The 62,797-nt window shown below is 36.8% G+C and overlaps 3 protein-coding genes across 8 annotated transcripts; 2 read left to right on the top strand and 1 right to left on the bottom strand.

Annotated features, from left to right (window-relative positions):
* Positions 1 to 5,101: 5,101 nt before the first annotated feature.
* LOC129265965 (ragulator complex protein LAMTOR3-like) lies at positions 5,102 to 14,460 on the top strand. Of its 4 annotated transcripts, none has more exons than XR_010294102.1 (7): positions 5,102 to 5,321; positions 7,135 to 7,169; positions 7,704 to 7,762; positions 8,762 to 8,895; positions 11,346 to 11,409; positions 12,407 to 13,949; positions 14,274 to 14,460. XR_010294102.1 is itself a non-coding variant. In XM_054903861.2 (6 exons), the coding sequence occupies exons 1-6, from the start codon at positions 5,313 to 5,315 to the stop codon at positions 12,475 to 12,477; spliced, it is 372 nt and encodes a 123-aa protein (XP_054759836.1). In that variant the 5' UTR covers positions 5,105 to 5,312; the 3' UTR covers positions 12,478 to 14,460. The 4 variants fall into 4 exon arrangements, 1 of the variants encoding a protein (XP_054759836.1); XR_010294101.1 differs by having other exon boundaries at positions 5,105 to 5,321; positions 12,407 to 14,166; positions 14,279 to 14,460; XR_010294103.1 differs by having other exon boundaries at positions 5,105 to 5,321; positions 12,407 to 13,565; positions 14,267 to 14,460.
* LOC129265456 (integrator complex subunit 7-like) lies at positions 12,892 to 34,677 on the bottom strand. Its single transcript, XM_064101376.1, has 20 exons — positions 34,560 to 34,677; positions 31,623 to 31,752; positions 30,797 to 30,943; positions 29,908 to 30,092; positions 29,284 to 29,483; positions 28,390 to 28,621; positions 27,746 to 27,966; positions 27,069 to 27,165; positions 25,738 to 25,895; positions 25,130 to 25,261; positions 24,302 to 24,349; positions 22,092 to 22,250; positions 20,560 to 20,754; positions 19,048 to 19,151; positions 18,550 to 18,618; positions 17,687 to 17,843; positions 16,745 to 16,843; positions 16,270 to 16,378; positions 15,769 to 15,854; positions 12,892 to 15,501 (listed from the first exon to the last, which is right to left on the bottom strand). The coding sequence occupies exons 1-20, from the start codon at positions 34,675 to 34,677 to the stop codon at positions 15,166 to 15,168; spliced, it is 2,982 nt and encodes a 993-aa protein (XP_063957446.1). The 3' UTR covers positions 12,892 to 15,165.
* An 8,020-nt stretch (positions 34,678 to 42,697) lies between these two features.
* Positions 42,698 to 57,461, top strand: LOC129264873 (denticleless protein homolog). 3 transcript variants are annotated; one of them, XM_064102069.1, is made up of 9 exons: positions 42,698 to 43,033; positions 49,343 to 49,558; positions 51,209 to 51,457; positions 52,021 to 52,210; positions 52,497 to 52,600; positions 53,202 to 53,422; positions 53,661 to 53,750; positions 54,204 to 54,339; positions 54,851 to 56,742. In XM_064102069.1, the coding sequence occupies exons 1-9, from the start codon at positions 42,955 to 42,957 to the stop codon at positions 55,873 to 55,875; spliced, it is 2,310 nt and encodes a 769-aa protein (XP_063958139.1). In that variant the 5' UTR covers positions 42,698 to 42,954; the 3' UTR covers positions 55,876 to 56,742. The 3 variants fall into 3 exon arrangements, with proteins under 3 accessions (XP_063958139.1, XP_063958140.1, XP_063958141.1); XM_064102070.1 differs by having other exon boundaries at positions 42,793 to 43,033; positions 49,346 to 49,558; positions 54,851 to 57,461; XM_064102071.1 differs by having other exon boundaries at positions 42,820 to 43,033; positions 54,857 to 55,958.
* The last annotated feature ends 5,336 nt before the right edge of the window (positions 57,462 to 62,797 follow it).

Raw genomic sequence — 62,797 nt, forward strand, 5'->3', positions numbered from 1 at the left:
CAAAATGAATCTACCGTTTTCATAACTATGAAAAAAAGCAGCGCACATTAAAACAAAATTACGGCCGTAAAAATGAATGATTGATTAAATTATCACACCTCATTCATTCGTCAATTACCATTTTACAAAATGTAAAGCATGCATGTGTAATGAGTTTGGCAACACTTCTAAACAGTCGCATGTGAAATAGCGAGGGAACGTTTTTTTTTTATCATTATCATATTATTTGTCTTTTTAAAATTAAAGTATATATCTTTTTTTGTTCGATCGTGCTCAGTAAAATAATGTAATTTGAACTAAGAATAAATTCAGTGCTTACATGACAAGTTCATTTAAAGAGATGTTGGAAGTAGATAGGATGTAATACAGCTATATAGGTAGAGCAAAGTTTGTATGTTTTTCATAATCATCATCTTTGTTCGATAACATATTTTCATAAGGGATTTTTTTTTATTGAAATATGTAACAAAATTACAGCTTTAATGGAATTAAAGCTCTATTTCCAATAGAGCCTATTCTCTCACAAAATTTGAATGTAATTTTTATAGCTTTCCCCACCTTTACTAAATATGCTATACAGAAATCTTTACATATAGCGATAGATGTGTAGATCGGACCACAAGCGTTGGAATATAATTGTATAAGAGCTTAAAGGGCGATTGTTTCAATCCATATACTTCACTGAGGTTTCAATTCGAAATAAACCAATCCAATTTGGCAAAATTCAATCTCTACTCATGGTCTTTGTCAATTACCACACATTTAAAATGTTGGGCAACATACCGTCCACTATAGTTGGGTAATGTATGTCGGTAAAAAATAATTCTGAGCAATTATTATCCAATTGACCAAATTTATTACCAAATTATTAGTTTAATTACCCAATTTGGGCAGATTTTAACCAATAGTTGTGTGGACATGCAGGGTTGGTTAAAAGTTGGGCATTTTTTTGCCCAACTATTTTAAGAGTGCATGTATTTGTAAAAATCACGGTATTTGTACATTTAAATTATTGCATTATTTTTCTTTTATCTCTGGCTGTTTTGAAATTATTTTCATGCAGGGTTGGTTAAAAGTTGGGCATTTTTTGCCCAACTATTTTAATCGCTGATGTGGTTTACGGTACACCATGTGGAGTGTTATAGAAACAGTGGATAGTAGAAGAAAAGAAATGGATAGGCGAGAAAGTGGGAATTTGAGAGTAGAGTAATCTTTCTTGAATGTAGTCCTGAAAAAGACTGTAAACCAGTAGAGATTGATGATTTGAAAACAGCTTGAGTAGTAGGATGGATGAGGAGATGCTGGCTTGAGTCGACGAGTAGAGATGATGAGAAGAAGCAGTAGAGAGACTCGACGTTTCGGGAAGTCTCTGACAGTCAACCTGCCCGAAACGTCGAGTCTCTGACAGTCAACCTGCCCGATACGTCGAGTCTCTCTACTGCTTCTACTCATCATCTCTACTCGTCGACTCAAGCCAGCATCTCCTCATCCATCATACTACTCAAGCTGTTTTCAAATCATCAGTCTCTTCTGGTTTACAGTCCTTTCCAGGACTACATTCAAGAAAGATTACTCTACTCTCAAATTTTCACTTTCTCGCCTATCCATTTCTTTTCTTCTTCTATAACACTCCACATGGTGTACCGTAAACCACATCAGCGATTATGCCACCATGCAAACCTTCAAACAACATCCAACTATTTTAAGAGTGCATGTATTTGTAAAATCACGGTATTTGTACAATTAAATCATTGTATTATTTTTCTTTCATCTCTGGCTGTTTTGAAATTATTTTCTTTGCCCATTCGCAGACCCTTTTATACATGGGACAAATAACTTCTCACAGCATTCATCTTTATGTCAAAATCATTACCTTTTTGCCTAGAGGGCCTTCTTACTCGTATATTTCAAAATCATTGTGTGTCGCATCAAAATTTCATCCCCTAAAAGTTTATGGAAAAATACGCCATTGATATAACAATAATCCTGTGTTTCGGGTGAGAATTATTCCCTTTATGTATATAAGGAGGAACAACGGGGTTCAAGAAATGAACTTTTTGCTATCATTTATATTTTTAACAGTTTATCTTATGTTCACACTGAAAAAGTTCCCGGTTTTCAAACCACAAACGGAAAAGTGATATACTGAAAGGTGATGAGATCATCGATATGTTTATATATCGATGACTATATTGCCAAGATATAAACACTATAATCTTTACACCAGATGACTGCCAAACACGAAAGATGGTATACTGCATTTTCTTAAAACAAAGTTTGTTGAATTGTGTCGGGTAAAGTTCACAGAGATATTCGGTTCAAAACATTATTATTCATGCCGGTTCCAGTTGATCCGGCGACAATTGCTCCGATGGAAAATCTGCACTTTAAGCCAAACATGAAATCAAACCTCCAAAACTAAATATATTCTTATCCTTATCTTTACATTATTCTGAACCAAATACTCTATTACAATCCTTGTAGCCCAAACCATATGCCCTCTGAGATATTAAGACCGGTGCAAATGTCGTGTACGTCATGCACCTGCAGCCATATAATGAGGGCTTCCCAAAACCGGACAGAAGACTAGACCATTTTATGTGACTTGAGATTGATACTTTCTGTATGCAATTGTAACATATTTGATTATCTCATTGTCAAAACATTAAAAAATGAGTTAGTGAAATTTAATGAATCATATTTTTAATTCCATGAAGAAAGATACGAGATCTTGGATGGGAGACACACAAAACTCACCAATATTGTTGACAGAAGTTATTACTCCCAAACAGCCCTAGCTTCTATTAATAAAATCTGACCCCCCCCCCCCAAAAAAAAAAAAAAAAAAAAAAAAAAAATATTCAAAAAAAAAGAAGAAATGATTGAGTTTTCGAGCTCTCTCCAAAACAGAAATAGGTGGCTGACAGTGTCAGTAACAGAATGGGGTTATAAATGATAGGAAAGTAATTTTGGCAAATATTGAGGACAGTTCATACGCCCCCCCCCCCCTGTTAACCAAAATAGTACTTTCGTCTTGTACTTCATTTTGACAAATTGAAAAATATGTGACATTTATCCGCTTTCTTTATTCACATTTCATGTTGTTGCATTTAATACTATTTGTGTTATTTGTGGCTTTATGGGGACATTTTAACCTTAAACCTATAAAAGAATCAAATCCGCATCGCCTTTGCATTGTTTTCCCCATTTCCGTGGTGTCTCCAAAGAGGAAATTGAGAATGTCTGCCTGGACAAAAGAAAATCTGCACAACGAAAAAAAAAAATCAATTTGATCATACAATCATACGAAACTACACTCATTGCCTTTTAGGGACTCAGAATTCACTTTATTGCCCTGATGATAAATCTCACTGACACAAATGAATTGTTCATAATTATTTCAACAACAAAAAAAACATAAAAATTCACACACTGAAAAAAATGGAAGGATACAATACATTTTCTCTGGTTCATGTCGATTACTCCCCCCCCCCCTTTTGTGTGATTTTGTCATTACGTGATCCTATATAAAAAAATTGTATTATAATAAAATTCTGCATTTCCACTTTTTTGTTAAGAATCATAACGAAAGTTAATAACTTTCATCGAGGATCTTTTTTCGCTAATAAAGGGAAAGAAAGGTTAATATAGGCTATATTCATTACAAAAATGATCAATGTATGATGATAAAGACCTATCAGTCCTTTCTAAAGAAAGATGGCGCTAGAGTCACAAAATAATATACATGTACATGCTCATTTCACTGATGTAATATCATGTCTCAATATCAGGTATGTATATGATAATCAGCGTATATAGAGCTTGAAGAAATTTGTTGAAAATTAAAACGCAGACGTTCAGTTGTAAGACAGGAGCTCTGAAATATGGTCAAGATATGATTCACTTGACTGGAGATACGTGCCTTTGTATTTCTATAACTGAAATACCCAAAAGGATTCAACCTTCGTCTGATTAAAATGCAACATAAAGTATTACAGGTTCTCTAGTCTAGTTAAACACATTTACTTAAAATGAAAAATGTCCCATTTGGGTTTATAACAATTTACTCCAAGTTATTTGGCCTAAACTCAGTCAATGTTGCTTCCTTGCTTTAACTATTATCATTTATATATCTGCTAGGATCGAAAGCTTAGGCCCCTTTTGACTTTCTAATTTACTCCATTGGCTCTCTTTTATTAGATAAGCAGTTTTTAGCAGCTTCTTTTTGCCATTTATATATCTCGTACAATGAGACCTGAAATAAGTGGAGATCGGAGAGGAACACCTTAACACCCGCTTTACCTTAGTTCTAGTCATTACTTATTGTCCCCTATTGAATTTCTCATATAGAGAAATAACCAAAGAAAATTATGCTACATTCTAAAGATCCAAAACAACAAGATTTTCTAGGCTATCCAACGTCACGGTGGGGATAAACGTATGTAGTGTTTGCACTAATGAGTCAACAAATTCAGACTATAAAAATGGACGCACATATTTAATATAAGAATAAAAAATAAAATTGGTTTACTGCCATTTGATCTTCCAATTATAAAAAAGCAATTTATGCAATAACAATCGAACTGTTGAACAAGTATTTAATGAGTTGTAAATTACGCTCTTACATAACATTATTTGTTATTATCGCTTTTTGAGGCCTTTTTTTATCGAGCATTGCACACTGGCGGTGAATGATTTGCCAGTATTGGGATGCATATGTAAAAGAAAAATAAATAGATAATGAAAAAAAAACTGTGTGGATCTTCGTTAAAAATCTCAGTGGCGGATTATATAGGACTTTGTGGTTGACGCGCAGATGTTTGCTACAAAGATGAAATAAAGGCAGTGCACATAATGGTGGGATTCCCTCCCCTCCAGTTAAAGCGTGTAAAATTGTATGATCATCCCTGTATTTTCATGCTACTCTGAAAAAAAAAAATATAATGTACAGACTATTGGAGAGTCAAAGATTTACTAATTCTAATATCTGAAATCGTTTTACGTAACAAAATTTATATCAAATTATATCCTGGCACTTTTTTTTTCTTTTTTTTGCCAAACTTTCAAAGCCGAGGAAAATAAAAGTAAAAAGTTACGTGGCTTTGTTGCAGACTATACAGCAGAGATCACGAGACTCACGACTGAAGCTGAAGTAGTGAAAGAGGTATTGTGGAGTCAGAAAGTAAAATTCGATGTCTAATTTTAAGTTATGAAATGAAATAATATTGACACATAAGTGAATACTTAATGTTAATCGAGCAGTGCTTCGAAAATTTGTGAGAATCGACGAATAAAGCTTGGCAGACGTGAAGATGGTTGAGGTGAGTAATCATTTTCCATACAAATAGTAAAATACGTGGGACTGTAATATAAATCGTCGCAGAGCGTACATTGATATATTCAGTCATTAACATTTGTCTGTCTTCTGATAATATGACAATTTCATCAAAATCTGAGAATCATATAAGAGTAGAGTTAGAATAATTCATTCGGCCAAATTCTGTATTATGCTCAGCGGCCTTAAGGCTTAAATCCACCAGACCTACTGAATATCTTGTGAACTTTTAAAAAATATAGATGATAATAGATCTAGCCTAGCCCTAGACCTAGTTGATTCTAGATTCTAGTCCAGAAATCTAGATCAAACATTCACGATTCTCGTTTATTAACGTTAGCCCAGATATCGGCCATTGCGCTCGTATGTTGGAACTTTGACTGGCGCTTAGCTACAGCATCTAAAAGGGGAAGCTTGATCACCCTCCTTGATTACTGCTTAATTCCCTCTTGTAAGTTGTATTATGTGCATGGGCAAAAAGGTGCGCAGTAAAACAAAAGAGCAAATAATATTGAAGCTTACCACCTTTCCAAATTGGTATATAACGTTATGGAAAATACAGAATTTTTATGACAAACATGCAGGATCAGCCGGGGTTTTCTTTGTTTGCCATCATGTTTGTAATATGTAATGAGGATCGTCCCTGTATGGTAGTGGATCGTATTACCGAACACTTTTCATGAATTCAATCATATCAAACACACTATTCTCATAAAATTCACCAAACTTTCACCATGAATACACAATTACCTACAAAATATAAATATGTAAAAATTTGGCCGAAATCGTTTTTCCTATTTACGATATTAGCTTCCAATCGGACCCCTCTTCGCATGTGAAATATTTTGGTCACTTGAAAAAGGTATCGTATTACCGAACGTGTGTTTTCTATGGGAAAAGTTGAGAAAACAACCAAAACAACAAAGTCACTGATGCGCTATTTTGACCATATCTTATTGTTTTTCGAATATTAAGACTTTGAAATTGTGTTTTTGACAATTTTTCATCATCTTTCTATTCAAGTTCTCTTTGAAAGGATGTTGCAAATTTTTGAGCATATGGAATTATTTTCTGATGCGTATGATGCGCACGTTCGGTAATACAAGGCCGGTCGGTAATACAATCACTCACTATACATATAGACGTTGTTTTACACTACAGGTATTGTCTTTTTTACAATGATTTCTCCACATAAGAAATCTAGAAAGTTCATTCACCTGCCAAGTGTCATCATGTGGTCGTCATTAATCAAGAGTGATAGACAATATAAACTTATCAGGTTTATAACAAGATTATTTAGTAAAAAATAGACGGTGAACTGTGGGAACGGAGGTCACAGAATCTATTTTTAGCACTCAAATTCCCTAATACTGTATGTCCTACAGGCGGAAGTGAAAACAAAAACTGTCTTCAGTAATAAGGACAACCTCATTTTATCGAGACATGATTGATGTTTGTTTATGAGGATATCCTTGTTTTCTGGGATGACACCTCTAATGCACCAAATACAGAGGCTTCAGGTTTAATTTAAACTCTTGTCTAAAGCTGTGGTTTAGCAAATTGTGACAGGAATCTTTAAAAGTACCTGTACAGGTATAATTGATATATCAGTTACTCTGATTATTCATAACTGCGTTAATATGCATAGCGGGACATAGTAATTTATATAAATTAGGAACTGAAAATTGTAGCACTTGATCACAATTTGAAAGTTTGTACAACTATGAAAACAGCTTCTATTTCAAAAGTTTAAACATGGTTCCATTTAAAATTGTTTCAAATGTTATTTTTGGTTGCAGCAACTGAAGAGATATTTGTGGAGTCTTTTGCAAATGTGAGTATTCAAATACTGTTTCATAAACATTATTTTGATTTTTTTGTAATCGGGGTTGGTCTTTAATGGGAGTGGTAGATTTTCAAGTGATCAAGGGCAAAAAGTGTAAAGATGGGGAGGATGTAAAGAAAAAAATGCATTGTTGATGAGATGATTTGCATCTATGAGATGTCTTGTATCTTTCTTTCATTCAATATTGATTAAAACTTTTTGAATTGCAAAAATATCCAATATTCCTTCACCTTTCTATAAAAATATTGCATTTATTTACAGACTAAAATGGCATGCTAGACTAAGGGTCTAGAGCAAAGTCCTCCACATCAACATGAATGCAGCCTCTCAACTCATTCTTTATGACCAATATTTGTATGTCAGTATATGATAAAGATGAAATACATGTCCTTCTCATAAGTGAATGATGATTGGTAGCAAAATATTTGAAATGAATAATTTTTTAATTTATCCCAAGTCTTTCTATTTACCAATGTCAAATTTTGAAAGATGATTTCATATTTCTGTCTGAATCATATTCAGGGTTGAAGGGCTAGAAGCCATAGTAATTACAGATAGAGATGGTGTCCCTGTTATTAAAGGTAAGTCCTACTGCGTTCAGTTTTTAATATATTTTGGGTTGAAAATGCCTTGGCAATTGGCAAAGTTTTATGTGGTTCAAACTTTTTTTCTTCTTCTACATGTAGCTTTAAAAGCAGAATCTACGGCCAATTAAAATTGATATTAATTAAAAAAAAATTTTTTTAAAGCGCTAAAAATTAAAGTATGAAAATGAGAATGGCGGCAGATCAAGATGGGGTGCAAGAGACATACAAGCACTATTTATTTTATATTCATATTATGATACTGATTGTTTATTATCAAATATCACTAATCCGTAATTGTGTAAAGTTTATACAAAAGTCTTTTGGTTGAATTGTAAGAAAGAAAATAGCTGAATCGACATGTTCAAGATGGAGAAACCCACATTTTGCATAATTGAATTGTAAATTAATTGAAAACTTCTTTGTAACAAATTACAAAAGAAATTATGAATGCATAATCTTACTTGCATTACCTGTGCTTTGCCTACTGTACATGTAACTGTTATGTGAAAAGAAATAAATCTTAAAAGTATTATTATCTTTCATCCAATTTTTATGCAATTTTCAATAATATGCTTGTTCAATTATTTTTTTATTTATTCAGATCAATTGTTGCTTGGGGTGGACTTTGCCTTTATTTGTAAAATTTTGATTTGGTGGTGTAGAAGGAGCAAAGAGTTTGCTTTTAATCTTTTTAAGGGTCTTGTATAGTTAGAGCAATGTAATCCCCTGTGTTTGTACGTGCTTGTGTTTTTGTTTTGAGAGTCTATTACTTATGCTCTAAAAAATGAATTTGTGATATAAATGAGTGAATATGAGTCAGTAGTGGAAATACACTGTCATAAAACTATTTTATTAAAAAAAAAAACAGGCATATTAAAGATATTGGACTACAGTCTAAAAAAGTGTATATTACCCTGGAATCTGATTATTTAAAGAATGATTACATGTTAAGATTTGTTTAGGAGCTTTCTTTCTCACTTTTTTCTTTGGTAGTGAAATCTGATACCACTCCAGAACATGCAATGAGACCAGCCTTCCTTGCCACATTCGCCATGGCTGCTGACCAGGCCAGTAAACTAGGGCTTTCTGCCAACAAGAGTATTATATGCACATACTCATCACATCAGGTAACAATTATTTGTGTGATTAATTTAGAGTGATATTTAGTGGGCCAATTGCACAAAAAGAAACAATTGCTTGCAAGATTTTGGTTTAAGCAAAATCACAAGAAATAGGAACTACATGTATGATACAACTGTATGTTTTGCTGAAGTTGGATAATACAATTATAAGCAGTCCCATAGAAGTAATTGCTCAAACAAATAAATCACCAACAACCTATTGAAGAGTTGTAGGGTTCCATCCTTTTAAGCACTGAAATTATCAGTGCTATTTTCCTCTTCAAATAATAAAAAAATTGAATTCATAATCTGGAAATCAGAAAAATAATCTTTTTTTTTTTACGTACAAACCTGTGGAATCACAATTTTCCTGACACGGTGTGATGTCATATAATTCAAGCTGTTAAAGTGATGCTCTAGGCTGAAGATATTTATATCTCAATAAATAAAGTAATATTCACAGAGCAAAATGCTGAAAATTGATCAAAATCGGATAACAAATAAACAAGTTAGTAATAATTTTATATACCGCAAATTGCCTCTAAGCGATTTAGAGAAAGGAAATATGAAGTATATGGAAATAGAAATACTTTGCACAACAAAATGTATCAAAACTAATATTACAATTTACAACTAGTTCTCACCAGATCATGAATAAAGAAATACCATCAAATTGGCCAATAAACATATATGATATGATAAATTTAAGATTTAAAAAGATGAGTTTTAAGCATAACTTTAAATATATTAACAGTTAGCATTGCGAATTTGTAGGGGGAGATTGTTCCAAAGAAATGAAGCTGCATAAGAGAAAGAACGCTGACCGTATTGTTTGTAAGAAGTATGAGATCGAGAAAGAAGAGATTGAGAAGCAGAACGTAGAACTCGAACTGGCTGATATCGAGGAAGGAAATCAGAAAGGTATGAAGGAGCTACACCATGATATGACTTGAAAGCAAGAAGAAGAATTTTGTAGGTGATACGAGAAGTAATAGGAAGCCAGTGGACTTTACGAAGCACAGGAGTAATGTGGGAAGAAGGAGGGACACAGGAAACAAGACGAGCTGCTGTGTTTTGGATGAGCTGGAGCTTTGAGGTCATTTTTGTGGAAAGACCAAAAGAAGGGAATTACAATTATCTAAGCAAGATGTGACAAAAGCATGAAAAAGACGATGGGCAAGAAACCTACGGATTTTACTTATTTTTCGTAAGGCTACAAAGGCAGACTTACATAACATCAACATTTTGAGACATGGAAAGGGACGAGTCCATGACAGCACCATGATTCCGCACTATATTTGAAGGCTTAATTACAGACTGCCTGATCCTTACACTAATTTGCGGAACGTCAGAGCAATACTGAAATAATGAAAGTGAACAAGTTCATTCTTAGAATCATTTAAAGATATCTTATTCTGAAATGACCAAGTTCTAACATCCTTCAAACAATTTTCCATATTTTCATTATTCCGGAGAATCAGTTTTAGGCATTTCTTCATGAATATTCCTTAGGTGGGCTGATGATGTCATATCCCAACTTTTTATTTTGTATTTCATTATATGAAATTAGGTTTATTAAAAAAATTTCTAACAAGAACTAAAACAATTGTATTGACAACTGATTAACTGCATTAGATATTTCTTGTTGCAACTTATTTCATTATAATGGAGACACAACATTTACACATTTATGAAAAATTAAAACAATTATTATTTCATGTAATACCATAAGAAAAAGGAAAGTAGGTATGTGACATCATCAGCCCACCTAATGAATATCCAAGAAGACATGCCGAGAACTATTTCACTAGAATAATGCAAATCTTTAAAATTCAATAACTTTGTTATTTGTTATGCGATTTTGATGAAATTTTCAGCATTTTGCTCTGTGAATTTTACTATATTTTTAAAGATATAAATATTTTCAGCCCGGAGTATCCCTTTAAGAGGCTCCACAAAGCCTATTGTAAAAATCAGTTAAATTGATTTTTTCTTAAGCAAAGTACTGAGCAGTCACGCGGTAAATATGCATAAAACTATGTAGCTAATACTACGGTCACAAATACCTTTACACTGTACAAAGGATTTTTATACATAGCAATGAATGCTATGAAACCATTCGTACAGTGTTCGTAAAGGTATTTGTTAGCATAGCATTATCCCATTTGTCAATTTCTCTTTTATCTTCAGTCTTGAGTAGAAGTAGACATGTCCATTATGAGCATTGAGCACCGTGCAAACAACTGCACATGTCTTTTGTATTCACATCAATTTTTTGGCCATATGATTTTATTTTAGAAGCAACTACATGTATCACTATCCAGGCCTGCACTATCACATATTTTTATTTAGATGACAATTATGGTACCATTTCTCTTTGTATCAGTATTATCTTGATTACCTTCGGTTAGAAAATATCACTTTCAGTTACTCATTCCTTTCTACTTCCATTGCAGGTTGTTCATTTTAATAAGCAGCCCCTCTTTGTCAGTTTGATTGCCACAAGAAAAGCTAATACAGGTAAGAATTCAGTGTAAACCTGATGAAAGAGGGTCTTTAAAGGCTTGATCCCACTGCACTTATGGATGCAGAGGAAAAATGGAAAAGTAACTTGCCATCCGTTGGAAAACGTTATGTATCCGTTGTGTGTTACATACGCTCTATATCCATCGAGCATCCGTCCACTGTGATTTCATCGTTTGCCCAATTTGTCCATTGTCTGGAGCGGATGAAAATGGATGGAGCCTACCCGAAATTTTACTTGTCCACTGTATCCATTATGAGTATGTTTTGTGTCCGTCGGCCAGTGGGACCAGGCTTTAACAGAGTACAAGAAATATTTAGTTACAGGGCAGGCAGTGTGATTTGAAAGTGCAGAAAATTAAAAAGGAAAGGAACAAAGCCAAGTAAAAAAAACAGTATCAAAAAGATTGTGCCGTGTCATGTATTGTACTCTTATTTTTCATTGAGCATTCAGAAAATTGGAGGAACCTTGCCCTGTTATCAAAATATCCCAGCACTGCCTCTGCCTTGTATTTGTTGTGAAACAGACAACATAATGTGGCTTGGCATGAACATGAAGTTAGAGTCAAAAGCTTAACATACCCCTGGCCATCTCACCCACCCAAAGTGCTATATCTAATAAATGGATTTGGTATTAAACAATAGAGGTTATCAAGCTTTTTGAGTAGATTTTAATTTCTAAAACCCTCATATTCCTTTTACTCCAATTGTGAAATGTAACTTTGGTACTTGTACAGTAATGCTCACCTAACTGGTGCCAGCATTTGGAAGATGCTTGTAATCAAAGCTAACCTTGTTTGCAGGTTTTATACCTTTGAATTTAGACATTGTGGTGATAAAGATTAAAAAAATAATTAAACTTCTAAGATTTAAAATCTTTAAACACAGATATCACACTCCAGACTACTCCCCTTTTTGGGGGAGGGGGTAGATTTTTTTTTTCATGAAATGAAGAGATTTTTAATTAATGTCATCTTTTCTCCTCTTATTCCAGGGCTATTAATGGATTTGGAGTCGGAACTTGAGGGTTTGCTACCAGAGCTAAAGGCTGCCATTGACGTATAGGCTCTAGTTATTATTTGTAATAAATATTGTAGTGTTCAACTTTACTGGGTGTATCACATAGAAAAGGAAACCCAGTACCTTTTCCGAAAAATTTACATTTCACTGATATCTTAATAAGTGATATAGGACACTCATCACCAAACACAAATGTTGTTAATATTGTTCTCTTGCGAAGTGAACATGTATACCTACTATTTTAAACAATGCATCAAGTTATTCTTGGTCATAGAAACCTTATTTCAGTTTCATTTTATTGATACACCCTGTATATTTACATGGATATGAGAAAGTTTCACACTTTTTTCATATGCGTGTTGTTTTGTAGGCATTGATGTGGGCCCATATAATGTTAATTGTGTCACAGAGTACTTTTCCCGAGCTTTTTGATATCGAGTATGTTTTTATGATTATTTTGGTGTTTAATTCAGCTGGACTACAAGGAGATTACTATGGCTAAGAACTTGTCAGCTCCAGTACTTATATTTATTTAGATTTCAGGCAAAGCACTTTTTGACAATTGCATGCATTGGGGTGACCGCACAAGACTTTAATGGATTTTCTGGTATTTTTGCAACTTTTCGTCAGGGTGAATTTTCCATTTAAAGATCTTTATCAGACTCATGCTTATGTTTACTAAGGCCGCGTCAAAATGCAGTTCAAAGCAAATGTTTATACCTATTTTGACAACCACATATAGACCCAAGGCCAAGGGGAAAAAAAAAACCTTCCCAAAAAATTGCTGAAAGTTCACATCTTTATATTCATGAAATGGCAATCTAATTTTCATATTTCCTTGAAATTATTTTGATTTAATTGGAAATTTACTGAAAAAATGAAGAATATTCACCTCTTTCAAAGATTTCAGTGAGAAATGTTGCAATACCATGAAGGTCTACATGTGGGACTACAATAATTACAAATTAGCGTAACATCATAAAACATTTTAGAGTCAAGAGAAAATGAATATTATTCTTTTTCTTGATAGTTTTCAACTTCATCAAAACAATTTCTAGGGAATATGGATTTAAAGATGCAAAATATGAAAATTTTGCAAATTTTGAACATCTCAAGCCTAACATTTACGTTATGTTGACTGAAACAATTTTACTGGCTCCATCTTCCTACAGTATACAAGTAATGCATACAGCAGTGAACATGAGGGTAGTATGTTTAGCAAGATTGATTTTTCATTTCATTGTGAATACTTGAGTTTCGAATTTGTATTTTATTTCAAATCCCTGCTTTTAACATCTGCCTATTATAACATCACAAGCATAGCCGTATGATTCTAGTTTTTTTTTATGAAGCTGATAAAAAATACTTCTAGTCATAACCTTTGAGGGATGTAAAATCTTATACAACTCTAAATATTGAATTTTGAGCATAGGGTATGTATAGAGATCTAGATGTTAAAGGTCAAGTCCACCCCAGGAAAATGCTGACTTGAATAAATAAAGAAAAATCAAACTAGCATAGTGCTGAAAATTTCATCAAAATCGGATGTAAAATAAGAAAGTTATGACATTTTAAAGTTTCGCTTAATTTCACAAAACAGTTATATGCACATCCTGGCTGGTATGCAAATGAGGAGACTATGATGTCATCCACTCACTATTTCTTTTGTATTTTATTATAAATATTCTAATTTTCTCATTGTCAAGTGATACAACGATTAATCCCTCCTTGAACATGTGGAATTAGCATTGTTTAATACTATATGGTTCAGTCAAGTTGGTCCTTATTGTCAAATTTATAAAAAATGATTTTCATTTATAGATTTGTCAATAAGGACCAACTTGACTGAACCATAACAATGCTAATTCCACATTGATTGATGAAATTTTCAGTGTTATGCTTGTTGGATTTTTCTCTTTTTGTTAAGGTGGACTTGTCCTTAAAAAATACATTAAAATGGATGTAAATTTATGTATATTTCATTTTTTGTAAAAAAGAAATTATGAATAAATGATATATTTACCTGTATACATGTGCACCAGTTTGTTTCTTATAGTCATGCAAGGGCAAATACAGCAATATAATAATCCAATTCAAAGACTCTTTCAGGCACACACTATTGGCTGAGATTTTCATTCTCATCATTTTATTACAATGAAGAATGTTGGCATTTCATTCTAGCCAACTTAATTCTTGCTTCAAGCTATCATTCAAAATATACAGAATAGGATAAGTGCTTATTTAGTCCAAAGAAATGCAAATCTAGACAAATTTTTGTTCAGATTGGCTGTTGACTCCGAGTCAACTTGGGCATTGCTTCAAGATGTCCTACTCGCACTGAACATCTTGCTACTACAATTACAAGAGGTGTATGTTAGTAGCAAGTACACGCTTGCTCCTCGCTTCCAAACTCAGCAAATGATCATGCACATGCCCACAAAAGAATACATGTTGTGCCATGAAACCTCTTCACTCGTTTGTGTTATTGAGCCAAGAAAAAATAGTAATCCAAAATGAAGATCTGCAGCTAATGAAATATTGTTGGCAATTTCAAGATGTCCATATTACTAAAATGTACTTCTGTCATAGCATGTGGCAATGGTTGCATAGTTTTCCAACTTTATCTTGTCTTTCTTCCAGCTAAGGACCATCATTCCATGAAATGAATTGCTTTGGAAAAAAGAATCCTTTCCTTCAAACACATGAGTTGTAAAATGTACACATCAGTGACTCCTACAGGATGTCTTCACCAAAGTCTTTCATCTTACTACTCCCACCACCCATGGAGGTACTCGGTAGGCGGGTGGATCGTCCAGCCAGCATACGACTGTGTCCTGCCTGCTGTGATGATGACTGCTGCTGGGGCTGAGGCTGTATCACACCATCAACATAAGCCTTGACCGCTAGACTGGTCTTAGGCCCCGTCCTCCAGAGCTGACCATCTTCATCGGCTATACTGGTCTCAACGTTGATGGAATGAAGACCGACCGTTGGGAACAACAGGAGGACTTGACGGCTGAAGTAGTCATTGTGCGGGGTGATGCGGCATTCAATTTCCTTTGGTCCAGTCTGTAAAATATTTAAATCATATCAAATAGCATGGTGGAAACTTATAAACAATGGTGAACTTTAAAATTTAACATCATGATCCCACAAATATCCTTTGCTAACAACATAACCTTATCAATTTGTTTTTCAGTTAGTTGAGTATACAAAAGTTACCCTTCCTGTTGTCCCAAGAGATTTGACAACCTAATCCTGGGATACTAAATTTGACATTTTGTTTTGGTTATCTGCAGAGATTGAACACCAAATAAGAAATTTAATTTAGCTTACCTCTTGTTGTTTTTCCTCAGTTTTGTTGTTGGATGAAGAAGTGGTGTTCACATTGATGACAATTTGGTCTACTTTTCGAAACAGTCCTGTTGTAATTTTGATAAACAAGAAAAAATTATTCATAAATATCACAAGTGCAGTTAATGGCGAGTATCAAAAAGCAAATTTCACATGACATTTGATGCAAGCTTTCTAAATGTAATCATACTTGATGAGACAGTAAAATGGAGATACAATCATCAGTTTATGTACATCTCTTCTTCACTATATGATTAAAAGATGAGGTTTGATTCAAATTCAGTGTTTTTTTGCAGACATGCATCATTATTAAAAAAATAATCTGCTATTTACGAACAGTTCACTCAGTACTTGGTCAAAAAATAAATAAAAGAAGAGATTTCACTCTCATTAGTGTCAAACATCTAATAAAAAAAATTTCAATTTTATGATATACCTCTCGAATTTTTTTTTTGGGGGGTGCGCACATTTGTGATATCATACCTGGTTGAGAGCCATGCTGAATGACACCTTCTACTTTGAGAGCAAGATGAGTGTTGGTTGCTATGGATACAGGTTCACCCGAAGCTCTGGGTGATGGAGATAGATTCAGCTGAAAGAGAGAATATAATGATAGGAAACTAATTTCAAAGATCTAACCACAGATCTCTCAATGTCTGAAAAAAAAATCTTCAGTAAAGATCCCCTCATATAAAAAAGAAATATTGCACAAATGTTATCAACTACCTCAAGGAAGTGCAATTTTATGTTAACTTCCAATTAGTAAAAGAATTGCACATTTTGATCCACACCACCAAGTTTACCTCCTGGATAAAAAGACAAGGTATATACACCACGAAGTGTCCCCTAAGAATGCATCTGTCTCGGTATTTGGTCAAACTTTGGTATTACGAAGGACAATTTGACCATTACACACAATGTTACACATCAATACCAAGTGACACAGTGAGATACAAACCTTGATACTGGTGGATTGAAGAGCCTGGTAGAAGTATCTAGGAAACCCAAAGGACATCTTGAGAAGAGCTAGAGATGCTCTTTGTATACACTCAGTATGCTGTATGATAAACAAAGAACAAAACAGATATCGAGAGCTCATTAAGAATGTATACCCTTTCTGGAGAGTTGGGTTCAGGATGAAGGATGCACTTATCACATCGCAGATGAAAACAATGAATTACACGTTCTGACTGCATCACTCCAGCACAAACACTACGGGGGAGGGAGGGAGGGGTCAGATTCATAATCGTGAACACTCCCTCTCTAATGTGAGATCCATCACCAACACCTACCACTACATCTTGTTCCTAAGAAATGTTCATGCCCCTCCTAATGTGGTCAGTTCTCGAACCATAGACACATGACGAAAGTCCAGAATGATATCCATTAAAGTGTCAAATAATGAGACTAGACTCTAAATATATATGAGACTACTACTATCAACATTCTTATTCATTCATCAATATCTACTTGAGGATAAGGGTGGTGTTTCATAAAGCTGTTCATAAGCTACAAATGACTTTACGCACGATGGGTGACCCTTTCTTAGATCAGGGGAGTGTTTCATCATTATTTTCATCCGACAAGTTGTCAGATCTGACATCTTTCCGTGATTTTGATTGGCTGAGAGGCACTGTTCCTATGGTAACTGTCGGATAAAATGGGACTTGTCGGATAAAACGTCCGACAAGTCCTTTCATGAAACGCCCCCCTGTATTCCCATCAGCTGAAGTTGAAATCTGACCAATTAAAATTAACATTCTGAACTAGTATTTGAATGCAATTTTTTTATCTGCCAGGGGTATCTCATTCAGTACAAGAAATGGTCACCAGTTAACTTAAGAACAGCTGCATGAAACAGCCCCCAAGATGAGAACAGGTTGAGATTATAGTGGATTACCTGATGTGATACTGAATTGCCTTCAGTCTCTTCCAGCACAGTCTGAAGGTCAGCAAGGATCTGATTGGTCACTCTACTGCTTTCAGCCATCAGGTCATTGCCATGGTCACCAGCATTGCTTGACCCTAACAGATCCTGCTGGATCATGTGCTTTCCACTGTCATAGATACAGATGAGATGAGAAGATTAAGAAGGCCAAATATTCCTTTATTTGTTTTAACCCAACCAGCCTTTTTAATAGTAAAACTGCAGTCTTTACTGTTAAATTCAATTTTGATGAGAAAAAAAAAATGCACCAACTGTAACTATTTTCATACCCTTTTGGAAACCATTCAAAATTAAGGGAATGGAGAATATGCCCTTATCACATGGATAGTAAGGCTTGTGCCATTAAATCGGGTTACCGCATCCAGTCAGGCAATCGTGTAACCCGACCATTCAAGAAAAGGGCACCCTATTTGCCAAAACGTCGGGTACAGTTTACCTGACCATTTGAGATAGGTTGAGTGTAAATTACCTGATGTTTTGTGAAAATTATAGCCTTATTTACAAAAGGTTGGATAGGCTGGACCGTTGTTTCAGGGATTTAGAGGGCCCTTTTCTTGAATGATCGGGTTACATGATTGCCAGCGATCAGACACGATAACCTAATGTGATGGCACAAGCCGATAGTACAGGGATTTCTCATGGAGGTTTAAGAAGTCATTTGTGTTGTTGTTGTACCTTCCCCTCACAGTGAATCAATACCACAATCTCTAAGAGGGAACCAGTTTACAGGTGGCCTAAATAATCTTACACTTACCTGTTGGTAATCTATAAGGCATTTGTCATAAAATAAAAGGTGAAAGATGAGAAGTACTAACCTGTATGATGAACTGTTGAGTATAAGGGCATCAATCAGATACACTAGGAGAAGACAATGCCTCTGAAGACTGTTATTACAACAAAGTAAAGGAATTCTAAATTGATTCTAGGAACATACAACATTCTGTACAATCTGCCAATCATCCAGATTGTACAAGGACCATCTAGTCCCTGTAGACAATTGGTTTAGACCATTCTATTTTAGCTCAAAAACAAGATGAATTACAATATAAATCATGACAAACAACCCAATGGAACACAGTGGTGAGAAATTATGAAAAAAAAAAAAATCATCTCCAATATTGGTCCACTTGACCCACAAAAAAACAATTAAAAAAATTATCAAGGAAATTCACTTTCCGATCCAAAGCATTATGATGATAATATTGACGATTGGGTGTAGTGGTTGGTGTGATATTGATATCAATGATGGTAATGACATTGTTGATGGTGATATTAGATAAGATCACAGTAATTCCCCCATTACAAAAGGATACATCTTGATGCTACTCAGAGTGACCATGTCAGCATCAAATGATGATAGGTATAGATCAGCATAGCTATCAGCCAAAGATTGCAGTCTCTGGGACGACTTCTGCATCTGCAAGCATAACGCAGTAGGATATATTATGGTCATTCTTTTATGAAAATTAATGTAATCACAATGAACAGTTCTGATTTTGGAAACAACCTTAAGAGCTACAGATGCACTGAGGTCTCAAATAATGCGGTGCATCAAGTAATGAAATCACACTGCTCCTGTTAACCCTTATTAAACTGGGGAGGGGGGGGTCAATTTGACCCCCCCCCCCCTCGACAAATTTTGTCACTATGCCGTCGCGCCAAATTTTTTTACCGCACCGCTCGCTGCCTTTTTCTTTCAAGTCTTGCGCATCTTTTGAGACCAAATTTGCGACGCCTGGGTACGTGGTTACGAAATTACGCAACATTTTGTAAGTGCATGTCAGACCCGAAATTGCTCAAAAACGTGATTCTGTGTCCAAAGTCAATGCAAATTGTGTTTTTCAACCAAAAATCATAAATGTATGATTATTTTCACTTTTGTTGGTTTTAATGGACTTATTTTATGCTATTTATGATCGCAAAAGGGTACCTGACAAAGTTCATTGGAAAAAACAATAAAAAACAAAGGTTTGAAAAAACAAAGAAATACATAAGAATTTAAAAAAACAATAAAATACATAAGAAATTAATCATATTTTTGCAATTTGTTTGTATATGTTTGTTAGAAATGTAATCATTGATACTCCCACCAAAAATTAGCATTCTTCTAGCTATATAAATTAAGTTAAAGGCAAAAACATACACAAAAAACCAAATTTAGGGCAAATTTCATATGCTTATTTGCATAATTAATTAATAAAAAATATAAACAATTAATATTTTGAAAATTTTTCTATACAGTCTTGTAGTTTACATCCGGCTCTACGTGTGTGCAAATTTTTGCGGCGATCGCGCAATCAGCGGCCGAGATCTGAGGGGAGGGGGTCAAATTGACCCCCCCCCCCAGTTTATACTGGTATGAAATAGCCCAGTTAAGATAGGGTTAAAGAATCTCCCATGGGAACTTGACAAAGCATCAATGCTAAGCTGGTTTAAGCTGAATAAATTCAATTCCATTAACGGCCACTGTTTGAAGATCAAACTGTTATGCATTACATAAAGTTGTCAGAAAGGTTTATTTTTTAATGTAAAAATTGAAAATTACAATGCAAATTTGCATATGACCTAAGCCTACAGTGTAAGGAAATATATAGCACAAAATCAAATCATGACCAAGAGCTTATCTTGTGAACAATTTGATATAACTTTGGGTAAAAATTTCTACTATTGACACTACTGACATTTCAAATTTGGTCTAGGGTAACACACCTGCATTCATTTTACATTTGATTGAGGATTATTATATGAAGCGTATGATTTTCATAATTGTGGTCTTTTTCGTGCAACTAGACCAATGTACGCACGAGCCCTTGAGCCATACATACCTGAGTAGCCATGTGACCACAGCGCAGAAGATCTTGTCCAGTCGTCATGGCAACAGCTGGTGCTATGGCAGGTGGAGGGCAGGTCCTGATGCTGGCTAGGTTTGTCATTAGGACAAGACACGTGTGAAGCCAGTCAGCTCTCAGACGGGCAAACTCTGTCTGGAACTTGAGGGGATGGTTAGGTGTAGCTCCAGCCTGAACAAGATAACAATATAAAAATAGACACAGACTTACTTAAAAGAATAAAGATGGGTCTTATAAGTTTAAAATCTTGTGAATGAGAATTAACTGACAAGAGGAAAGGTACATTTTGAAATAAATTAAGCTATCATTGGCACAAGTTTATAATTGATGAAATACATTAGTTCCTTGCATTTCCTAATACATTAATCTCTACTTAACTTCACTTTCCATAATAGAAATTTAGCCTAAGTCCGAAGCATTCTTTCAGACCAGAAAATGTAAACATATGTTTAGTACATGTTATTCCAATGCCTATGTTGCCCCAAAAGAGAAAGACTTTGGCAGATTCACCTGTACAACACTAAATAAGCCTCTAGTTAATACATACAAACAGGAATATCCTTTCAAAAGAGGGAAAAAATACTGTGTATCTCTTTTAGTTTTATATGCAACTATTGTTGATTTTTTTACCTGATCACTCAGAGAGCCTGAAAACGAATAGCAAGTGATAAGAGGTCCAAAGGCTGAAGGTCACCTAAGAGGGACCTGGTAATGAGGATAAATGCCTTACCAGAGGGCACTAGAAACGAATCTGGGTCATCAGAATCCGAAACCCCCACTTTGAGCTATCATGCCTCCCACCCTATTCTGATGGTTTTTAAAATCTCTACAAAGGAGAATCTGCCCATCAAGGTTTCATGCGCTGCAAAAACAACATGTTGGTTTGGACTGTCAGCTAAAACTTCCAGGGGCCTTTGAGACAAAACTTAGCAATTCTCGCTACCCCAAATAGCGATTTCACCGAGATCCGGGAAAATCCCTGTAACGCGCATTGCATTATGGGATAGCTTTTCGGTATTACAACTTCCTTATCGGAAGTCCAATGCACTGTTTTGCCATTCAGATCAACAGTGCCGTCATGCACAACGTCGCTTTCGCTCGGAAAGTTCGTGATCACAACCCTCTCTTTCACATTTTCTCGTGAAATATATTTTTTATTTTTATTTATAATTCAAATGGAATCAAAACTGACCAAATTAGATAAAAAGTATTATAATCTGTACATATTACGCTGATTGGCATCGATTTCAGCGTGGTGGAAAACTCAGTATTGCGAACCTCGCGCGAGCATGACTCTGAACCGGAAGTGGTGATGACGACCCGACGGAGTGAAAATTATCTCGTCTCGCGCATTATGAGATTTTTGTTCCTATTTGGGGTAGCGAGAATTGATCGTACAGTTCATTGCTCATAATGATTAATGTAAACATCAGCCCTATGATCAAGTAATAAGGTTTATATGGCCACTGTAAGGACTTCAATATCAAAGACTTTGTGATGTTACTTGCCTTTAAAGCAGCGAGTCCACTCTCATATTCCTGCAGAGCTCTGGAGAGTTTAGCAGCATTGCTTGGATCAATCTCAGTCTTGAGTTCCATAAGGTAGGCTTCTGCTTGACTCAGGACCTCCAAAGAGCCAAGCCAGTAATAGAAATGCTCAGAGGCAACCTGTAAAACAAAGGCAATGAATTAGTAGTAAAAACAGATCAATCTCTGTCTTGAGTTCCATCAGGGGGATGTTTCACAAAGATTTAAGTGCGACTTACAGTCGTCCTTAGTGCCGACACATTGACATTAAAGGACAAGTCCACCCCAACAAAAAGTAGATTTGAATAAAAAGAGAAAAATCCAACAAAAATAACATTGAAAATTTCATCAAAATCGGATGTAAAATAAGAAAGTTATGACATTTTAAAGTTTCGCTTAATTTCACAAAACAGTTATATGCACATCCTGGCTGGTATGCAAATGAGGAGACTATGACGTCATCCACTCACTGTTTCTTTTGTATTTTATTATATAAAATATGAAATATTATAATTTTCTCCCCATTGAAAGTGATACAACGATTAATTCCTCCCTGAACATGTGGAATTAGCATTGTTTAATACTATATGGTTCAGTCAAGTTGGTCCTTATTGTCAAATCTATGAAAAATGAAATATTGTATAATTCAAACAATAAAAAACAAAGGAAATAGTGAGTGATGGACATCATCGACTGACTCACCTAGTTGTGCATGTCACTGTTTTGTGAAAAATAAGCGAAACTTTAAAATGTCATAACTTTCTTATTTTACATCCGATTTTGATGAAATTTTCAGCACTATGCTAGTTTGATTTTTCTCTATTTATTCAAGTCAGCTTTTCCCTGGGGTGGACTTGACCTTTAAACATGCAATCTCATAATTTCTCACTGATTGATACGCAGTAGCACGTGTCCTCCTAGCATGATTTGACCCCAGGTAAGCCTCAGCTTGACTCAGGGCCCTAAAAGAACTAAGCCTGCTATGCAGCTGAGACAGATGGGTAGGTGTTTTATTTCATGTATCTGTTCTTGATAAATGTATGATTTCAAATCAAATGAATCATCCTCTTGTATCATGACATTAAAAAGCCTTAATATAGCAAGCAGTATTGACTTAAATCCATTTTCTTTCAATACCATGGACATTTCATTGTGCAGCTGTGGACCATTGTGACAAACACAACAACAAGAATACAGCAGTCAAAACAATAGTGTACAACTATCAACCATTGTGGATGTGGCAGGTTCACCTGAAAAGAATAGCTTACTGAGCTATTCATGAAAGCTTCTCTCTAGTGGATTTAGTAACAGGGTATTTCAATCACCTGTGATCAATGAATATGCCACAATACTAGATCGCCAAGAATCTGAATATGCATGAAGAAAAGGGCCCGACAGGTCAAGGATCATATCCCATTCAAATAACCAATGAATATTCACAGCCTAGTGAGGATTTCCACAAGACGTTATCAACTTTAACCAACTTTGAACAAAACCACCAAAACTCTTGACAGCTATATGAGGGAAGTTCACCTAGGCCTAGGTTGTGAGAAGTCGAGCGAGCAAGGCCAGGATACAGTGATACATGTAACCAACATCGTGACATCATCATTATCATACAGCCAAGTACAACACACGACTATACAACGTGCCTAACCCCTAACCTTTTCACTGTATCCTGGTCTTGTTATTATCTATTAATGCTAGCCTTTTTCGCCAGCATGAATTGGTAATGCTAGTGGGGCTGTGTTCTCGACTCCTACTTTGACTCATGTTATGCTAATTATTTTGGGGATGAAATAAAAAGCTATGATGAAATTTTTTAATGGAAGTTTGCAGTAAACACCATGAATGTAGTCCTGAAAAGGACTGTTTATCTTTCTTGGTTGTTTGATAGCTCTTAAAAATACCACCAAGATAAACAAGCAGTCCTTTTCAGGACTAGATACATGTTTACTGCAAACTTCCATAATTCCCTTCACCATTAAAACCTTCAAGGATGATCTGACATTCTTTAGCCCGGTTGATATGCACTGTGGTGCCTGCATTGATGCAGTGCAGGACATTTTATGGCATGACTTGGCCTATATCAGTACACACAGTGTCCCATAGTGCGCATAGTTCACGCAATGTTCAACAGTCAATTAAACTTCCATGACAATTATCTCCATGTTTAGATTTTAAAGTCTTACCTGTGTAGTTAGATTCTTGAAGATTTTACTTGCAGTCTTGTGACAACCCTAAATAGATATAAATAAAAGAAATCAAATATTCAAAATTTAACAAATATGATGATGTAAATAATTAGGGTACTTTATATAAAAAATGTAACTATCTGTGAAATGGGGAAAAGGAGATGATTTTCTTAAATAACCATTCTTTGAAGACAATATTTTCAATATAAAAAAAAAAAAAAAATTGACAGTGAATTCCCAAGGACTGGTCATTAGCAAAATTTGCATACTCCTGATTGTAATCATCATATTATATTGGACTAAATAATGCCTTATCTTAAGATAATTAAAGAAGGTAGGAATTCACACAGAACCCTGGCAAAACAAAGACAAATCCTGAGGATGCAGTAGAATACGAGAATTGTATCTTGTCATGGTTTTTAGGTTATTTTCAATTCCTGAGGCTATTTGGTTCATTGCACTGGGTTACTTTCATATAGGGCATTTATCAAGTCTCCACTTAACATATCAATTATTTTCATAATATCCTATTAGATGGCACATTTGTCCAAAGTAAAATAATGCTGTTACTTTCTTATTCTTAAAACATTCATTTAATGAAAAAAAGTTGTGCCAGGCTGAAATGGGTGCAACTTCTTAAGGAAACAGTTTACCACAATATCAAGGTCTTATTTAGGTTTTGAGGATTAGGGGAGTGACTTTGGCTGTGCTGAGAGTGACATCGCTCACTGCCCATGATTATAATCTGACACTGGTTGCTAGGAAGATGAATACCATACAATGTGACAGTTAACATTTGGCCTTTCGAAAACAGTGACAACCCACCACTCTTGTAGCTTGCCTAGCAATTCGGTAAGCAACCCAAGGTCTACATTCAGCTAAGAACACAGCTTTGTCCTCAATAAAAGTCTGCTTCGAAGTCTTCTCTTCAATCAGCAACAGCACTGCAAGTGCAACCTGTATCAAAAACAGCCATGATCAGAAGTTGAAAAGTTGCAAAATAATGTATATTATGTTCAGTTTAAAAACAAAGAGTCTGAATAAAAAATTGTCTTAAACACTTGCCCCAATACTGCCTAAAAAGAAAAAATAATCTCCAAGATTCAAAATGAAAACGATGAACAATATGAAATAAGTAAATTATGCATTATATCAACCCTTCAACATGCAAAAATCTTGTACTTTTTTTTGAAAAACCACACAATTTTGGGTTATTTTCCAGAGAACTAAAGATGTGAAACATTCTTCATCATATTCTGCTTTAATATAGGACAATGTCTCTATTCACTTCCCACAGTTCCATAAACTGCTAAACAAGATCTATTATATAGATCTAACTGAAGGACCAATAACCCCCTTCCCCATTTATTTCTCTAATATTCAATTTTTCACTCAAGACCAAGTCCACATAAAAGAAATTCCTCTGGACCTACTAGGTAAACTCTCTGGTCTCCATCTGATCCACTCTCTTCCTTCTGTAGGACCAGACTGAACTGGTCTTGGAGGATATCCCTGTTCTGGACCAGGAACTTGGGCTTGATCTCAGACAGGCTAGCCAGGCAGTGACACATCAAGATACTACTCTCAACATCTGTAAAAGAAACAAGGATAAATAATCTCACACAATCAGGACAATTCTCGCTACCCCAAATAGCGATTTCGCCGAGATACGGGAAAATCCCTGTAACGCGCATTGCATTATGGGATAGCTTTTCGGTATTACAACTTCCTGTTCGGAAGTCCAATGCACTGTTTTGCCATTCGGATCAACAGTGTCGTCATGCACAACAACACAACGTCGCTTTCGCTCGGAAAGTTCGTGATCACAACCCTCTCTTTCACGATACAGTTTAACTGCCTTTTCTGCTAAAGTCACTAATTCTGCCCAACCCTTTCCATTGCGCGGTATTCCTCTGTCAGTCAAGATTTTTTTAAGTTCCGAAACTGATTTTTTATCCATTTTGTGGTCGACAAAAAATTGAACGGAATGAATGCTGTATATATTTAGCGTCTAGTCGAATACGATCGTGATGTCAGGCCGGTCGCTAAATGCAGATTTTAAGATATTCATTTTTTGTTTACTTTTTTTATAACCAAATAAAAACATGAATAAAAATTATTTTCACGTGAAATATATATATTTTTTTTAATTTATAATTCAAATGGAATCAAAACTGACCAAATTAAATAAAAAGTATTATAATCTGTACATATTAGGCTGATTGGCATCGATTTCAGCGTGGTGGAAAACTCAGGATCGCGAATCTCGCGCGAGCATGACTCTGAACCGGAAGTGGTGATGACGACCCGACGGAGTGAAAATTATCTCGTCTCGCGCATTATGAGATTTTTGTTCCTATTTGGGGTAGCGAGAATTCATCAGTGTAATACAAATATGCAGTTCGTGCTCATGAAAGTTTGCTAAAACATCATAAAATGATAGCTACAGAGGAAACTAATTCAGACTAGACTAAAACTGTCTCTAAAAACATTCCTGCTCTAAATCTTGGCCAGGCTGGCTAGGAAATGACACAACTACCTTTAAACATCTGAAAAAAGATGCAAATATGAAATGACCAAAAAATCATGAAATCTATGCTAATTGTCATCTACTTTTAACAAAACAAGTTTATATGACTAGTATAAGATGGTAAAAACTTACAACATATTCAAACTTTTGTTTATGCACAAGCATGACCTATGAAAGTCCTTTGTGAGATTCTTCGAGATTTGAGAATTGACTATAATTTTTTTTTTTTCTTACCTGGTGCTAATGACAAGTTTGTGGCTAACATCTCAATGAAGTTGGATGTTTGTGACGGACATGCCTTACACAGACTGTGTATGCTTTCTAATGTGATCTGAAAAAGAAAACGGATACCAGTACATAGTACATACAATTACAAAGCTCAATCATCTCGAAATATGGTTAGAAAGAAGACTACCCTTGCTTCAATGGGATGTTTCATTCAAACAGAGCTGCCAAACTCTGGGAATGTGAAACTGTATTACATTCATCTATTTGCCTTTACTTTATGAAGTAGAGAAGTGCAGAGACAACTATTCTCAATGAAATATGATTATTATATTTGTTTAAATAAGTAGTGCCAAAATTTTGTTTAAAAAACGTCACAATTATGGCAAAAATATAATGGTTGGCAGATCTTTTTTTACCATTCTTTGCAAGAGGCAGGCAGTCATTGAATTTCATTAGGTATCATTTCACAAGTCTACCACTGCAGTCACCTCAACTGAGAGCAAGCCCTATAAATAATGGATAAAGCAATTCAAATGAATATGCGACATCAGTAAAAAAAAAAAAAAAATTAGTAATATCTCAAATAAAAATATTGGCTTCTTAAATCTAAAGAGCTTCTCTACTGATCACCATGTTGATAACTATTGCATTACAAGAACTCTTATGATCATATACCAACCAACCTTTAGACTCTTCCCAGCAGATTTTGAGCCTTCCTCCATGAGGCACTGAGTGGCAACTGTCTCCATGGCAACACTGACATCCTCGATACCATCCTTCACCTTTTCGTCAACGAGTCCTCCCTGTCGACACATGAGCCTGATAAGAACCTGAAGGGCCCTGGAGGTTACGCATACTTCCCAGTGTGTCAAGAGATTCTTGCACAGTTCTCGGACCGAGCCATCTGATATTGGATCAAAGGTGTTTTATTTGATTATCAACATTATCCAGAGATAACCCTAACCCCCTCAATATTTGTGACCTTATACTTTCATAGCGACATTTTATTTTTGTGTCTTTGATGCAAAATTTACGACGACTAAGTAGTTCAGGTGTTGAGCTGCATTCTGTACCTGCACATCAGTTCATAAATCGCTCAAAAACATGCATTGTATCTTTTAGACTTTCTAACCATGCAGTACAATTTATTTGTTTTGCCATTCCATTAATATTCTTTAACTACTGTATCAAGTACAGACTTGATACCAATGCAATTAGATTTTGTCCACCCAATATTATCGCCAATTCAAGTGGAAAGGGAATTTTGAAGGAAACTAACCAGGTATTAGTTCTCAAGAAACACACAAGTCAACAAATTCTTCCTCACCTGTATCAGATGTCAGGAACGCCGGCGATGAGGACAGTACCCTGAGGATATCTAGGCAACCAACAACCAGCCTCTTCTCCTGGTCAGCATTGCAGAACAGACACAGGGAGTCAACATTGGCCTGGGACCAAGCATGGGGTGCCTTGTGGGCCAGGGTCTGGAGCTTGGCGATGCAGATGGACTTGATGGAACGTCGGATGTCGTTTTCAAGGTAACCTAACAACAGATCAACCTGAGAGCAAGATAGATGAATTTTATTTGAATTTTCTGATGCTTAAGCATTTTGAAAATAGATTATATTATGCAATGACCTGTGATACTAGTATGACATTTCAAAGATCTTTAAAAAGTACGTGCCAGGAAAAGATGCATATCTTTATATTTAAACAGAGAGATTTATACCCCCCCCCCCCAAAGAGAGTTATCTCTAGTGTTCGTTATTCTCCTAGCAGTTTATTCATGAATTACATTAAAAATGTATAACATAATTCTTCAGTACTACGATTTTTCTTTGCTGCCTTCACTGAAATCCAAGCAGTCGAAATGTGGTTCATGAGAAGAATACTTACGGTACCTAGGAATGACAAAATATCAATTAATAAGTTTATGACATGACTTTTGTTGATCATTCCTCATTTATCTCAGAATGCAGTAAATAGATAATTCCAGTTTGTTGGGTATATTTAGAAAAGTGATTGTACAGCCAACATGATTGATGAAGAGATACTCTTTGCAGTGAAGCAAAATTAGATTTGTGCTAAAATTAGGTAAGAATGAATCCAGTTGTCAATAGCTCTTACAATGTGAAGTAAACTTCATTGGAAAATACAATTTGAATTGATACTAAAAAGCAAGCACACAAGCACCTTGCAATACCCAGTCATGCCTCGTTACCTGATCAGGGATGTGTATATGTGAAGCAGCAGCAAGGTCTGTCAGGGTGTCCAGGGTGACGGTCAAGAAACTCTCTGCAGGATAGGACTCCAGGAGTCGCAGACACATGTGACGCACGCTACCAGACAGCTCACTGTCATAGTGCATGTGACAGAAGATAGGGATGAGCTTCATCTTGATGTCAATAGGTGTAGCTAAACCTGTGTAAGGAAAAGAGGCAACAAATTTAGAGTTGCCAAACATCAATACTGACCATAGGCCCATTTCAGCATCCAACGGCATCTCTTAGAGAAAGGGATTTGTGGTACATTGCCAGGGAGTCAATTTCAGGTAATGAAATAAAAAATTAAGGGGAAAAGGAAAAGAGAGTGAAGAAAAGTGAAATAAAGGGCAAAGATCAAGATAATCAGCTGAAAAGTTTCGAATTTCATATGGAAGCTGACAATGTTATTCCATTTTAAATAGCACAGACCTGTTTTGTAAAACAAGCAGCAAGACACTTCACCTATCAACTTCAGGGTATGGGATATCACTTTCATTATTCATTAACTACGAAAAACACCCGTTAGAAATACAAAAAAAAAGTACAATCTATTCATTCTGGCCATCAGAACTTGTTCTTACCTTCTATTAACTGGACCAGTTTGTTGCTGATACCGGAAGCAAATGTCTTAGACTCTGCTGCAAAGCAAGAGGCAGCAAAGATGGCTGCCTCCAGCTCAACAAGATCATGAGAATCCAGACCAGCATGGATGCTATGATGGACCCGTTTACGTTCTGCAATGATTGGAGCTATGCTACCAAGAACCCTTGATAGATGAAGTAAAGATTATAGAAATTTCATTTTCACTATACAGTCTATGTCAATTGAAGATCAGAATTCATTATATGTGATTTGAATTAACTGATTTTATCTGTTTGATTTACTATTGATCTGAACCTTATGAAAAATTAATACATGAGATACAATTTCATTCCTAGCAGATATAGTAAATGGGTACCCAGTAGAAAGAAATTCCTTGAATGCCTGATCAGGATAGCCATACAGGGAAATAGTATGCAGCACTTAGAAATATTGTCATAAGCACTTTATAAATGTGACATATTGCTATCATTTAATTATTGTTGTTGTTATAATTATTAGAAAAAGTGAACTTGCACATCCCCCAAAATATAAATTTGATGTAAATTCTTCATGTTGAGCTAAAACCTAAAAGCGGTGTTAAATTGATAACCATTTTGACTTTAGACAGACACTTTTATGTCTTTCAAACTTATGATTATAGCACTACACTGGGAGGTTGCAAGATTGGTGCTGACATAATGGTGATGGTGTTGTACTACAGCACCAAACTTAACATAAAGCTGGCCTCATGATGAATCTCACGAGGTTAAACAATCAATAATGTGATTTTAATCTTTTGTGTAAACTCATATTACAAGTTGGATTCAGGGAAGGCAATATGAATAATGCTTCAACCACCAACACTAGCACCAACATCAAAGCACCCACCTGAGAGTAATGGCCCTTGCCACAGGATCATTGCTGTGGATGACAAAGAATATCCTCCTCACAAACTCATCCACATTGAGAATCTTATCAAGATGCTTCACGCTCTGCTGAGAGACCTTCAAGACACACTGACGCAAGAAGTTATTTCTGGACATCAAATTGGACATGAAAACAGACAAATTAAGGAGGAGAACATGAGAATAGTATAGACAGAGCTGCTAACCCTTAAAATATTGTATTTGCTACATGTAAATAATAAATGATAAAAGGAATGATGATTGCAGTCACTCGAAGTGCATCCAAAAAGGATAAATTAGTGGTACAGAACAAAATCTATAAAAAGGACACTTGAAATGCCTTTAGAAAATATCAAAAGTCCATCTGCCTTTGACCTCCTTATTACTCCTATGAACTGTTAGTTATTTACAGATGTACATGTAAGGTAAATGTCCCAGTTTTCTGCTATTTAAATATAAATTGTATTCTGTATTGTTTGGTGTGTCCTAAAATTCAGAGTCTAATTCCTTCTGTGAAATGAAATTCTGTTTAAAACCTAACTGTCGCTTTGCGGACAAGGGCTAAACATGATGTATATTAGATGGTTCCATTGTTTTGGTGTAATTTGATATATTTAATAGTAATAACCACATTATCCCCCTCCCCAATCATGTTCTTTATATTTGGTAAATTCTCTGTTCTTGAAATCTGTGAAATTTTCCAAAAACTTTTTATTTTGGTCTAACACCATGAACTACTAACCAAGTTAACTCCTTCCATATTATTCTTTGTTGCCAACATACACAAAAATCACATCACATACACATACCCATCTCTGAAGACGTCAGCTAGCTTGAGAAATGCCGAGTTGATTAGGATGGGGAAGGGATACTTCTCAAACAGTCTGGGAAACCGAACAATAGCTTCACACTGCTCCCCAGCTTTGCTGGAATGAAGACCTGAAAGAATAACAAATATGGAAAATTATTTCTGCTGAAATTTGAATTCAAGTAGCTGTTGCGGTTGTTAAGTTGTTGTTGATATTATTGTTCGTGTTGGGTTATTATCACACCCAAATTATATCATTCAGCGTGTTTCTACAGAGAATCGTTAAAAACGGTTTATCTTTTCCAGAATCGAAAAACCTTATCGCCCTTAAACCAACCCATCTCTTCAGAGCAATAATCAGATTAACTCATATTCCGCATCGCAAATAAACAGATTAACATGGCAATAACCACCTCCCAGAGGTGGTTTTAAGAAACTATATTTTGCGCGATGCAGTTTATCAATAAACTGCATTGCGTCTCTTTCTACAGGGAAGTTTTCCGGAATTCTTGATACTTATGAGGGTAATATTGTTCAACGATTCTCTGTAGAAACATGCCGTTTGGTATTCTCTCAGTGTAACAAGGTTGATGCGATGCCACATACAAGGCATTGTTAAATGTAAAGAATTCACATAACTCTGTATACAACCTTCTACAATTTAGCAGTCGTATGATAAAATGCATCTATAACAAAGTACAATGCCATTCCAGGAATTCACAGTGTGACAACCGTCTCCACTAAAGCCACCAAAGGGAAACAGAAATAGTGACCACTGTAGACAGGTTCTTTAACACACATTCTTTTCAATTCAGAGACAATTCTGTTAACTACCAAAGACAGGTTATCACTAAAGACAGGTTGCCACTAAGACAGGTAAACTGTAAATTGAATGACATTGTGGTAATGATCTAACAATGAGTTCAACATAATCCCCCAAAATGGCAATGGATGTGCCAAATGATTTTGGTGTTATTGCCAAGACATATGATGATGATGATGATGATGATGCACAGCATTTGTATAGCGCCATGTATCTGTCAAAGACATTCAAAGGCGCATTGGAGGAGCCAGCCAATCTGGGTCGCCTACAAGGGCGCGCACACAGAACTGTGACCCGCAGGTCTCTCCTCCCGATAACTGGGGGAATGCAGGTGGACCACTACACCGGGGTTTCCCCCTACTCTTATTCGAATAGTGCAGTGGGTTCTTAACGTGCAAAGGTGGTGATTCTCCTCTACACGGGGCCTCCATTTAACGTCCTATCCGAGGGACGGAGTGTTTTCCACTGTAACATAGCCTGCATCTATGAAACATGGGAGAGACGTTTACACACAACGCACTGGCTTCAGTCATCCGCCCGAGGTGGACTCGAACCCACGATCTTTGGTTCGACGGGCAGACGCGTTACTGACTGAGCCAACTTCGCTCTCATGCAACATATGCAAAAGAAACATGGCATACTTAAAAATATCTAAACAAGATTATGTACACTTTAATTTATATCTGTGTTATTCACCAGTAGCAGGCTTCTAAACTACACATTTGAGCACTCTGGTGAACAAAACATGAAAGCCAAATTTATAAAGAAATTTAATCAAGAATGCCTTTGAAAGTCTCATCTGCATTACACGATTCGATATAAACTGGGTTGCAAAAGAAACTTGTCAAACTTTTACAAGGACACTGTATAAATTCAACTCTGTCAAAATGAACAATATTTTTAACAGGCTATCTTCAATAATCTTTACTAAGCACATGTCAATTATTAGAAGAGATTGGGGTTCAATCACAGGGAGACTATAGCCCCTTACATCAATTGGTTTCTGAATCTAAAGTCACAAAAGAGCACAAAAAAAGGGCCAATAAAAATGAGATGGGATGAAACAAACTTCCCAATTTAGTTTAAGTGATTGACTCAATCACAAAGAAGCTACAGGAAGTTAACATCAAAATTTTAAATGACAGGAACAATCACACTTCTTTAGAACAATCATGCTTCTTTGGTCTCAACACGTGTCTGGCTTTTTGTGACATTTGAGAAAATTTCAGAATTTTTTTAATGTTACATCTGTAGCTAATAACCTCTTTGTATCTGTCTGTGGCTGTTCCAGTCAATCTGTGATTGAACCAATCTTTTAACTATTGACATGTGCTTTTAAAAGATTACTGAAGCTAACCTGGGTAAATATATTGTTCCATTTTGAATGAGTGGAGTTTGTACAATGCCCTTGTAAAAGTTTCTTTTGGTACCCAGTTTACATGTAGCAGCAGTGCTGACTCGGAAAACAACTGAGATATAATCACGAAAAACACTGTTAATAAAATACTCAGTTCATTGACCCTAAATGACCTTGATCATGTGACCTAAAACTTTTGCAAAATGATTGGTGATACTTGATTGCACTTATGTCAAAGCTCCATAAAAATAGGTCAATATACTTCTAAAGTTATGTCATTTCAAAAACTTAACTTTGGTTAAGATGTCAATGTTGAAACAAACAACATGGTCAAAGTCCATTGACCCTACATGACCTTTGACCTTAGTCATGTGAGCTGTAACTCATGTAAGATTATCAATCAGTGATACTTGATAATCCTTATGTCCAAGTTTCTAAACAAGATCCATATACTTTATGAGTGCATTTCAAAACCTTCGTTAAGATTAAGATTTCATTGTTGATGCCGCCGCTGCTCTCAGCAAACACATCGTGCTACATTATGCAGGCAAGAAAAAAAAAGCAGATTCTAATGTGTTAAGTCATCCATCAATCATTCATATTCTTTTACTTTGAGTCAAGATTTTGTGAAATTGGGTAAACTGCAGACTTGACACGGCCAGGTAAGTTTCTTATTCTTCTCCTTCTGTTCTGGCTCCCTCGTCATCTTCTTCTTAATCTTTGGCTTCTTCTTCGTCTACGTCTTCTCCTTCTTCTACATGTAGCATCTGTCTTCTGTAGGTCTAGTCTAGATCTACTTCTCTTTGTCTTCTTCATCTTCTTTGACTTTGCTTTCTCTTCTCTACCTCCTCCATCATCATCATCATCGTCATCCATAATCATCATCATTGATCATCATCATCATTCATCATCATCATCAATCTTTTTCTTCTTCTTCTCCAGACTGGTGGCACCTGCGCTAGCACCAGAATGTCTCAGAGAATAGACATGCAAAATAGAAAGGTGTTGTTCCTTTTGTTTTGGGCCTATATCACACCCTAGCTAGTCTCCTCAGTAGACACTTGGTGTTGAGAACTCAAAGGTCGAGAAACTGCTAACTCGCGTCTCTCAACAATTATGTACCTAGCAGCTAGTTACATAATTGTCAAGAGACTTGAGACGCGAGAGACATGACACTGCTTAATACCGATAAACATCATGGGCTGATTGCACGAAAGGGTCTTTCCAAGGACCGTCTTTCGTGTCACCCATCTTTTATGATAAGCTGTATGCGGGATATTTCTGAAATTAGGGTGGGCAATGGCACCAGATTTGTGCTGTAGACATGTGTCAAAAAAGTCAATGGGTGAATTTGCCTCAAATTTTCATTCTCTATTTTGAGTGCACAATGTAGTGAAATGTAGCAACATCTTCACATTTTCTGGTAGCCAAGTTGATTATCTATCAATGTAACACAGTGGCAAATCGTCCATAGACTGTGTGCAACGGATAGACCGTCTCAGCTCAGCGAATCGCAGACCGCTGATTGGTCAATCGCGCAGATCACATGACTACGTGGTGGCCAAAATAATTCCCTCGGACTGCGTGCGAAAGTATCGATAGCGATAACGATATCTGTTCACATTGTCTACGCGGGAAACGGTCTTGGTTTGCGATCGGATCGCTCCAGTATCGATCGAAAATTATCGAGACTCGGCAATTTCATGGATATTCACGCGACGCTCCGAAACCCGGAAATCAATTGACTTTGTGCACGTTGCGATAGACTCTACAAACTCCAACGAACACGATGCGATATCGACGCTAATTCGTAAGATTTTGACAGAAAAGCAAGAAGTAATCGAAATTCGCTTACCTGTGCGGTATCGTTGAGAAAATAGATCCTCCGAGAATACCTTTCATAATTCATATACATTATAGAGAAGTGAAATTCTTGGTCGATTTTGTACGAGGTGATAGAGAATTGCACACTTGTTTTGGTGGAATACTGTGTGGGGCTATGGAAGGCTTTCACTGCGCATGCTTACTATATTTTCATTCATAAATTGGCTCTCGGCAGTAGCTGGATGACGTCATGTAATAAGCAAAATATACATGCCCGCTAGCGTTAAACGCACCGCTATCCGTTCTATACAATTTGCCACTGTGTGTGACATGTTTCCATGGCAGCTCACATAGGCTCAAACAGTCTAGGTCAGCATAAAGACTTAAAAATGCCCATTTTCAGCCACTAGCCCACACAGTATAGCCTATGGGCACTCACACTATTGCGAGGTTAGTATATGCTATACGAACCTCGCACAACCAACGTGTTTTTGTAGTGGATTTTAGAGTTGTCGTTAACATCGCTTCATAACGTGAATGATGTTAGCCGAAACCCATTCCGCTACTCACCAGGGGTGGTATTCTGAAAACGTTCTTATCTTTGTTCTTATCTTTTATCTTATCTCATTGAGATAAGAAGAAGCTAAAATAATTGCAAATCGGTATTCTGAAAATCTTCTTATCTTTGTAAGGACTGCCTCCTTCTTATCTTCAACACGCCCATTTTTAGGATATTACCAATCAAAATGCGCTTTATATTGGCAGTTTAACCAATAGAAGCGTCCCTTATGTCAAGAGAATATCATGGGCGCTGCGCGTACACTGTTTCTGGCGCATTGCGCGAAATAGGCAATTTATACGCAATGACTGATTATTATTTTGAGACACGTGCATAAAATAAAGAAAGAAAGTAAAGAAAAAAGTAAATAAAGCAGGTACGAATATAAGGAATAAAATATGAAGAAAAGAAAGTAAGTAGGTAAGTAAGAAGACAGAAAAGTGTCAGAATGAAGGAGAAATTTAAAAAAAAAAGATGAAAGGAACAAAGCAGAAAATAATGAAAGAAATAAAGAGTAAACGAAAGTAAGCAAGCAAAAAAAAACAACTTAAAAATGAAAAAAATAAATAAAGAAAAAAGAATGAATAAAAGAAGGAAAAAGAAATAGAACGATTATCAATGATAAAGCGAGGAAGAAAAAATAAAGAAAGAAAAGAAATAACCTTAAAGGAAAAAAAGTAAAAGGAAAAAATAAAAAGATTAAGAAAGGATAAAATGAAGTAATAAAGAACCGAAAAAGAAAAAAGTTAGAAAAAACGAATGAAAGACAGTAAGAAAGAAAAGAAGGAATAAAAAATGTAAAAAGTGAAGGAAAAGAGAAAAAACAAAAATGAAACAAAGAAATAAAGATTAGAGAGAAAAAAATAAAGGATAATTAAAGCAAAAATAAAGACTACAGAAAGATAAAAGGAAAGAAAGGTAAATTCAAAGAAAGAAAAGGAACGAAAAGGAAAATTAAAAAGTCAGGAAAAGTGAAGAATGAATTTAAAAAAAAAACGAAAAATATTAATGGAAAGAATAAAGAAAAAGATTTTTAAATATTAATAGAAGAAAGATACAGGAAAGAAAGTAAGGAAAGAGAGCAAATAAAGAACGAACAAAAAAGAATGAGCGAAATAAAGAATAAAATAGAAGAAAGAAAGTAAATAAGACACAAGAGTGTCAGGAAGCAGAAATAAACAAAATGAAAGAAAGAACAAACGAACGAACGAAAACAGAAAAAAGAACCCAAAAATAAAAGGGAAAAAATAAAAGAAAGAAAAATAAATAAGGGAAGATACAAATTAAGGGAAGGAAGAAAGTAAGAAAAAGGGGGAAAAGGAAAAGCATGTAAAAAGACGAAAGAAAAACAAAATAAGGAAGAAAAAAAAAGAAAAAAAAAAGTGAAGGTAGAAAGAAAAAAAAAGGAAAGGATGAGAGAAAAGGGCAAAGAAAAAAAAGCACAAAGGGAAAATAAAAAAGGAAGAAAGATGAAGAATAAATGAAACAAAGCAAAAGAAAATTAAAGAAATTAAAAGATTCAAAAAGAATAAAACAAAAGATATAAATGAAGAATGAAAGAAAGGAAGAAAGACAGACAAATAAAAAGGAAGAAAAAAAGAAAATAAATAAAGAAAAAAGGGATAGAAAAAAAGAGACGGGCAAAATAAAGGGTGAATAAAAGAAAGGGTGGGATGAATACTTGTGGGTACTTGTTACTACTAGTGACCATCGAGTTTGAGCAAGAAAGAACGCGGACATCGTGATAACCCTCTAGCTATCTTAAATATTATCATAAATATCGTGAAAGATAAGAAAGAGAAAAGATAAGAACGTTTTCAGAATACCACTTATCTTCATTTTGTTCTTATCTTTTTAGCGCGCTTTTGTATTATATGCGCGAGTAATACATTTACGCGCTCAGCATAGGATGTTTAGCAAGATAAGAAAAAGATAAGAACAAAAGATAAGAAAAAGATAAGAACGTTTTCAGAATACCAATTTCAGATCGTGACGTAGATAAGAACAAAATTAAGATAAGAACGTTTTCAGAATACCGCCCCAGGGCTTTTTCTGGTAGAAAGCGTTCCATTATAAATTTTTAACATATTTTTTTAATTTAAAAAGGACACAAAAAAGAGCAAAATCGCTTACCTCCGCCTGGAAAGTGGCTTCGCACGTCTCTTCCACGGAAATAAAAGGAAGGTCGTTGGTGGCGCTAATACAGTTCGCAACCTTAATTCGGCTTGGTGGTATTTTTAAAACTAGATTCATTATTCATTGTATGCGCAATTCCAATAATTGTTTGATAAAATAGAGACCCCAATAAATGCAATAACTTAAAAAACATACTTTTTTATTATTTTTGCTGACGATAATACTTTTTGGAAAATATTCAAAACGATGACAAATTAAACAAAAAATATAGAAAATTCTATGTACCTTGAACAAAGCCCAGCAAGTGCTACCGTTCGTTTGTCAATTAACGTTCCACCAAAGTCTTTACAGTAAAAAGATTGAACACTTTGCCGACTTCGCGTAACGCTTTGCATCGATTTACGTGTAAGATAATTTCTGTGTCTAGTCTTTCAATTGTAGTGTCTTTGATATGAAGATAAATCGCGCGCCCTCTTTCGCTCATTAGACGAAAAATTTGAGAGCTAGAAAGGTAGCTCTCGTATTTTGTCAACGAGAAGAAAAATCAACGCTTAAATGACGCATTTTGTGTTTGAGGGATATTCATCAAATTATGAGGAATTGACTTCACATCGTTTCGTAAGTTTTGTAGGAGGACTTCATTCTGTAAGTCCTCGTATTAATTTTTCGCAAATTAACGTTATTTGTTGAATGCACCGTGCCTTCAATTATTCTGTAGTCGGCGGCTGAGATGTAGCTGTGTGTGCCTATGGGGATGGGCCAAAATGCTGTATGCAAATCCAGACACATTTTATGGAGCATTTAAGCCTTATGGAACAACTGCAGAATACCCGGACACTGCGTTACCTTATCGTTGGAGAGCCAACGCACAACGATGTACTTAAGCTATCAAATCAGAAAATCAGCTATAATAAATAATTGAATGATTTACAACTTACAAGTATTTTTTGAATAGATTCTAAGTGTTCAGACTGCACTGTAACGCTAACGATGCGAGCGCGCGCGATTAGTATGTAGACCAACAGTGTCCGCGATGCCAACGATGTGTATATTTTCGTAGTACGTGTAGGCCAACACAGTCCGCGATGCTAGCGGTGCGTTGGTGTCCGTAGTACAGGCCAACACTGCCCGCGATGCCAACGATCTATATATATATCTGTGTGCATCTGTAGTATGTAGGCCGACATTGCCCGCGATGCCAACGATGTGTATATTTTCGTAGTACGTGTAGGCCAACACAGTCCGCGATGGTAGCGGTGTGTTGGTGTCTGTAGTCGGTACAGGCCAACACTGCCCTCGATGCCAACGATCTATATCTGTGTTCTGTAGTATGTAGACCAACAGTGTCCGCGATGCCAACGATGTGTATATTTCCGTAGTATGTGTAGACCAACATTGCCCGCGATGCCAACGATGTGTTGGTGTCTGTAGTACAGGCCAACATTGCCCTCGATGCCAACGATGCGATCATATCTGTAGTTGCCTATGTAAACCAACATTGCCCGCCATGGCAACGATGTGTTGGTGTCTGTAGTACATGCCAACAGTGCCCGCGATGCCAACGATGCGATCATATCTGTAGTTTCCTATGTAGACCAACATTGCCCGCGATGCCAACGATGTGTTGGTGTCTGTACTGTAGAGTACAGGCCAACATTGCCCTCGATGCCAACGATGTGAATGTATCTTTAGTAGGTATAGGCCAACAGCGCCCGCGATGCCAACGATGTGTTGGTGCCTGTAGTAGATGCAAACAGTGCCAACGATGCCAACAATGTAAATGTATCTTTAGTACGTATAGGCCAACAGCGCCGGCCAGGATGCCAACGATGTGTTGGTGTCTGTAGTATAGGCCAACCTTGCCCGCGATGCCAACGATGTGAATGTATCTTTTGTATGTATAGGCCAACAGCGCCCGCGATGCCAACGATGTGTTGGTGCCTGTAGTAGATGCCAACAGTGCCAACGATGCCAACAATGTAAATGTATCTTTAGTACGTATAGGCCAACAGCGCCGGCCAGGATGCCAACGATGTGTTGGTGTCTGTAGTACAGGCCAACCTTGCCATCGATGCCAACGATGTGAATGTATCTTTAGTAAGTATAGGCCAACTTTGCCGGCGATGCCAACGATGTGAACGTATGTTTAGTATGTATATACCAACAGCGCCCGCGATGCCAACGATGTGTTGGTGCCTGTAGTAGATGCCAACAGTGCCAACGATGTGAATGTATCTTACATAGGCCAACATTGCCGGCGATGCCAACGATGTGAATATGCCTGTAGTAGAGGCCAACATTGCCGGCGATGCCAACGATGTGAATATGCCTGTAGTAGAGGCCAACATTGCCGGCGATGCCAACGATGTGAATGTATCTTTAGTAAGTATAGGCCAACTTTGCCGGCGATGCCAACGATGTGAATGTATGTTTAGTATGTATATACCAACAGCGCCCGCGATGCCAACGATGTGTTGGTGCCTGTAGTAGATGCCAACAGTGCCAACGATGTGAATGTATCTTACATAGGCCAACATTGCCGGCGATGCCAACGATGTGAATATGCCTGTTGTAGAGGCCAACATTGCCGGCGATGCCAACGATGTGAATATAACCCTAACCCTAACCCTAACCCTAACCCTAACCCTAACCCTAAACCCTAACCCTAACCCTAAACCCTAACCCTAACCCTAACCCTAACCCTAACCCTAACCCTAACCCTAAACCCTAACCCTAACCCTAACCCTAACCCTAACCCTAACCCTAACCCTAATTGAATTCAATTCCCATTGAATTCAATTCCCATTGAATTCCTTCAATGGGAATTAAAACTTTATTTCATATTTTAATGAAGAAAAAATGAAAATATTTCATGTATAAAAAATACAAAAGAAATAGAGAGTGAATGACATCGATCACCTCACTAACCAGGATATGCATATATTAAACTGTTTTGTGAAACCATACTTTGAAACGCTTGCCAACGATGTTTTGAATGTTGCATTGCACGGTCACATCGTTGGTCGTTGGCTAGCGGCGCACCCAACGATGTATAGCAATAGCTAGTAGTAGTAGGTAATTTAAAAGAGTGTATTAATCTTGTACTATTGCACCTTCACATCGTGGGTCGTTGGTTAGCCAACGATGTTTTAAATGTTACATGGCACCGTCACATCGTTGGTCGTTGGCTAGCGGCGCACCCAAGGATGTATATAGCTCTAGTAGGTAATTTAAAAGAGTGTATTAATCTTATTTTATAATATAACAGTTTCACATCGTGGGTCGTTGGTTAGCCAACGATGTTTTGAATATTATATTGCACCGTCCGTACCGTCACAACGTGGGTCGTTGGCTAGCAGCGCACCCAACGATGTTTAATTATAGCTCTAGTAGTAGTCAAAGGGCAAAGGTCATTACGTATGGCCTGGATGCATTGCTCGTACGTACCGTCATACGTACGTACGTACGTAGTATAGTAGTAGTAGTAGTACCAGTAATGCATGTACGTATATAATAGTATGGATATATCTAGGCTATATACCATTGAATTAGTATATAGCTATAGGTCTTGACATCGTTGTGTTGGCTGACCAACGATTGGGTAGTGAGCAGTGTCGGGGTATTCTGCAGTTAAGCCAGCCTTATTTTTCACTATTTACTTAGGAAATTTTATGGTAAGTTTTGAGCAATGTTTTTTTTTTTTTCGTTGTCCTACCTACTGAAATGTATGATGATAAACAAATACTAAATAGAATTCGTTAGCTGGCATTTAAATCAATTTGTAATTGTAATTTGTATACGATTTCATGATATTATTACATCATTTCATAAATTGTCTACTTAAAGTTAAACGGATGAATAAAATATGTTTGCAGGTAATTCATTTAAAATGCGTTTCACATGGCGCATCATAATAAATGTGCGACACGAAAGACGGTTCTTGCAAAGACCCTTACGTGCAATCGGCCCCAGGCCATGGCATATCCACGCCGCTACTCCCGGGCAGCGCGAAGCTAGACTCTTGGACTGGAGAAAGACGGGAGAGCTGAGGCAGCAGTTGTGCTGGACGTGCCTGTGCAGCTGCACAGCCTGCAGCAGGTCGCGGCGGGGGTCGCGGTCGGCAACTAGCGCAAATAGTGCTGCAATTTTGCTCATGCTCACCTTTATCAAGCTCAAGAAGAGCTGAATTTGCATCATGTTCTTGTTCTCCATATCCGACATCAGTACCGAAGTTTGACAAACGAGAAGTTGCACTTGACATGGTATTTCAAGTCTTGAGATATTGTTTGGCGTGTGTAAAATTCTTTTAGAATTTTTAGATTGGCGAATCTACATGTACTTCCGGGTTCAAATCTTTAAGCTCTAGCTAGGCGTTTTGATGTAAAATCGTGCAACAATGTGCATCGCGTATGCTGCTTCGTCCGTGATAGATCTAAAAAGCGTCTGGGTTTTGAAACTATCTTTCGGGAGGCGCGCCAAATTCGATGCATTGCAGATACAACGTAAACAAGTGTGGAAATGAAGTTTTTGTGAAACGAAACTGAAATTCTAAGCTTAGACGCCAACCATTAATTTAGATTTTACTTAAATCTACCAGAAAATCTCCAGCCAGCTGATTTTATCATTTTTTCACAATGTCATCCAGGAATTTGATTACTGCTTATCACCAAGATCGCCGACGCTGGGCTTGGAAATCACAAACAAAGAATATTGGTGAGTTCAACTTTACTTTACTCATTTAGTTTAATGAGAATTTTGAGATAGTATTAGTAATGACGTTCCACACTACCACAGTCAGTTATTGAGTTAACATGAAATTCATGTCATTTTCACAAAATTTTGCGTAGGCCTAGAGTTAATTTTGCACCTTAATACTCCAAATTATGCAAAAATTGACATGGGTTAATGAAATCATGTGCTTGAATTTTCGCTATCGAGCTTTCAAGTTAATCTTTTTGAAAGGTCTTCTTGAGTTGAGAAATGTACGTCATAATTTTTAGACCCCACGCCCACAGGCTAACGTCGAGTTTATTATACCTCTATTACTTTGAAATCCATCAAAATTTTACCAAAATTTACATTATACTTATAGGCCTAGTTTAGAATTATATAGGGGTCCTACTTCTTCTTCCATTAGACTTAGATTACATCCATTGATGTCAATGACCTAGACAGCTGGCAGCCGTCTGTTTCGAGAAGTTATTCAACATTTTTTTATTTTTTAAATTTCTCGTACACAGACGGCTCGCTATCATGTATAACCCAGGGAGCCCAGGGGCTTACCGTGTATTTGACCATACTAACGGGACTAGCGTGATTTATGGTCTAAATATTTCTCCAAATGAATTGTGAAAACAGAAATTATGCACTTACCAAGATTATATGGATGAAGGTATAACGAGTGGCATTTTCCTGACATCGAGGCACAGACTGGAACCTCAAAAAACGAAAAGTTCTCTCCTACCACAGTCTCGATCGGCCATTTTTGTTATGAATCTTAACAAAATGGCCGATCGAGACTGGGGTAGAAGGAGAGAACAGTCCAGTTGGTGTGTTATCTGCCAATTTGAAAAAAGCCTTCCGTGCTAAGCTTAGACAAGCAAGAGCTGCTTGCAGGAATGGTCTTCTGTCAAGAATTGAGGGAGCCGACGAACACAACGACAGACTGTTCTATACACTAGTGAAAGAACGAGGCCCTGGCTCTGATGTGCACCAACTCAACCCTGGAGGTCTCACCTACTCTGGGCCCGATATCATCCAGGGGTGGACTCGGCATTTCCAGGATCTTGCCACCCCATCTGACTTCAGTTCTACACAGGCTCTGAATCCAACACATCCTGAGAATATGGACTCCCTTGCTATACATCATCCACAAGGGCTTGACCATCTCTTCACTTCAAAGGAGCTGTCCTTGGCCATCTCTTCATTAAGGCCTGACAAAGCTAGTGGTCCAGACAACATCTCTCCTGAGCACCTAATGTACACTGGGTGCACCACTAGGATCCTTATCCTCATCATGATGAACTGGATGATATATCTGAAGCACATTCCTCTCAGCCTTAAAGATGGCCTTGTCATTCCTCTCTTCAAAGGTGGGAGCAAGAATCCAACAGACCCAGGAAATTATAGGGGTATCACTCTGAATCCAGTCTTAGGAAAGCTGTTTGAGTTGTTGGTAAAGCCCAAACTTTCCCAACACTTACAAGAACACCAAATTCCAGACCCGTTGCAATTTGGTTTCCAACGAGAGAGGTCCTGTACTCTTACAGGTAAAGCACTTGACCTTCTCATCGAATCGTACAAGTCCCTCAACTAACCTCTGTACATAGCTATGTTGGATGCCCAGAAAGCATTCGACAGGGTCTGGCAAGATGGTCTCCTTTCGAAGATAGCAGCGACTCATCCACCTACAGTGCTGCTGGATACCATTACTGAATTTTACAACAGTTGCTCAAGCAAGGTATTCTGGAAGCATGAAGTTGGTCCCTCCTTTCCTGTTCTCCAAGGAGTAAGGCAGGGGGAGTGCTTTCCCCCATGCTGTACACTCTCTACATCAACGACCTTATTAAGCGTCTGAGGGAGTGTCATCTTGCTGCTCAGTCGGCAACCTATATGTTGGGGTCATAGCCTTCGCGGATGACATTGCACTTCTTAGCAATGAGCCCATGGAACTGCAACAGATGTTGAATGTCACATTTAATTACACCCAGGAGTGGAATTACAAGATCGACCCCTCCAAGAGTGCAATCATTGTGCTTAATCAAGATCTTCAGAACAGTGGCAACTCTTGGCAGATCAATGGTGAACCGATTGCACAGGTCTCCTCACACAAGCACCTTGGCATCGTCAGGACTGACATCTTCAGTATGACTACGCTGCTGATGCGATCACAAAGGGATACAGATCATTTTATGCCCTTGTGGGAACCTCACCACTAGGAGCAAGGGTAGTTCCCCATGTCGCTGCAAAACTGTGGAAAACTTTTTGTGTTACCAGGATGATCTTTGGCTGCTCTAGCATTCCCTTTTCAAGGGCAATGTTGAATCGCCTAGATAAAGCACAGGTTCACCTATTTAAGCGGATTCTGGGTCTACCAACAACATCAGCCGACGAAGCAGTATATCTTCTCACTGACATACATGTAATCCCAATGAGCCTGTTGGTCACCCAGGAAAAGCTCCTACTCCTGGGACAGACCTTGAGCACTGACATGGACAGGATAGAACGAAGGATGCTTCTTCATGGTATCTGTGCCAACACCAAATCCGTACAAGAATGGCGTGCTGCACTTAAACAAAATTCAGCCTTCCCCACTTGATGAACTTGTAAGGAATCCCCCTAGCTACCATCTATGGAAGCGAATGGTTCAGTCGGTAGTGATTCAGGTATCCGGGGCCAGACAGCATAACGCCCTTACCAACAAGACATCCTTGTCCTTCTGGACTAGAACCCCTAAGCCAAAGGCGAAGGATCTGTACCCTGGGCACATTGCCAATCCAAATCTGAGTCAGCCATCACCATCCGTGCTCAGATCTCTTGCCAAGTCTATCTGACCCAAGCCAGGCTCGCCAAGATCGGCAAAGCACCTGATGATTGCTGTCGTCTGTGCATGTCAGCCTGCGAGGATGTGGAACATCTGGTTGCTACCTGTCCAGCCCTAGCACCTGTCCGACAGGACCTTATCCAGCGGGTTAAGGCTAATCCCAACACCAAGCAGTTTGGACCGTGCTTTGAATCTACCCCTGCTCTTTTTGTAGAGTCGGTCCTTTTTTTTACCTCCTGGGCGTATCAGTAGCAACACAAAAGCCCAATTACATACACTTGTTCTACACTTCTTACGCAACCTCCATACAACTCGTCAGAACTTACTCAGTACTTCTTCATGATTGCAACTTAAAGCCTTCAATGAATTGCGGCCCTTCCAACGGTGCCGTTGATCTCCGACCTTAGCGGAGGAAGAACACAGGAGAGAGAGAGAGCATGTTTTCAAACTACCCGCACTTTTGTTGGAGCAAATGTGCTTTTAAATTTTATAAATAAACAAAACAAAAGGTGTCAAAAGGCTTGTATCTACTTAAAGGAAAATTCTTGAACCTTGAAGAGTAATCCCTTTTAGCAGCTTCAAAGCTATCCTGGGTGAAAACATTCTGATTCTGTGTATCAGTGCAGGGTGCCATGCTGAAGTAATATACATTAAAAGAGAGTGTGCACCGTACAAGTAGAAACTGCCTCCTTGTTTACAGCATAATATGTAAAAGACCCAACAGGAGGCTGCATCGTGTGGATTAATGGCTGTGCGGCCTCTCTAAACATTCTGGGTTTGTTCCTTACAACGGGTCCTGGTAGAGTGGTAGGTGATTCCAAATTTTGACAGGACGTGCGAAGAAAGAGAACTTGTATGCATCAGTGGTTGCTTTCGGGATAACATATGTAAGGCTGTGATCATGTCGTCCAATATATTTGGCAGGACCAATGGTAGGAGGAATAGGTACAGCAACTAGATGATGATGAATTTTATGGAAGAGGGTACACTGAGTCAGAAGATGGCGTGTATAGAGACTATCCCATCCGAGTGCAGACACAAGGACTGAGGAAGATGTTGAGGTCCTGAAGTCACCGTGTACAAAGCGAGCAGCTGATCCTTGCACTTTTTCAATTGAGCTTAAATTGTACATGTAGCTGTATGTGAGTTCCATGCCTCTGATGCATGTTCCAGTCGTAGACGGACCAATTCTACACAACACCACTATGCCATTTAAACAAACTCGATGTCATATTTTGCAGTAATGCAGAGTAAAGTATTCTAAAGAGGTAGATCTAGTGGCATTTGAAAATTTGGTCCACATATTATTTTCAGCTAATACTAATAGCTTCGTAAAATAACACATCAAGATTTGGTGAGTGCTGATGACTGGAAAAATAAGCTGATACCTGTAGCTGATTACTCACCTGTTCACTTATGACGTCAACGCGGATGGCTCAAAATATGCGCAGATAGGGATGCGCACAAGCATAACTGGGATACGTCCTTAAATTAGTCCTCGGTCTAGATTGAGTAACCTAGGCCTACCCAAGCAACAACACTAGTCTAACATGTCTAACCTTTATAGTCTAGATCAGGGATTCTCAAATGGTGGCGCGCGCGCCACTTGTGGCGCACCGAGCCTTGCGGAGTGGCGCTTGGGAGCCGGTATAAAAAAAATTAAAAACAAGGAAAAATTGGTGAGAAAAAATGTACTACCAGTAACCTGGAAATAAGGATTTGGTGATCATTTTAATACAAAGAGAAAACAAAAACTCTTTACTTGACACTTAATTGCTAAAATTGATTACCTCAAATTTTGTCAAATTTAGCACTCGATAACCCCTATTATGGAAGATCGATGGTGTTCTACTTTTTATTTATTCTATATATGCTGTACAAAGTTTATGTGCCACACAAGTGATTTGAAAACCCCGTTTGTAGGATTTCTATTTCAACGGCGAGAAATTTTGCATTTCCAGAGTATACGTTTTGGTTAAGAGTTAAACATCAAATAATATGATATTCAAAGAACATGATCATAAAAGATTATGACTTTGGGACATAACAAGCAGAAACTTTGTTTCCGGAGCCGATTAAAATCCGAAGTTGTAAAAGTGAAATATGTTCAGATGTATTGCATGTACTCTCAAAACGAACTGAATGAATGATACCGCACCTGAGTTGTAGAGAGAGAGAGAGGGGCAGTTTGGGGCGTTAGTGCAGTGCAACGCATAATTTTCAGCCCTTGCAAAATCGGGGAATGTAACTTCAGCCACTGGCGTACAGATGGGGTGGGGATTGGGGGCCCTCCAAGTTTTTCACGGCCAAGAAAAAAAAGGAGAAAAGGAAAGGGAAAGAGTGGAACATTGTATTATTTTCTTAATATTATGTCAAAATATAGATTTTTGTATTGAATTTTTTTTTACTCATTACGCCACTTGCTTCAGCCAATAGATCTGGTGCAGAACAGTCTGAACTCGTGGTATCATTGGTATGTTGTGAAAAAGTGACTGGTCATTTTTCTTTTAATGTTAATATTGTGTAGTTTGTTGGCATTTGTATTTCTTCTGTTGATATTAATTAGAGCCCCTATGGGCAATTTAAAAGGCCTCATATTCCAAAACTTATGGGGGCTCTGCCCCATCGACCCCCACCAGGGGCCTCATCTGGACCCCCTCCGCTGATACATTGCTGGTTTGCGTAATGGATAGTGGAGCATTACAGATTCTCAACAAGAAAAGTGGCGCTTCAGAAAAAGTAATTGAGAATGGCTAGATCCTACATTAAAAAGACAAAGTTTGTCAAAGTCTACTTTATGTTACATGGATTTTCTTTAACTTTTATTAAAAACTGTACATGTATAAAGTAGATCTAGACTCTAATGGAACAGAGAAAAAAAATTATTATTTGATCTCCATGTTCTTATTACTAATAACTGGATGTACTGGAAAATGCATAGATCTGCAGCCCAGTTTCCAGGTCTATTTTTCATCCAAATTCTTTGTATCTTCCTCGTCAAAGTTTGCTTCATGTATAATGGTGTCATTGTCCAGTGTGCATAAAGGGCATGGCTTAAAGATTCTTGTTCTGTCTTGTGACAGTTCCACATGTTCACAGTTAGTTCCAAAATTCTAAGTTAAGAAATTATAGGAGGAAGAAGTAACAAGGGTGAAAGTACCCTATGTATGGACAGTGATTTTCTATTGAAAAAAAATTACTTTTTCCAAAAATGTCTCCATTTCAAACTTGATATAAACTAGAAATTCTGTTTTGTCATAGAAAATTTACACAGCAAAAACATGAATTCTGTTTTGCAAAGGTAAATCCAATGAATTTTCACAAGATAAGTAAAGAACCGAAAAGGAACTGCTATTTCTATTTACTGGTAAATGGAAAATCAATGTCCTTCATATAAAATGAATCTCAGAAAGTATCACAACTCAAGATAATTGGGTTGGTTTTTTTTACAATGCTTTATATCTTTTTGTTGATTTCAGCAGACGGTGCTCTGGAAAGCTGCTTAGAGCGTTTTGAGTGCCAGCGAGGGGATGAGATTCATTTCACCACCCCTGAGTTTGTTGAAGGAATTCCACCATTTGCCTGTGAGTTTGCTGAGCTGCCTTCAATAAGTAATCATCTAGCTGCAGCCGATGAGGATGGTAGGGTGTTCATCTATAACACCAACAAGTCTGGACCAGCCAAGCAGGTTCAAGGTAAATATCTTCTCAAGTACTAGCAGGCAGTAGCAGCTATGGTTCTAAGTTAAAAACAGAATTCAAAAGATATAGTTCAGGCCCTTCTCCTTCTGTCTCAATTACATGTACATGTAGTGATGAGACAAAAGTTTTTGTCTCGCCTGCATAGCAGAGCGAGACTATAGGCGCCGCTTTTCCGACGGCGGCGGCGTCAACATCAAATCTTAACCTAAGGTTAAGTTTTTGAAATGACATCGTAACTTAGAAAGTATATGGACCTAGTTCATGAAACTCGGATTTAAGGGCAATCAAGTATTACTGAATATCCTGCCTGAGTTTCAGGTCACATGACCAAGGTCAAAGGTCATTTAGGGTCAATGAACTTAGACCATGTTGGGAGAATTATTTTCAAAATCTTAACCAAGGTTAAGTTTTTGAAATGACATAACTTAAAAAGTATATGGACCTAGTTCATGAAACTTAAGCATAAGATTAATCAAGTATTAGTGAACATCCTGATCGAGTTTCAGGTCACATGACCAAGGTCAAAGGTCATTTAGGGTCAATGAACTTTGGCCAAGTTGGGGGTATTTGTTGAATTACCATCATAACTCTGAAAGTTTATGGATCTAGTTCATAAAACTTGGACATAAGAGTAATCAAGTATCACTGAACATCCTGTACGAGTTTCAGGTCATATGACCATGGTCGAAGGTCAGTTAAGGTCAATGAATTTTGGCCGAATTGGGGGTATTTGTTGAATTACCATCCTAACTCTGAAAGTTTATGGATCCAGTTCATAAAACTTGGGATATAAGAGTAATTAAGTATCACTGAACATCCCCTGTGAGTTTCAGGTCACAAAACCAAGGTCAAAGGTCAGTTAAGGTCAATAAACTTTGGCCAAGTTGGGGGTGTTTGTTAAATTACCATCATAACTCTGAAAGTTTATGGATCTAGTTCATAAAACTTGGACATAAGAGTAATCAAGTATCACTGAACATCCTGTACGAGTTTCAGGTCATATGACCATGGTCAAAGGTCAGTTAAGGTCAATGAACTTTGGCCGAATTGGGGGTATTTGTTGAATTACCATCCTAACTCTGAAAGTTTATGGATCCAGTTCATAAAACTTGGGATATAAGAGTAATCAAGTATCACTGAACATCCCCTGTGAGTTTCAGGTCACAAAACCAAGGTCAAAGGTCAGTTAAGGTCAATAAACTTTGGCCATATTGGGGTATTTGTTGAATTGCCATCATAACTTTGAAAGTTTATAGATAGAGTGAATGAAATGTGGACATGGGTGTAGTTGACAAGTCTTTATATAAGTCACCGTTCAAATGTCATTTATGGTCAATGAACTTGGTATTATGTCATTATATGAATGGTGTTTTTGTGAATGATTATTTTATAGTAGTTTTCAAAGTTAGCACTGCTGCTATATTAAATTGCGTAATGCAGGCGAGACTGCCAGAGGCGTTCCACTTGTTTATTATGTCTACTACCTCTTTATATTCATACAGGTCACTGGTTTTGAGTGGGAAATTATCAGTTTTTATTTCTTTGGATAAATATAAGTTAAATCTCATTTTATTTTATTCAAATTTATTAATCTACTTGATCTTTTCACAAATTATTTTTGTATGCCATATTGCTTATTAATAGATTGGTCAGCACACAATAATGCTATCTTTGATGTTGCCTGGTCATACACGGAACCACACATAGTGACAGCATCAGGTGACCAGTCTGCTGCCCTCTGGGACGTTCAGACTGCCAAACGACTGGCTACGTTCAAGCAGCACAAATGCAGTCTGAAATCTGTCAGTTTCCGGCCTTGGGATGGGCATGTTTTTGCCTCGGGTGCAAGAGACGGGAGCATTATGATATGGGATGACCGCTGCAAGAAAAAAGGTTTGAAAGTTTTACTGTCACTTTCCTCCCCGTTTCTGAATTGGTCACAATTTTGGAGTGGGGGAGATGATGTGATGAACTCTTGTAGAAATGCCATCATATTTTATGTCTGATTGTCCAGTAGAGAGACACAATTTCAAGCTTTATTGGATCTGATATTTCAGATTTCCAGATTTCAGTTACGCTTATTTTGTTAAAAGTACATTGATTTGTTGCTGAAAAATTTGAGGAATGAATAAAAACTGTAATATAGTTTTATTCTATAAGATTTAAATAGCAAGATTGTCCTTGAAGACAATTGAATTTTTTAGGCCTGAAATTGCAACAAGAAATGTATGCAAACTTAATTCCAAGTAATGTACTAGTTAATAGTTCATTTATCTTCACGAAAGTAAAAGGGTTGGAGTGAGAGACTGTACTTTTTAAAGCGTGCAAAGAATAGCAATCTTGATACCAACGAATGTACATCTTTATGAGGGAAGAAGACTGAATCTGAAAAACTTGTCTAAGGATGCATCAATATATTAATTCTCACTTTTTTTTATTTGTATTATGTTATACAGGAAAAGGATCAAGTCTGCTTCCTGTATTATGGGTTAGTGATGCCCACATTGACCAGACTACAGCCAAAGCTCAGCCGAAACGTCGCAGGAAGTTAGCACCAAACCTCCCGACCATTAACTCATCCTACAGCGTCAGTGTGGTGCTCTTCCAGAAAGAGGACATCCTACTTTCGGCTGGCTCCGCAGATGGGTAAGAATAGAAGAATTCCTCCGAAACTCTCTGTGCTTAATTTCACATTCAATTTCACATATGATATTAACATTTGGTAATTAGATTTACAGGAAAACTAACAAAACTGTATTAAAGCTACTGGTAAGTGTATAAAAATAGAAAAAAGTACTTGTCATCTTGTCATCACTTCAAAAATAATGATTTGAAATTGAAAATGGAAGCTTGGACGGACTGATACCTGTTTCAAGATGAATAATTTATTGGTGAAGTCATTTTTTTCCTGAACGCCCCCATTCTTCCTCAGGATTGTCAAGGTTTGGGATGTCCGTAAACTGAAGACTTCAGGATCATCAACCCCTACCCCTTCACATCAATTCCCATACAGAGGCACAAGCAACAGAAAGAGAGGTATGAGCTACGCTTACAAGTCTATCTGTGTAGAACATGAATGTGTCTTATCTATTGCTATATCATCATGAACTCCACCAAATCGAGTCATTTATTTCTTATCATCTGCCAATACGTGGAGCATTATGAATCATTACTTTCATTTATAGATGTCCAGCAGTGTATTAAAATGAAAAGCATATGAAATGCACAGCTAGATTGTCTGGTAATTATCTTCCAATGTCCCGGTTTGGTGTAGGTGATATGTAATATATCTGTACAAGTAATATTTTCTTAATTCATGTTCATTGTTAAATGTATACAAATTTTGCAAAAAAAGTATTGAGACAACTCTAAAGGTGTTTCTTTTCTTTTGTTATTTTATTATTCAAGTTTACAATTTTCCCCCTCCAAATTGTGATGTATTTGATCTTGATAGAAGAAAAAAATTCTCGAGATTCATTTGTCGGACTCAAATCATAAAAAAATTATGAAATGCTTAATATGAATGAACACATTTCAAATTTTCATTTTGCCATTTCTTCAGAATTTCTTACATGTTTCTATATACCATGAAACGCATGCATTTGATGCCTAATTTACGAAACTTTATTCCTTGTAGGCTATTCCTCATTATCGCTGACATCAACACGAACCCGGGTGTTTGCAAGCTGCACAGACAGTGTAGTCTATGAGTACGATCTCAGTGGTGTGCTTCGATCGCAGCCCGTCGCTAGGTATCAGGGTCATGTGAACTCTACATTCTTTGTAAAAGCTGCCATCTCTCCTGACGACCTCTACCTTTTATCTGGGTCCAGTGACAACTATGCTTACATTTGGAAGGTAATATTAATCTGTTCTTTTTATTGTGTGATATACGTAAGGTATTTCTTGGTGTTTGCCTATCATTAAAGATTACTTAATAGATGGAATAATGCATCTAATAATAATACTGACTTTGTATTTTGTTTAAGAATGAATATGGTACTTCCAGCTTGGAAATAAAACGAACAATCTGTAGTTGGTGCAGTATACTATGTTGCTAATTGTCTTTCATGTGTTTTTGTTATACCAATAACAGATAGGAGAGCCTGAATCCCCTTCAGTGATTTTAGAAGGTCATGATGCAGAGGTCACTTCTGTTACATGGTGCCCAACAGATTTCACTAAGGTAAAATCCCAGATAATCTATCAAATTTCTTCTTTTTGCCCAGTTCAAAGTTGCATAAATTTGTTTTTCTTATTTATCATTATTGTCTTCCTATTGATGTATAGGCCTTAGCGTATACATATATAAGGGGGGGGGGGGTTGGTTACCTACATACGTACACAGGAGTGTACTACTTTGATTCCCAATATTTTTACCGAAAATTACTAATTGTAGGGTATCTTTTAAATTTCAATTTGTAGAATACATTGCTGTTCATTTTGTCACCAAGGAGCAAGAAACTTATCTTCTTGATAAAAGGCCACGCTTGAATAAGGAATGGGAGCTTGAATGGCACATTTCAGTCAGAAACAATTTCTTAATGATTCATTATTGCAACAATGTTGACCAGATTTACATATTTTAAAGATTGAAATGGTTCTAATCTGAATGGGGTGATTTTCTTTGTCTTTGAAGGTTGTGACATGTTCTGATGATAACACTATGAGGATATGGAAGATGTCTACCGGTGAGAAGGTTGATGATGATGGGATCAATAGGGTCATAGGATGGGCCAAGAGATGCAAAAGGAAATTAGTTAAAGAGAGTCAAGGTAAGGGACTTGTGTTCAGAATTGCCAGTATTCACAAACTATGATGTACTTAAATCAACTTACATGTAGATCTCACAAGGCAATTCCACGTAGATCTGTCACTTAGAGATCTTGTTGATTGGCTATGTGTCCACCTGTCTTGCACAATTGATTGTAAATATTAATATTTATTTTCATCTCTATGTTACCGGGTCCTGATTTTCTCTTATGATCATTCTATTTTTTTTTTCCTTTACTTTTTTACTTTAAATTCATATATTCCAGTTGCCATAAATATACCAAATTACAATTCAAATCATTTCATATTTGTTGTTTTGCTTTCCAGGACATTAACTGAAGAAAAGAACTTGGCATATTACAGTACAGTTTTATAACCTATCTCTTATTTTTGTTCTGTTGTATTTCAGTATTCTTGGGTATTTGTCAATCATGAAAAGATATTTCAATATATTTGTCTGAATTTATTGAAAGTTTTACATTAGTATTAAATCTTGCCCTCTCTCTTTGACAGAAACAGAAAGTGGGCCTTCACAGTCATGTTCAGAGAGTAGCAGGACTACTCCTTCAACTGGTGAAGTGCCCCTTTCACCTCAACCCAGCCCTACACCATCTAGCACAAAGAAGAGAAGGTTTAGTTTGAAGGAATGGGTAACCATCTCCCCCAAACCCTCAAGATCGGCTTCCCCAGTGCCATCACCCAAAAGACTCAAGAGTGAAAGCTCAGAAGATATTCAGGATTCACAAATAAATGGACAGAGTGAGTCAGTCCTGAAGAGGAAGGTGAATTCGGAAGAGAAAGAGGAAACCAGTGCTGTCAAGAAGATCAAAATTGGCAACTGCAAAGCCAAGTTTGCAGCATCAGCGAGTTCCTCTGTGCCTGCATCCGAAGTATCTGAGATTGAAGGTTCAGCATGCAGCCAGGGAATGCAAAAGAATCATGAAAGTGTATTGCCTCAGAAGAGAAAGATGGCTGCAGTCAATGCAAAGGACATTTGTACTGTGAAGAAGGCAAAAGTTGATAGTGTAGGAGCTGCTTCAGGTTTGCTGGAAACCTTGAAATGTGTTGATGATACAAGTGCAATACCAAGAAGTGATGACAATGGCCATGTGAAAGACACACCTCATAGGCCACTTGCAAGGGATCATGATGATAGTAGCGAGATTGGACAAGACAAAGAAAATCTAAAGGAAGACAGTGTCAGATTTGATCAGCCAAAGAATCCTCACACCAATGTCCAACGTTCCCCTCTCAAGGATGATCTTCCAATGAACAGGCCAAAGGGCAGTTCCACCTCAAAATTGACAACAAAACGGAACATTGCATTCCACTTTCAGGCATCTCCCAGAGCGAGTGAGGAGCAGGTAAAGCTACTGAAGGAGGATGGGGGCAGTCCAGAGATGCAGCAGCAGAACTTGAAGGAGTGTTTCAAGGAGAAGAAGAGTGGAGGACTTGTCCCATCGAAAAGAAGAAGTATTACCAGACCCATTTCTGGTTACTTCAAGCCAATTGAAAAGAAATCTAAATCAGATACATGACAGAGGCAGAAGTCCTTGTCCTTGTTTAAAATGTGTTTTTCTAAATTTGAATATGGGATCTTGTTATGATAAGTGTAGCACTCTTCAAATCGTAGTTGCCATTGTTTTGTTATTCAACGCCATCAGTATGTACATATTGTTTTACATACAATACATGCATGTGTGTCTCTGCAAAAGTATTTCTGACTGAAACAGTGGATTGAGGCTAAATGTACATTAACACATCTTATCAGTTTTAACCTTCAACACTGTCAATGAGAAATAAGTTTCACAAATAATATTTGTGTGAGAGAACTTTGAATTTCATTGCCTACCCCTTTTCCCCTATATTCATTAACTTATCATCAGGCTTGCCAATTTACGAAGTTCCCTTTCAAATAAAAATGATGGACAATCTATCTTTTTATTTGAAAAAAAAAATTTAATTGCAAGAAACAGTGTTTGCAATAGAATCCAATCAGGGGCCTGTGCCAGAAAGAGTTGCGATCAAACAACTCCAAAAATTAAATGCAACTTCATTTTCAGCCAATGAAATGTTCATAAGGGGACTTGCAATTGATTTGTTTCTTATGTTCAATCGCAACTCTTTCTGCAACATATATCTCTTGACTTTGACTACCTTGTCTTCAGTGAATTCAGTGACCACTTGCTATAGCTTTTACAGACTCATTTTTAAATTCATTCTGTAAAGGAGAACTGAAATTGTTTTCACATTTCACAATTCCCTATACAACTTTTTTTACTCCAAGTAATACAAGTTTAAACAATGACATGTAAAGATGAAGAGTTAACTGTTATAAATGAATTTGAATGATTGTAGAATTATAATGCAACTGGCTGGTGACATGCATGTAAAAAGCCAACTTCAGAAATTTTAGAATTTCTATGAGTATTGCAAGTTTTCAAAAACACTACTCAGGGGCCGCGGAACCGGGGGGGGGGGGGGGGCTTTAGCCCCCCCCCCCCCCACTTTTTTCCAAAACTGTGTACAAAAATGTAAAAATGACCATATGATTGTGATTTTTAGCATAGTCAGCCCCCCCCACTTTTAAAAACGTTCTGCGGCCCCTGCTACTTGTGAAGCAAAATGTGCATATTGAAAGCAGTTCATTCATAAAGACCTAAAACATTTATGAATATTTGTCACTTTAGAGGGGGTGTACTTTAAATCAAGAAGTTTGATTAAAGGTATAGTCTTATAGCCATATTGGAAAAAATATGCCAACATGTGAAGAGATTTTAGTAATTCATTTAAATTTTTGCCGACCCACTTCTATGTTTCTAGTTCATCTTTCAAAGTTAATGTGCCATGGCACCTTTACACATGATTTTGATCATGTAGTTATGTAATATACCCCCAAATTAATAATTGTTTCCACACTTCACAGCTTTCATTACATGATATTTACCAAGTTACATGTAGACAGTGTTAACAATATGCTTATTGCTTCTAAGATTTCCTGTGGGTTTTTTGTTAATAAACATTGAATGGTCTTCATATTTGTGAGCATGAAGTCATAAGATAATTCTTATGTTTATGAAAAATGTCAAGGTAAATGTATCAAGAATAATGCTCATTTGCTGGAGACTGTGTCCCAGAGTTCAATTTCCCTTTAATTAAATGGGAAGTCCACCCCAACAAAAACTAGATTTGAATAAAAAGAGATGTAAAATGGGAAATATATGACATTTTGAAATTTCCCTTTATTTTTTTCACAAAACAACTTTTAAATGAGAATCTATCATGCAAAAAACTATTCCTATGTATTTTTTGTAAGAATTAACACTCTGCATACTTTTGTCTCACAATATATGGAGGACAAAAAATTCATACATTAACCCTAAAATGGACGGGGGGGGGGGGGGTGAATCAACCCCCCCCCCCCCCTCAACATTTTCAGCGATCATTCCGCCGCGCGAAATTTTTTGACCGCGCCACTCGCAGAGTTTATACTTTTAAGTCTCGCGCATCTTTTGAGACCAAATTTACGACGCCCAGGTACGCGGTTCCGAAATTACGCAACATTTTGTAAGTGCATGTCAGACCAAAAATTGTTCCAAAACGTGATTTTGTGTACAAAGTCAATGCAAATTGAGTTTTCTCATCTTATTCATAAAGATATGATTATTTTTACTTTAAACAGCTGAAAGCAATTGTTTTTAGCATAATTATGCTTCAAAAAGGTTGTGCAATAAATCTGGTGAAAAAAACAAAGAAAAACAAAGAAATACATAAGAAATTCATAACACAATAAAATACATAAGAAATTTATTTCCAAACCGAAGTTTTTTTCAATTGCCATTGTTAAGAATGCTACAAAGAATATTTTTACCAAAAATTAGCATTCTAGGAGCTTTATTTAGTGAATTAGAGCAAAAAGTATGATTTATGCATAAATTAGCATAATTAATTCATATAAAATAAAATCTCTTTATTTTGGAAAATTTTACCATACAGCCTTGTAAATTACATCGCACACTACCAGCGTGCAAATTTTTGCGGCGCTCGCGCGATCGGCGGCCGAGATCTCAGGGGGGGGGGTTGAATCAACCCCCCCCCCCCCCCCCCCCCCCCCCCCGGCCACAGAACAGCCAAAAAAGCCCGGCCTAGTTAGGGTTAAAGTACAAAATAGTGAGTGGGTGATGTCGTCATCCATTCCCTCACTTGTATACTGATCAGGAAGTGTATGTGAAATAGAGCAATAAGTCAAAACTTTCCTATTTTACATCTGATTTTGATGGATTCTTATCATTTTTGTTCAATTTTTTCCTTTAATTCAACAAACTATTTGTCAAGGTGGAGCTCCCTTTAATATATCATCAACGACATCGTATGGTAAAATAATAAAGCAACGTATTCATATGAGGTCATGTGCGAGGTTCTTACACTTTGAATAATAAACACAAGAGACTGCAATTTTTTTCAGAGTTTTCATTTTGTTTATTTTTTTTCTTGAAACTTCCTCAGCTTCACTGAGAAAAAGATTGCTCAAAATACATACTTCCCAGACAAGGTCTACTGTTAACACATCAACTACATGTTCCCTCCTATATGATCTGTGAAGAATGTTCATTTCCTTTTTCATAAAAATTGTTGTCAATGATTTATAAAATACCTTCACAGCCAAATGTAACGATTTCAATGATTAATATTGATCTTATCTCCTTCGTATTGACAAGTTGTTTTTCAAACTGACCCATTTTCACAACAAAGTTCTACGAACAAAAATAAAAGTGACCAGTTACGATGATTTGTTGCATGAACATATGATCCACTACATTGCCAATCTTCCAATCAGGACCATTGTTCCATGAAGCTTACTCAGTGCTGACAACTGAAACACCCCCTGAAATTTGATCACAGGGTTTCCATCATTGCATTTGGTTAAAAATCCCAGAGTCCATATCAGGACTATTTCATAAAACCTGTAATCAATGACAAGCAATATAAAGCTATTGCTTCTTTTTCCCCCAGTAATTTATGTAACAGGACAGCTCTTTTGTATTTGTTTGTCCTCTTTTCGCTCAAAGTACTTGAGGGGTGTGTTTCACAAGGTTAAGACTATATTGGCGTCGATTTGGCACTCGTAATCAATGGGGTTTATTTAGTCAGACTACGCCTCGTGAATATTCATGGGAATAGAATGTGTAATTTCCAACGCAACGATCAGCTCGACTGGTGTAAAGGATGCACTATTGTGAGTTTACTGCAGTCAAAACCACTGACGCAGGTTAGAGTTTCACCTTGAACGATTTTAAAGTTCTCTTAATTATTGAGGCAAGACTGAACAAAAATACAAGTCCAAGATTTGTAGTCCGATTCAAAGCCTCCAAAACAGAGTCAGCCCTTATCATATTGGTTGAGTCTGCCGAATTAACACCAATATAGTCTTAACCGTTTCACAAAGAGTTAGATTTAAGCCTAATAAAAAGTCATGCTTAAGTGCAAACAGGCACATGTTTATTCGTGTATCAATCATGTGCAGTCCTTGAATACCGGAAAACTGAAAGATTTGCTCATTTGAAAGATCTGCTCATGTACAAATATATACGCTGTGCACAAGTAGACTGCTCAATATATGATGATCCCTAAAACTGTTTAAAAAATCTTATAAGCCTGTGGTTCCAAGGATTATCAAAGCTGGATTCCATAAGTCAAAAACACAATTTCATAATTATAAATGAAGTGTACGTAATCACAATTTTTCAATTCAATACTGAATTTCGATGACCCGTTGCAAATTTTCCAATATTGTGAATGCCTGGAGAAAAAAAATAGATTTCTAAAAATAAAACAACACCAATCGACTCCTAATGTAAGTCACAGAATACAGGTATTATTCACACACATTCTGATATCAGAATGTTTGAATCATATACCCATTCGAAGAAGAAAAAAAGAATTCTAAAATATTAAACAACCTCGTCTGGTACTTGTATGTTTGAGCATTTTTTTATTATTTAATACTATTAAATACAAAGACAGACACTGAGACACTCTCATTCGCAGTATGTTTGATCTAAGACACCAAATACTGCATATCGGTATTTTACACTTTACAACATTTGTACAAAAATATCCTCTCCCACTGATCACATTATTTCCTTTTACAGTACATATATGTTCAGCTATCGTCACATGTTCAGACCGTAAAACATGCCATTGTTATATTGTCAGACATATCATGCTGCTGCCATACCTTTATGTGAAGGCTACCCATCAATGTTACATAGATGTAGAGCCATTTTGATTTAACATGCTGAATACTAATTCTGCAATACTCGTAGGCTTTACACCATGATACTTAAGTTTCAGTAGGCAATGGGTTAAAATCCAAAATACAGTGAAACCTGTATAAACAACACAACAAAAACAAAACGGGAGGTCTTCATGGTCGGTTTTATGTTTGTACGTGCCCCAGTGATAAATATTTCATGGAACCAAAATGTGGTTTTAAGTAGGGCACCTTGTCAAAAGTCTACAGCTTCGTCTTGCAGGAATCCCACAGCAAAGGGTCTTTTTGCGTCTTTTGATTGCAGCTTTCCCTCATTCTCCATTGTTTTGTCTATGGTGAAGTGTGAGAGTTGGTAATGAAAGGCCGTCTGCAGGATTCCCACACGAAAGATAAAGCTCTGATTATTGACAAGGTTAAGTTTACAGAGTGGCGATACTTATGCATAGGTGTTCGCTAAAGTGGAATAGATTTACTTGATTCAATTAATCCTACATAAAGCCTTTCAATTATTGAAACCTTGGGAAGGTAAATTGCCAACTCATCCACTTACCACATGGTCTATCTTTATCTACTCTAATGCCATTCCGTCCATCAACATTTCGTCCAACAACCATTTGGTCCAATAACCATTTGGTCCGATCATCACTTCGTCTAATCACCAGTTCATCTATGACCATTTCGTCAAATAACCAATTGGTGTAATACCCATGTTCTTATTGTTCATTTTGCCCAATTACTAGTAACACTCTTCCAATTAGACCAAATGGTTTATGGACTAAATGGCTACTGGACCAACTGGTTATTGGACGAAATGGTGGGTGGACGAAATGGCAATTAGACCATGTGGATAGTGGACGAATTGATGATAGACCAAATGAAAGTAGACGAGTTGGTAATTAGACGAATTGGCATGTTAATAAACCCCACTCCAAGTCTGCAAAGAAGTACAAACCATTCAACTTAAGGACCAATAAGGATGTGTTTCAAAGCTCTTTCTAAGTTTGAAAATGCACCAATGGAATTTGGTCAAACCTTCAGTAAACATGTTTCCCTCATTTTGCTGCTTTTGTAGAAAACACCCAATGTTGGGGTCTTGTCTTGTCTAGGGTTAAGTCGGCATATGCAGGCTTGCTGTACTCCAACTTTGTTGAAAAAAGTGAGGTCACCGAGCAAGCAGGTTACTTACTAGGCTTTTGGATGATTTTTGTTTTGAAGGAGTCAAGTGAGGTTATTAAAGTGGACTTCCTCTTTTAAATGTAAATTAAGGCCAAGTTTTATTATAAATGCTTGCAGCAGAAAAATAAAGAGTGATCAGTGATTGCTTTAGTCCAAGAGAACTAGCAGCATAGCAATTATAAAAAAAGAGAAAACTTATACACTATTATGATATCAAACTTTGGAATAAGAGTCTTTATTATATCCTCTGCAGCATTCCTTCTACACACACAAACCACAGTCAACCTTCATTATATAATCCCTTATATTTCCCCTTTCTCAGTATGACAGATTATACCTCAAGAACCCACAAAGGTCCCTTAGGTTATTTGCCTGCCTAAGGATTAGGGATAAAAGATATTTCATAAACCAAGACAATATTGGATAGTGGAACCTCACGTATCTTTTCTACATAAATGAATGAGATACATAAATGAATGTCAAATCCCAACCAAATAATTGAAAGTTTAGCATATATTTGCAAAAGGACCAAATAATTCTTCTAGAAACCTGTATGGTTACAATTATTTAAGCTCTTAAGCAACATACCAGTCCCCAATTTCTTCCAGAAAAAATTGTTATAAGTTAATCTTTATTTCTAGAAAGCATGTATTCCAATTGCTCAACAATTAAAAAGCACAGAAAGGATAGACTTACTTTCTAAGATTAGAGTACTTAGGGCATTTTTTTTCATAATATGTTTAGCATTCAAGATGTACACATTTTGGCAAGTTATTTGTGGGCTGGTCTTGGTTGATCTTCATTATTGGAGCCTAACTTGTGACACAAATGTGGTCCCCAGGCTTCTAGCATGTCATATAGCCAGCATACAGATTTATACAGATTTGCCAAGATTAAAGCAACTACAAATATGACATCATAGGCAGAAAGTGGGTCATAGCAGAGGTTCCACAAATAGTCTGAAATCTTAACACAGTTTTGGTAGTTGCTTGACAGCATTATTCTAGGGG

Source organism: Lytechinus pictus, chromosome 7 (genome assembly GCF_037042905.1).
Source record: "Lytechinus pictus isolate F3 Inbred chromosome 7, Lp3.0, whole genome shotgun sequence".
In the NCBI taxonomy this organism is placed as follows: domain Eukaryota; kingdom Metazoa; phylum Echinodermata; class Echinoidea; order Temnopleuroida; family Toxopneustidae; genus Lytechinus; species Lytechinus pictus.

Bases quoted from the DNA above. Each gene is read 5' to 3' on its own strand.
- LOC129265456 (XM_064101376.1), bottom strand. From the start codon at position 34,677: ATGGATGACGATGATGATGATGATGGAGGAGGTAGAGAAGAGAAAGCA. The intron at 24,350-25,129 runs GTGGGTTGTCAC...ATATCTATTTAG, and splicing joins CTAGGCAAGCTACAAGAGTG to GGTTGTCACAAGACTGCAAG. The intron at 16,844-17,686 runs GTAATCCACTAT...TTTATCATACAG, and splicing joins GCAATTCAGTATCACATCAG to CATACTGAGTGTATACAAAG.
- LOC129265965 (XM_054903861.2), top strand. The intron at 7,170-7,703 runs GTGAGTATTCAA...AATCATATTCAG, and splicing joins TTGTGGAGTCTTTTGCAAAT to GGTTGAAGGGCTAGAAGCCA. The intron at 7,763-8,761 runs GTAAGTCCTACT...TTTCTTTGGTAG, and splicing joins TGGTGTCCCTGTTATTAAAG to TGAAATCTGATACCACTCCA.
- LOC129264873 (XM_064102069.1), top strand. From the start codon at position 42,955: ATGTCATCCAGGAATTTGATTACTGCTTATCACCAAGATCGCCGACGC. The intron at 53,751-54,203 runs GTAAAATCCCAG...TTGTCTTTGAAG, and splicing joins GCCCAACAGATTTCACTAAG to GTTGTGACATGTTCTGATGA. The intron at 54,340-54,850 runs GTAAGGGACTTG...TCTCTTTGACAG, and splicing joins ATTAGTTAAAGAGAGTCAAG to AAACAGAAAGTGGGCCTTCA.